The 70,446-nt window shown below is 50.0% G+C and overlaps 3 protein-coding genes across 3 annotated transcripts; all 3 read right to left on the reverse strand.

Annotated features, from left to right (window-relative positions):
• Positions 1 to 346: 346 nt before the first annotated feature.
• On the reverse strand, positions 347 to 25,785 carry LOC134433893 (inner centromere protein-like). Its single transcript, XM_063182591.1, has 3 exons — positions 25,117 to 25,785; positions 24,546 to 24,936; positions 347 to 378 (listed from the first exon to the last, which is right to left on the reverse strand). Exons 1-3 carry the CDS (start codon positions 25,609 to 25,611, stop codon positions 347 to 349), a joined length of 918 nt encoding a protein of 305 aa, XP_063038661.1. The 5' UTR covers positions 25,612 to 25,785.
• Positions 25,786 to 27,234: 1,449 nt separating this feature from the next.
• LOC134433894 (olfactory receptor 14J1-like) lies at positions 27,235 to 34,160 on the reverse strand (the record flags this gene model as incomplete). Its single annotated transcript, XM_063182592.1, has 3 exons — positions 27,235 to 27,312; positions 27,528 to 27,623; positions 33,699 to 34,160. Coding segments are annotated over 3 exons (636 nt in total), but the record flags the coding sequence as incomplete, so codon positions are not given.
• Positions 34,161 to 39,623: 5,463 nt separating this feature from the next.
• Positions 39,624 to 59,869, reverse strand: LOC134433895 (olfactory receptor 14J1-like). The gene is made up of 3 exons (XM_063182593.1): positions 58,961 to 59,869; positions 55,650 to 55,690; positions 39,624 to 39,645 (listed from the first exon to the last, which is right to left on the reverse strand). Exons 1-3 carry the CDS (start codon positions 59,867 to 59,869, stop codon positions 39,624 to 39,626), a joined length of 972 nt encoding a protein of 323 aa, XP_063038663.1.
• Positions 59,870 to 70,446: the final 10,577 nt, after the last annotated feature.

A 70,446-nucleotide genomic window follows, 5' to 3' on the forward strand; every position in this document is an offset into this window, starting at 1 on the left:
AGTGAAGTCTCAGCTCAATGTCTTCCTAATCCTGATTGCCTTCAGCCTGTCTCTGTCTGGCTCCTGTCCCCTCAGTGCCTGCAGGCAGAGCCCTCAGTCCTGCTGGACTGGGAGAGGAGCTGGCCCTGGGAAGAGCTGTTCCTTTAAAGCTCAGCAGCACAGACACAGCACAAGGACTTTAATGAGCCTCTTGGGACTTTGGTGTTGTTTACATCAGACTCAGTGCCTAAGAGGGTGTTCATAAAACTTCTCAAGAACTCAAAATTAAATTGAAACTCTGAAGTTTCTTGAAGTTTTAATGGGTCTCACTGAGAGACCCGACTGAGAAAGTGTCCCCAGGTTCCAGTCAGCGCAGAATGCTGGAGGCAGTGATGACAGCTGGGGACAAAAAAGGCAAAGATGTCTCTGGTGCTGAGCAAACCTGGATGTGTTTCAGGAATGCCAATGGCAAACGCCTGAGCCCCAGCCCCTGGCCAGGCAGATCCTGTCCCTCCCTCCTTGCTCAGGGCTCTTCCTGGGATGGGCACTGGCATGTGGGGATGTGCAATGGCAAGGGCAGGAGCATGGGGTGGCCCCTGCCAGGCTGCTGAGCAGGGACAAGGAGGCAATGAGGCCCCAAGCCTGCAAGGGTCACTTGTCTCCTGCTCCTGCCTCAGGCCCAGGCCCAGCAGCCATGGCCAAAGTGCTGCCCAAGTTGGCTCTGGCAGGGCTGCCTTGCAGCTGCTGCACATGCCTGTGCCCTGTGCAGCCCAGGCTGTCCCACGGTGTCCCTGCCCTGCGCCTCTGTCCCTGCAGGCTCTGGGAACAGGTGCCCTTCTACATTTTGGCCACATACCTTGGCAGATTGAAATGTTGTCCATATGGATGGCTACAGAACACCAAAACATAAATTCTCATCCTTTTTTTCTCAATATATAGGATCATAAGTCCGTATACTATGCTTTGGTGGTTTTCTTTATAATGAAACTGACCTTTCTGAATAGAAGACTGCCCTTCTTTGTGTGTAATATCTAATACAAAGGTAAAAATAATTAGGAATCATTTTAGGCATTGGAATTCTTGACCATAGCACTCCAGGGAGGGGAATTTAGAATACATGTGTTTTTCAATACAGCTATTGTTCTGGAAGCTTGAAACATAACTGAAGTGGACAACTGGGAAGTGACTTTGTCCTGCAGTCTTATGGTGCTTCTTTTTTAAGAAATTCATGCGTGAAATTATAACTAACCTGATGTAATTTTTATTTTTAGAGGAAAAAAGGGGTCATTAAGGGTAACTAAGGCATATCCATAAGACATTCTATAAATCTTTAGATTACTGAGCCCCAAAGGATAAGTTACCATGGTATACCATGATAAAGGTGAGACAGAGTAAAGATCCATTCTGAATTAGGTGAAGTGTCTAAGAAAGGTGAAAAGTCTGTGAGGCCAAAGCTGAAGGAAAAACTCGCATGCCGAGACAGCAAGGAGACAGAGAAAGAAAAACAGAAAAGACCACAAGGTCAATTTGCCCCCGATTTAGAAATTCCTTTGATAAAGAAGAACTGGTGCTAAATGTCACGTGGAATGAATATGTATGAACTTATTGTGAAACTGTATGCATATGCATTTGGAAGGGGGATAAAAGAAGACCCGATGTCTTCAGAGGTACGCATGCCTTTTTGGGGGAAAGCATCCGGCACGCGTCGTAATAAACATACCGGGCTTTACAACTTTTACAAAGTTGTGAGGTTTCTTCTTGTCTCTGCAAAACATTATGGCGAGCCAGCCGGGAGTCCTCTGTCCCCGCAGGGGCAGGGGGGATAGACGGACCTCCAAGGCACGCCCTAGGATTTTTTTCCTGGTGGGGCTCCGCTCGTCTCAACTTGCCACCTGCGGAAACAGACAACGACCTGCTGGCCTGCGGAGGAAGATACGATATGTACTGAGGGGCCCCTGGGGGAGGGAAAGGAGAGCAAGGGAGTAAACCACCCAGAGACGTCTGGGTTCAGCTGATGGAGCAGCTGTATTTGAGACGGGGTTCATCGTTCTGATAGAGCGGAACCGCCAGCAGCTCTTCTAATTGTGCAAGTGTATAAGTGTATGGTATATAAAAGAGAGTAGATCTACAGGGCCCTACAGTGCGGGGGGGGGGGGGTCAGTACTACCTGTGTTTGAAGCAGCCGAGTGAGGCCTGAGGCACCAGCTGCAGCAGGCTGCGGGGGCAGGGAGAGAAGTGCCCCCGCGGAGAAACGAGTGGAGGAGCGACAGTGATTGTGTTTAAATGTCGTGATTTGTGTAGATTTGGTACATTCTAACCGTGAGTATGAGCTCAGAGAGTTCCTTTGCCTTGGATGTTTGGATTTGATCTCTAGACTGTGTGCTGTTTTTTTTGATTGTGTCCAGGAAAAATTGATGTGAGTAAATGCCGAATTATGGTATGTTGTGTTGTGGTGAGAAAAGTGAGCACTTTGAGAGATATGCCCTTTCCCAGTGATTTTGTGTGGTGATTTTCTTCCGCTGCATTGTGGTAATTTGATTCTCAGATTGTATAGTAGTGTTTGTGGAGATTTTAGGATTTTGTTTGCAACAAGAGTAGTATTTTACATAGGAGAACTATAGTACGATGATTTATGCTTAACTACGATAAAGCGATAAAGCGAGTTAAAGGAATTCCAAGAATTCCCCCCCTCACAGCAATTCAAGCCTTGGCTTTATTGAATTTGAGATAAAGGGGGGGGGGTGCTGGTGCGTGTGTCTGTGGGCGTATCAGATTTTCGGCTGTGACTAGCACAGCCTTTTTGCAAAGCAGTAAAACAAGTGTAAATAGACACAGTGCTTAATTAGATTGTGCAAGAAGAGAACTAGAAAAGACTGATATTTTGTAAAACAGAGTTTATATAAAAGAGATGAATGAGATGAACTAGTTAATGAGACTTATGAGATTTATGAGACTTCAGCTGGTACTGCAGTAAGTCTGGACTGGAAACAATCTGTAGGGATTTAAAGTTCTCTGTAACAAACAGAATAGCCTGCCTTTGCAGGCAATTTCGGGGAGCCTTTGGTGCATCGAGAGGCTGGCACGCTGCATGAGGTGACAGTGGCTGTCCCCTGGGCACAGGGACAGCTCTGGCTGCCCTGTCTCCCCAGGGAACACAGGAATGACCTGTGGGCAGGGAGAAAGAGGTAATGAGAACTGACCAGAGCAAAGAGGTTCCTAAATTAGCCCCTTTTGGGAGGGGCTCATTGGGAGAAGGCTGCCAGTCGGAGCAGCTCAGAAAATAAAAAGATTTATAGTACTTCATTGCTGTTAGTACTGTTTTAAAATAGGAAGATAAATGGGATAGAGTTTTTTGTATGCTGAAATGTCTTTTTGTTTTAAGAAATCACCCAGAATGGCAAAGAGACTGTAAGATCAGACCGCCCTCTGGTCTTGGCCCTTGAAAAAGGAAAACAAGGCAAAGAGAAAGCAAATCAAACATGTTGTTCAGCATGCAGCATAAGATAGCAACGTATGAAATCAGGCAAAGATTATCATGCTGAAATGCAAAGCAATCACAGTTCACAAAATGAGTACATATGATTTGCTAAAAGCTCCTCCCAAGGTAAGGGAGGAAGGGTAAAGATGACCTCCCCAAAAGGGAAGAATTTTTGTCGACACAAGGGTCATATATTCAGTTTTAAATAAAGCTTTAGTACCTGTGGAGAATGTTTATGTTGTAGTGTGGGGAATGAACAACTGGCCAGTCTGGGAAGGCATACTTGTGCAAACCTTTAAAGTAACATGTGTACTATGTGTACCTAAAAGCTTTTGTACAATTCGCTCAATTTGCTAAACATTCTCAAATGAGAAAGGTTACTCTGGAGGCAAATGATATAAAGAGGTTAGGCTTAACATTAACAGACATTAGTAAGGAGATATTGGAATAAGTAAATAAGTGTTTTCAAGGGTATGGGCCTCTGCTGTACCAAGGAGACTGAAAGATGCTCCCCCATGAGCATCAAGCTTAAGGAAAGAACACAACTAGTGAGAACTGAGTAGTACCCTCAAAAGGAAGATAAGGAAGGAATCAGCCCAATAACTGATAGTACTGGATTAAGTGCTGTCAATAAGAATACTAATCAAAAGAGATGTACAACTGCAAGGGGTGGGCTACCATTGAAAGAGAGCTAGTAATCCCTTCCCATTTTCGTGGTTACTAGTAAAGGAAGGGCACTAGAAAGCACACTAGGGCCTAACTACTTAAAAGTCTTTTATAGAGTGCGGCTCCTTTTTCGAAATGACCAAGGCTGCCAGTGATACAGAGTGCATTGAAATGAAGTGTTGACTTTGAAGCAGTAATTTCCACAGGCTTTCTAGAACACACATCTGATTGAAACAATCGTTGTATCGTTGTCAGGAATTTATATGCCACTATCACTCAGGTGAGCCGACAGTGTGATCCTTGCCTCCAGACTAACCCCAAAATACCCCCCGGCCAAAACTCGGTCAGACTGGGAGAGGCCATGGGCCTGTACAGCAGTGGCAAATTAACTTTTCAGAACTCCCAAGGAAAGGGGGGTATCAGTATTTACTGGTATTGACAGATACATTTTCAGGGTGGCCAGAAACATTCCCCACCAGAACTGTCAAAGCTCAAGAGGTGACCACATTATTTTTACAAGAAATAATACCACGCTTCAGAGTTCCAGCCACGATATCCTCAGATAAAGAATCACACTTCATTTCCAAAATAGTGCAACAGATTAGTAGCCATCTGGGCATAGATTAGGAACTTCACATCCCATACCACCCCCAATCAAGCGGCCAGGTGGAGAGTATGAATCGTTTGATTAAGCATCAAATCATAAGACTGGGGCAAGAAGTTAATCTACCCTAGCCCAAGCTCTTCCACTAGCACTATTGCAAATTCAAACTAAACCTTGAGCTAAAGGAATGCTGAGTCCTTTTGGAATGCCTTATAGAAGACCATATAGAATACAAAGGGAATGTCCAGAATGTCCACCTACATGGTGGCATTAAGCAAACAGCTCAGAGTAATTGAGAAACATGTGGCTGGAACTCGGAGGAGGGAGTTAGATTGCCTGGGGATGATGTATATGTTAAGTCTCTTACAGAGAAGACTTTGGAACCACAGTGGGAGAGATCACTGCAAGTACTTCTCACCACCTTCACTGCAATCAAAATCAAGGAGCAGGATGCCTGGATTCATCACTCTCGGGTGAAGAAGGCCCAGAAACCCCTTAAGGAGTGACGCCAGGAGACAATGAACTGAGATTAAAACTTACTCGGGCAAAATGAGTACATTGCGGTTGGGAGTAGCTCATATTTTAGTTTGTAGAATTGTTTGTAGAATTGTTTTGTGTGTAATCATAACTGAAGTTTTAGAACTTGAGAGTACCTCTATTGAAAGTAATGCTGAATGGCCTTGGTCCCTGGCATTTAATCAGTGTACTGGATCCATAGGAAAACCTTCTGAGATAAAAGATTTAAACATATCTACTGTAGTAATCCACGAGAATCAGGTATGTGAGGAGCAAGAATGGCAGGAACAGGAACTGTGGACACTTCAAGGAATCAGAGGAGAAGAAATCAAAGTAGGGTGCCAGGTCATCAATAGGGTAGCTTATGAGAGACCAGATGTAATTAGTGTCTGAACCTCCCCCGGTGTATATGAACACCAGGAAGTCTGTGATAACCTAAGTGAATCAGACTGTTGGTGTAATTTCACCTTGATACAGCCTGTAGAAGTGACCTGCCTTTGAGCTCGAATTACTATCAGACTTTCATTTGAATTCAAAGGGGACACTGCACTTTTTACCACAGCAGGGCCTTATACACCCCATACTAGTTCAGACTCTACCCAAATTCCAAACTTGAACGTAACGTAGTAAAGAATGTGACTGAACAACAGCTATTATTCAATCCAGAATGGTCTCTCAAATGTGTGGTGTTGATAATGCAAATTAACATCTCAAGAATCCAACCAGCCTGCTCCTCCTTCCTAAAAACTTCCTTTGAGGGCTGGACAACATGGTTACAAAAACAGGCATATCTCAGGAGAAGAACAAGAAAGGAAGGAGCCAGCTCTCCTGGTGTCTAAAACCAGGAACACCGAGAAATCAGTTTCCTTAGGTCATTTTCCAAGCTGGTTGGCTGAACACTCAGGCAATGGCTGGTAAAGGGTGCTGAACTGCAGGTGGTAAATTAGTCCAAGCAAGAAAGGTGATTTTCTTTATTTATAGCTATCCATTTTCCTCCTGACATTTGGATCAGTGATTGTCCCAGTCTGAGGCGGTTGGATTCTGCTTAAAAGAGGTAGAGAGAAAGACCCCCCCTCAGAGCTCAGCAGCAGGCTGTAGGATTTTGAGCATCACTTTGGTGCTGAGTGTTTCAAGCAGCAGAAATCTGATCCCAGTTTCTTCTGAGGCACTGCAATGAATTTAGGCTCTTCTCTCAGACTTCCCCTTCATTATTTACTCGAGGCTTGGACCTGAAGCTAGGGGCAAGGTGGGTGAGGTTTTGTAGACCAGGAGAGACATTCCTGCTTGCCACACATCTGGGAAATCAGGTGCTTTGGAGGGGGAAGGAGATTCCCTGAGGTCTCTACATTTCAGAACAAACATCTGCCTCAAATATGAACTAAACCTCTGTCAGATACACTTGTGAAGTGTGTCTGAATTTGCAGTGTGAGCCCAGCACATCCCTCTGGCAGGGAGGGATGGTCATAAACAGAAAGCAGTTCCTGTTCCCCATAACAAACATCTAACTGGCATATTAGGGACAAGATTAGGAGTTTTAAATGGAATTGATTCAGAAATACTGGTGAATAAACTGGCCACTGCAGCAGGTAGCCTAACAAAATTGAAGCAGCCTTTATAGTAATCTCTATTGGCATTAGGAACTAGCCAGTGACAGATTTCAAAAGTACTGCCAAAGTAAGGAAGTATGAAAAGGCCGGGGACCAAGACCACAAGCTGATAGTAGAAGCACTTAGTATAGTTCAAGATAATGTGTCTTTAGCTTTCAGTTGTATACAAGCACAGTTATGGATACAAGCCACAGCAGCTCTGATCGTATGGGAAAGGGGTGAAGGTAATTTTCCAGCTGAAATTCAAGAAATTGTGTGGGATAATGCAATTGATTTTGAAAGGAAGTTTCAGTCTTGGTGGACTATGGTGAATTTCACCTATGATCCTGTTTCTAATGTAGCAACTGCCTTTGTGCTTCCATACATAATGCCACTGTTTATGTTATCCATCCCACCATTGTCCTAGGATTAAACCATGAAAAAACAATACTCTATCCTTCAGAACATAGAGTGTGGGCACGAAAGATGAATAAAAAGTAGCAGACAGTAAACTTAGAATCCTGCATTACTAGAGAACAGATGGGATTCATTTGTGAAAGCAATACTATTAATGCTCAGGATGTGTGTTTGGACACTGAACAGAGTATTTGTCACTTTGAAATTCATCCAGTCACTGACCAGAAAACTGTGCTTGTATATACTGGAAAAGGGTGTGTGTGTCTGAGAACTGCCTATGCTGCTGTACAAATTGATAGCAATGATGTTATTCTGTCTAGTAGAAACCATTCTAATTTCTGTATTTGTAATTTTGTTAAGATTATTGGGTGTGATTTTTCATATTTGGTACCAGTAACATCCCACCAGCTGATTAAAGCCAATTACACACTGTATCACAGACTACCACCTACCTCTATTGGGATGAACCTTACATTAGTGAAACAATTAATTAAGCACCAAGACCTATTGGAAGGCTTGAGAGAAATCCAAGAAAAAGGAAAGAAAACCTTAATTACTGTCCAACATGATACAAAGTAGATAACCACAGTTCTACAAAGAATATATTGTTAATTTGGGACTGGAGAATGCTACAATGAATAGCTGTACTAACATCTTTGTCAAACATACATGGTGAAGCACTAAAAGACACTGTCGTGAAGGTTTTCATTAAGTAAAAGAATTTACTTATTTCCTAGGAAAGGGGGGAATGCGACAGAGTAAAGATCCATTCTGAATTAGGTGAATTGTCTAAGAAGGTGAAAAGTCTGTGAGGCCGAAGCTGAAGGAAAAACTCGCATGCCGAGACAGCAAGGAGACAGAGAAAGAAAAACAGAAAAGACCACAAGGTCGATTTGCCCCCGACTTAGAAATTCCTTTGATAAAGAAGAACTGGTGCTAAATGTCACACGGAATGAATATGTATGAACTTATTGTGGAACTTTATGCATATGCATTTGGAAGGGGGATAAAAAAAGACCCGAGGTCTTCAGAGGCACGCATGCCTTGTTGGGGGACTTGCGTCCGGCGCGCGTCGTAATAAAAGCATACCGGGCTTTAAAACTTTTACAAAGTTGTGAGGTTTCTTCTTTTCTCTGCAAAACATATCCCAGTTGCCCTGAACGTTCTCGTAGTCATTGCCAGGCACTCACAGTTACCTCAGAGTGGTTCAGCTGCCCCCAGTTTCATCCCAGTCACTGCCAGGACATCCCAATTGTCACCAGCATGCATCCTGTCATTCCCAGTTTTTCCCAGTTCCTCCCAGTGTGTGCGCAGGCAGCTCCCAACATGGGCCTGGTAGCTCTCAGGAACCCAGTCAGGGTCTATTGACACCCACTATAATCCCAGTGTGATCCCAGTCACTCCCAGTATGATGTCAGTCACCCCCAGTGGGATCCCAGTTGTTCCCTGTCAATGCCAGCAGGACCCCAGTAGTGTCCAGTATGATCCTCATGACTCCCAGTGTCTCCCAGTATATCCCAGTCAACCCCAGCATGCTCCCAGTCACTCCCACTTCCTCCCAGTTCCTTTCAGCATGATTCCAGTTGCTCACAGCCCCTCCCAGTCAATCCCAGTATGATTCCAGTAACCCACAGTGTGATCCCAGTCTCAGTCAGCATGGACCCAGCTGCTCCCACTGTGATCCCAGTATGATCCCAGCTGCTGCCAGAATAGTCCCAGTCGTTCCCAGTTCCTCCCAGTATGATCCCAGTTGTCCCTCGAATAGTCCCAGTCCCTCTCAGCATGGTCCCACTCACTGCCAGTTGTCCCCAGCATGCTCCCAGCTGTTTGCAGTGTGATTCCAGTCCAGCCAGTATGGTCACAGACACTCCCAGTATATTCCAGTGTGCCCAGTAATGTTCTGGTTAGCTCAGAATGATCCCAGTCTTTCCCAGTTCCTCCCAGTTGCCTCCAGCATGATTTCAATTTCTGGCAGATGCCTGAGATAATGTCTAAGTTGCTCCCAATATAATCCCAGTTATTGTCTCAGTCTCCTCAGCATGGTTCCAGTACCTTCCAGTTGATCCCAGTTGCTCCCACTCTGTCCACATTTTCTTCCCAACATGGGCCCAGTAGCTCCCAGTAACCCCCAGTCAGGATCCATTCTCATCTGCTGTAATCCCAGTGGCCCCCAGGATGATCCCAGTTGCACCCAGTCCACACCAGTATGGTTACAACCACCCCCGGTATGATCCCAGTCACTCCCAGATCCTCCCAGTATGATTCCAGTCATGCTCAGAGTGACTCCCTGTCACTCCCTGTGTGGGGCCAGTTGCTCCCAGTCACCTCCAGCATAGTTCCAGTCACAGCCAGCACCTTTCCAGTCACTCCCAGTCTGGTTCCAGTAGGATCCCAGTCACTCTCAGATATTCCTAATACTTTTCCAGTCACTGCCAGTATGATGCCTGTCAGTTCCAGTATGACCCCAGCATGGGCACAGCTGCTCCCGTTATCATCCAGTGGGGTTCCAGTTGCTCCCATTTACCCCCACTGTGGTTTCAATCACTCCCAGCATATTCCAATTACTCCCAGCAGGTTCCCAGTTAGTCCCAGTTGTCCTCAGTTGCTTCCAGCCTGATCCCAGTTGCTCACAGCCACTCCCAGTCACCCTCAGTGCAGTCCCAGTTGCTCCAAGTATGATCCAGTTTGATCCAAGTTGCCCCCAGCATGGTTCCAGTTGCTCCCTGTTCCTCCCAGTGTGATCCCAGTTGAACCCTGTTGTCCCTTCTGTAGTCCCAGTCACTCCCCATGTGATCCCACTCCCTGCCAGCATGATCCCAGTCATGCCCAGTTGCCCCCAGTGTAGACCCAGTCACTCCCACTCACTCCCAGTTGCCCCTACCATGGTCCCAGTTCTCCCCAGCATGGTCGCTCTTGTTCCCAGTCATTCCCAGTATGATTACAAACACTCCCAGTACATCCCAGTTTCCCTCAGCATGTCCATGGTCCTTCCCAGACACTCACAGTGATCCCAGTAAGGTGCTTGTTATCCCAGTATGTTCTCAGTCATGCCCAGCATATCCCAGTTGCCTCCAGCCTGCATCCAGTCATTGCCAGTTCCTCCAGTTTGCTCGTAGCATGATCCCAGTTTCTCTCAGTTGCTCCCAGGGGCCCAAAGTGTGATCCCAGCTGCTCCCTTTCAATACTAATATGAGCCCAGTAAGCTCCAGTATGATCCTTGTCACATGCCAGCACTCCCAGTATGGTCCCAGTAACTTCCAATCACTCCCAGTTTGGTCCCAGTTGCCTCCAGCCAGATCAATCCAGTCAGTCCCAGTATGATGCCATTTGCTCCCAGTGTGCTCCCAGCTGTTCCCAGTCACCCCCAGTATGGGGGATGATGTGCATGGTGTGTTCCCAGTCACTCTCAGACGCTTCCAGTATTAGTCCAGTCCCTCCCAGTATGACCCAAAGATGAGCCCAGAGTGCTCCCAGTCCCTGCCAGTATGAACCAGTTGTGCCCCACATGGTTCCAGTTGCTCTCTTTCACCCTCACTTTTGTTCCAGTCACTCCCAGTCTCTCCCAGGGTAGCCCAGTTCCTTCCAGCACATTCCCAGTCACTCCCAGTCCCTTCCAGCATGATCCCATTTGCTCACAACCACTCCCAGTCAGCCTCAGTGCAGTGGCACTCACTGCCAGTATGATCCCAGTCACCTCCAGCATGACCCCAGTTCATCCCAGTGTAAGCCCAGTGGCTTCCAATCATGTCCATCATGTACCCAGTCACTACCAGTTCCTCCCAGTTGCTCCTTGCATGATCCCAGTTGCTCAGAGCTGCTCCTGGTCACCCTCAGAATGATCCCAGTCACTCCCAGTATATCCCATTTGTCCCCAGTATGGTCTCAATTTCCCCCTGCAGGCTCCTACTCCATCCCAGTATGATCCCAGTATGATCCCAGTCTCCCTCAGTGTGATTGTAGTCTACCACGGCATGGGCTCAGCTGCTCCCAGTATGATCCCCGTAGTATCCCAGTATAATCCCAGTCATTGGAGATGTTGATCTTTGACATCCCTGAACGATCCCTTTTGGTCCTGAAACAGACTTGCAGAATCCTGAAACAAAGAACTGCTAAAGAAAAATCACTAATAACTATTTTAAAAAATCCATTGATAATTATCAAACAATATTGAGAAAATTTCTGGAATGCTCTGGCCACTGTCCTTAATTGAATCACTTGGGCTGAGTCTGACTTGTGGCTTTCCAGTACTTTGAGCTGGTAGCTCTGGCCACCATTTTTTTTTTTTTTTTTTGCACCACTGGGTGGGACAGGGTCCCTGGCCCCAATCCGAGTGGGCAGACCAAGGACCCCAGACCAGGCCCACAGAACAGAGCCCCAGGCCTGAGTAGGGGGATCAAAGCCCCCAAACCTGGTGGTGGGCAGGCCAAACAGCCCAGACCTGGCCTGCAGGGCAGGGTCTTTGTTCTCACAGCCCACCCCCACCGTGCTGCCAGTGCCTCGGCAGCAGGAGTGACCGAACGCTTTTTCCCTCTCCCCCCAGAACCACCAGTGCACACTGGCAGCTGGGAAGGAGAAGCTTTCCCCAGGGATCTCCAACCCGGATCTGCAGGTCTTCTTTCCCCAGAAAAAGTCAGCAATGCTTGCTGTTCACCCCCCCACCGAACCCCACGATTCACATTCCAGTGTTCCTGTTTTCTGCTCCTCAACATCATCCCCATCCCCATCCCCTCCGGGCTTGTGGCCAGAGGCAGCACCTCTGGGAGCCACATCCCCCACGCTGCTGGTGCACGTGAGGGGAGTCAGGCACCCCAAATCCCAGCGAAAAGCCCCTGACCAAACGTGAATCAGCCTGTGAAAAATGTTGTGTCCCAGAAAAACACTGAGTTTGAAAGTTTTCAGCTGGGAGGCACGGGCAGTTAACAAATGAGCCATGCCTCCCCTGAGGGACAGGCCAGCGTCCCCTTCTTCTCTCCCAGCTCCCACCACAGGGGTGTTATAAATGAGAAGCTTGACTAGGCCAATATTCAAGCAGCAATCAAGTCATTAATTATTATGATAAATTATGAGCGATACAGCGCTGGGAACAATGGGGGAAGTTTTCCCTCCAACTGCACACCGATAGTTGAGGCTTACAGGCATTTATAGGGGTACTCAGCTTTCTCAGCCTTTTCTATTCCCAAGTTTTCTATTCCCAATTCCACACCTATTGTGATCTAGTTTTTCTCAGGATGTATCCAGAAAGCAGTATCCCCAGACGGTGGTGGTTCGGTTTCTGAAAGAAGGAAGAAATATCCCAGATGGTGTGGTCCAGATTCCAGATGCGGGTCCACCTTTTAATTGCAGAGACTATAAATCTCATAACAGTGATGTCCAGCTCCCCTTGGTCGAAACTATTAATCCTTGAGTTGATGTTAATCTTCCTTTCTCAAGCTGCTTTTCACTGTTTTGTTAAGATGTGAGATAAGCATGTTTCCTTTCATGTGTTCTAAAGCTATAGTTTCAAAGACCCTTACTAAAACAAATATTCTAAAATTATACTCTAAAAGGTTATTACTGCAAAACTCTTTAAGGCTTAGCCACAAGCAGAAAGTTCCTGTCAAAAAGCAGCATCCTTAAGGCTTTAATTCAAATCCTCCTAAATCAACTTAAGACATATAAAGGTTAATTACGAACAAAAGATAGGCTCAAAGGCCTTCTTCCATGCTTTACTTTCCTCAGTAATTATTAGAATTCATCTTTATAACTGCCCCATGGTCGGTTTACACCCATATTACAATCACAAATACCATGTTGCCAGTATGTACCTGACACGAAACACAGCTTTGTATTTCACAGGGGGCACAGGGACGGCTCCTGTGAGAAGCTGCTGGAAGCTTCCACTGTGTCTGGCACAGCCAATTCCTGGTGGCTTCAAAGATGGACCTGCTGCTGGCAAAGGCTGGGCCAGTTACAAATGGTGGCAATGCCTCTGTGATAACAGATTGAAAAAGAAATCAAAATGGAGATTGTGGCGCAGTTTTAACTCCAGTCAGAGGAGAGCAGAGGGAGAACATGTGAAAAGAACAACTCTGCAGGCATCCAGGTCCGTGCAGAAGGAGGGGCAGGAGGTGCTCCAGGCACTGGAGACCCAGGCACCCTGCAGGAGAGCCATGGAGAGAGGGGCCCTGCTCCCAGGCTGGAGCAGCCTGTCCCTGGAGGAATGCACCCCCTGGAAGAGTGACCCATGCTGCAGCAGTTTGGGAAGGACTGTTGTCCCTGGCATGGACTCACACTGCAGCAGTTTGCAGAGGGCTGCTGCCCTTGAAATGGACTCACATGGGAGAAGCTCCTGCAGAACTGTCTCCCTGGGGAGGGACCCACGGTGCAGCAGGGGAACCACTCCGCTCCCTGAGCAGGGCCAGAAGCCATGGGTGATGAACTGACCATAACCCCCATTCCTTGTCTCCATGCACTGCTGGGTAGGAGGCAGAGCTGGAGAGAGGGGAGGGGCTTATTTTATTTCCCCTTTTCCTCCTCTGACTTTGTTAGTAATAAAAGAATTTCACATCTCTAAGCTAGACCTGTTTTTCCAGTACAGTATTTGATGAATGATCTCGCCCAGTCCTTATCTCAACCCATGAACCCTTTATTAAATTTTCTTTGTCCAGCTGCAGAGGGGAGTGAGTGAGCAGCCCACATGGATGCCTGGCATTTGGCCTGGGTCAACCCACGACACCTTGGTACCACAGGGTCACAATGGACCCTTGGTTCTATGGGGTCTCATTGGTTCCATCAGGCCCTGCAGGGACACTTCATCATTCAACAAGGCCCCAAAGTTTCACAGTGGTCTCCAGGATTCCATGGGGCCCTGCAATGTCAAAATGGACCTTTGGATCCATGGGGGCCCACAGTGTCACAATGGGCTCTTTTGGTTCTACAGCATCACAATGGCCCCTCGGTTCCATGTGTCCTGCACTGTTCCATGAATTCTTAGTTCCATGGGGTCCTGTAGGGTTACAATGGTCTCCTTGGTTTCGTGGTGCCACAGTTGCCATAATTTCCATGGTATCCCAAGTGCCCTTGGATCCCAAGAGGCCCCAGAGTGTTACAATGGCCCCCTGCTTCCATGAGGCCCTGTAGTGTCACAATGGTGTCCATGATTCCATCAGGCCCTGCAGTGTCACCATGGGCAGTTGGTTCAGTGACACTCCACAATGTCACCACGGCCCCATGGTTCCATAGAGCCCCACTGTGTCACTGTGGTCTCTTTGGTTCCAAGGCTTAGAAGTGCCAGAAGGACCCTTTGGTTCCATCAGGCCTTGAAGTTTCAAAATGGTCTCCATGGTTTCATGAGTAACCCCTGTGTCACAAGAGACTCTTGGTTCCCTGAAGTTCTCCAGTGTCACAATGGGCCCTTAGTTCCATGAGGTTTGGTAGAATCCCAATTGACTCCTTGGTTCCATGAAGCCCTGCAGTGTCACAATGTCCATGGTGTCACCATGGTCTCCTAGGATCCCCAGTATCACCATGGTCTCCTTGGCACCATGCAGGCCTTGTAACAAGAGACAGTGAGCCATTTTGGGCCTTAGATGAAAGGCTGCAGAACCCATGCTTGTGAGGCTGTGTCACTGATAAGAAACAAAAACCACCTGAATCTGAACGCCAAATATCATCTCAAGTACCTTCAATCCCAGCCTCGACAGAGGTAGAAAATACAAACAAGGATTCTACAGTAAATCAAAAACAGGGACCATATTTGGAATGCAGGCAAAATGCATTCAAGTGCATTCAAATGCACTCTCTATGATGGGGAGGTGATAATCCCCTATTCCAAGAATGAGTTTAGGAAGGGCAGACTATTGAAGGAACTTCAGAGAACCACAATATAAGAAAGGCAGGTGGCACAGGTAATTCTGGGATAGGGAGACCAGAAAGCAAGAGCAGATGAACCAGTGCAGTCGCCACCAAGAAGATCACGTTCACACGCTGTGTGCAGCAACCCCATCAGGCCGTGTCACGATCCCCTGGTACAAGGGGGGTCACGATGGTTCGTTTCACTGATCTCAGGGTGCAAAGACACACAGCTGGGGACTTTCAGTATTGATCAAAACAAATGCACCTTTTAGTGATTGCCCACTAAATGCAACAGAAAGATTAGAAAGGATATAAAGGACAGAGAGACAGAGAAAAGAAGGGGGGGAATATCTGCCAACAGAGAGATTAAATCCACATGGTCTGGCCAATAGATCCATCTGGTCACGTCAGGGAGAGTCTCAAAGCCTTTGGTTAACTCAGGGCTCTTTTATAATCTACCGCCGGGGGGGGAACAGGACGGCACATGGAGGGAACAGTGGAGAATAAATCCATTGGGAACAGGTACAGACAGTCCAGTTCTGAACAGCACAAACCAGTGCCAGCAGTGAGTGAGGCCCGTTGTTTCTGGACTGGTTCCTATAGGAAACCTCTCGCTTCCCATGGCAGACATCCCGCTCCAGTCAGGCCAACACCCCGGGGTTAGAATTTGAAGGGTCTCAGTCCTAGGGGGGCCTTCAATCTCCATCCTTGACTGTGGCTGTGAGGCAGATGAGGGATCTTGGACCGTCTCTTAAAGACTGACATCCCAAAACATAGTAGTAATTATGCATTTCCCCTTAAAAATATAATTTATGGAATTAGGAAAATTATAACTATTTTTCTTATTTATAATAGTATTATTCTATATTTGTAATAGGAAATTTTAATATTTATATTTAAAAATCCACAGCATTTTAGCAAGGAAAAAATTTATTGGTCATTAGTTCTAAGTAACACAATTCCCAACATGAATTCATTGAGAAGTATGGCTATTGATTTTTCCTTCTTTATGCTAATCAGCCGTATTTTAAATCCTTTTGTTATCTTTTTTATCATTTTCACAGACAGGATAAAAGGGGCCACTTTGGGGTCCGTGGAGACTTGGGGTCCGTGGAGACATCTGTGAGGCACATTTGGGACAGTTTGGGGTCTGAAAAGGGAATTCAGAGAGAACTTGAGGGTCTGGAGGACACTTGGGCAAGCTGAGTGGGCACTTGGAGGGGCACTCAGGGATTCTGAGGGACAGTTCAGGGTCCGGGGAAGCACTTGGGGGTCCAGGGGGGCTTTTTGAGGTCAGGGAGGGGAATTTGGGGCCCTTCGGGATCCGGGCGGGCCCTTGGGGGGCTCTGAGGGGGCTCGCTGGGGCGCGGGGGCTGATGGGAGTTGTATGCGCGGGTCTAATGCAGTTTAACGGGGCCGTGGAGCATCACGGGAGTTCGAGGCGCAGGTGCAAAGGCTCTCAGTGAGGCGCGGGGTGTAACGGGAGATGAAGTCCCGGCTGGAACAGCACTGGACATGCGCCGCGGAGCTTGATGGGAGCTGTAGTCCCGGAAGTGGTTCCAACGCTTCGTTTGGGGGTCCGGGGAGGCACTTGGTGGACCCCTCTGCATCCGAGCCGCGACTTGAGATCCTCGGGGAGACGTAAACGGTTCGGGAGCGCTTGGGGGGAGCTCGGGGAGCTCTAACCGGGCCCTTTAGGGCGGGGACACGGCAGGAGTTTTAGGCACGGGTCTGTGTTCTGAGGGACTCTGGAGCCACGGTGGAGAGGAGACGAATTTCCAGAAGTGGCTGTACCGGGCATCTGTGGGGTTAGGAGCACTCTGGGGGTCCGTGGACGATTTTGGGGGGTCCCAAATGGGCGCTGAGGGGGCACTGAGGCATCCTGGAGGGTCTGGGGGACACTTAAGGGACAAAGGTGTGGTGGATCCTGGGGGTTCTGTGGAGTGCGGGGTATGACGGGCGTTGTAGTCCCGGCTCCAATGGGGCTCAATTTGGCCGCGGGGCATGACGGGAGTTGTGGCTACCGTAGGCACCGTCCCCGAGTCCCCGATCTCTGGCGCTCATTGGCTTCGGGCGGTGATGGGCGGGAGTCTCGGCAAATGGGATGCGGTGGAGGCGGGAACAGCCCATTCAACCTCTCCAGTCCCTCCCAGTACAGCCCAGTTCATCCCCAGCACAGACCAGTACAACCCCAGTACAGCCCAGTTCATCCCCAGTACAGACCAGTACAATCTCAGTACAGCCCTGTTTATCCGAAGTAGAACACCGTAGGAGCCCAGTGCCCCTCCAATCCCTCCCAGTACAGCCCAGTCCCTCCCAATACACCTGAGTTTATTCCCAGTCGTTCCCAGTTCATCCCAATGTCATCCACAGGATGCCCCAGTGTCCCCAGTCTTCTCCGCAATGGCCCCACTGTCCCCAGTATGTCCCAGTCCTCCCTAGTGTCACTCCCAGTATGTCCCAGTGTCTCCCACAGCGTTCCAGTGTTCCCCAGTATGTCCCAGTCCTCCCCAGTGTTTCCAAGCACAGTTTCATTTCTCTCGGTGGCCGTGGCAGCCAAACCCAGCAGTGGGGTCAGTGCAGTGCCCATGGCCACAGCCCCTTGCAGGGGCCCAGTGCAGCTTGGGCTGATGATCCACCCTCACAGCTGGCCCAGGGCAGCTCTGCAGTGCCTTTGGTGGCACCTGGGGCTGGCACACACCTGAGCAGTGTGTCTGTTTGCAGTGGGGAAACTCAGCAGTTTGAGATTGCTGCAAAAAGTACAAAAAGGGAAAACCCCTCTGAGGCTGGGTGCAGCCAGCTCTGCAAGCACAGCAGGGCCCAGGGCAGTGAGGAGAGACAGGATGGGGCTGGGCAGTGTGGAGCAAGGTTGTGCACACTGGGTCAGAGCTCCAGGCACAGCTTCTGTGAGCAGGCCAGAGCTGCTGAGGAGAGACCCTGGGTCAATATCAATCACAGAATGCTGCAATCACCTCTGCTCTAAAGAGAAATTTAATCAAAGACACCCTTTAAAACAGGAATGTATATTTTATTACTGCTCTTTGAAATCTTTCTCCATGATTAGACTAGGAAAACTTTAATGACCCTCTCAGGCTTTGGTGTTGTTTACATCAGACTCAGTCCTTGAGAGTGTTTTGAAAAAACTTCTCAAGAACTCAAAGTTAAATTTAAACTCCAAATTTTCTTGAAGTTTTATGGCTCCCACTGAGGGACACAACTGCCTGCCTCTGCCTGCCCACACAAAGGCTCCTGCTGGGGGACATGCTGCACTACAGCCCTGCCCTGGCAGGGAAATTCCTTTCTGTTTGGGTCCTGTCTGTTTTCCCTATCTGCCTTTTGCATTAATTCTTTCTTTCTCTGGCTGTTCTCCATTGTGCCAAAAGGATCCAGCATCTCTGAAACCTCCCTTCAATCCCTCCCAGGTCTCCTCTGCTGTCCTCAGTCTCCACTCCACTGAGCACAGAGCTGCTTTGTGCCTGTACATGAATTTGCCATTTCAGAGGGTGTCATTTATTCAGGCCTGAGCTCTAGTGAGGGATATCTCCCAACCTCACGTGGACATGTAATTCTACCAGTGTGTTGCTTATATACAGTCCCTAAATGTGAATTACAATTTACCCATTTCCATAAAACCAACCCCAAATTCCCAGATTCACTCCTTGTTTTCTCTATCCCTGCACCCTTGAGCCAGATGTCTTCTTCTTCTCTTCCACCCATTCCTGCTGGGAAAGCAGCCCCTGCATGCCTTGTTCCTGTGCTGAAAGTTCACAAGCACAGTAAAAACTGAATTCACCCTTTTGGTATCAGCCCCAGGCTCTGTGTGGGCAGGCAGAGGCAGGCAGGAGGCAGAGCTGTCAGCAAAGGAAGGCCCCAGTCAGATGGGGCAGCCGGGGGATGCCAACAGCCTGCAGGGACAGAGGCGCAGGGCAGGGACACCGTGGGACAGCCTGGGCTGCACAGGGCACAGGGATGGGCAGCAGCTGCAAGACAGCCCTGCCAGAGCCAGCTTGGGCAGCACTTTGGCCATGGCTGCTGGCCCTGGGCCTGAGGCAGGAGCAGGAGACAAGTGACCCTTGCAGGGCTGGGGCCTCATTGCCTCCTTGTCCCTGCTCAGCAGCCTGGCAGGGGCTGCCCCATGCTCCTGCCCTTGCCATTGCACAGCCCCACATGCCAGTGCCCATCCCGGCAAGAGCCCTGAGCAAGGAGGGAGGGACAGGATCTGCCTGGCCAGGGACTGGGGCTCAGGCCTTGGCCCTTGGCATTCCTCAAACACATCCAGCTTTGCTCAGCACCAGAGACACATTTGCCTTGTTTGTCCCCAGCTGCCATCACTGCCTCCAGTGTTCTGCTCTAACTGGAACCTGGGGACAATTTCCCAGTGGTGTCCCTCTGTGGGACACATTAAAACTTCAAGAAAATTTGGAGTCTAAATTTAACTTTGAGTTCTTGAGAAGTTTTTTCAAAACACTCTCAAGGACTGAGTCTGATGTAAACAACAGCAAAGCCCCGAGAGTGTCATTAAAGTTTTCCTAGTCCAGTTATTCAGAAAGATTTCAAAGAGCAGTAATAAAATATACATTCCTGTTTTAAAGGGTGTCTTTGATTAAATTTCTCTGTAGAGCAGAGGTGATTGCAGTATTCTGTGATTGATATTGACCCAGGGTCCCTCCTCAGCAGCTCTGGCCTGCTCACAGAAGCTGTGCCTGGAGCTCTGACCCAGTGTGCACAACCTTGCTCCACATTGCCCAGCCCCATCCTGTCTGTCCTCACTGCCCTGGGCCCTGCTGTGCTTGCAGAGTTGGCTGCACTCAGCCTAAGAGGGGTTTTCACTTTTTGGGGTTTTTTGAAGCAATCTCAAACTCCTGAGTTTCCCCACTGCAAACAGACACACTGCTCAGGTGTGTGCCAGCCCCAGGTGCCACCAAAGGCACTGCAGAGCTGCCCTGGGCCAGCTGTGAGGGTGGATCATCAGCCCAAGCTGCACTGGGCCCTGCAAGGGGCTGTGGCCATGGGCACTGCACTGACCCCACTGCTGGGTTTGGCTGCCACGGCCACCGTGAGAAATGAAACTGTCCTTGGAAACACTGGGGAGGACTGGGACATACTGGGGACACTGGGAACACTGTGGGAGAGACTGGGACATACTGGGAGTGTCACTGGGGAGGACTGGGACAATCTGAGGACGCTGGGGGCATTGCGGAGAAAACTGGGGACACTGGGGCATCATATGGATCAGGTTGGGAGGAACTGGGAACGACTGGGAATGAACTCAGGTGTATTGGGACGGACAGGGCTGCACTGGGAGGGACTGGAGGGCCACTGGGGTTGAACTGGGTTCTACTTGGAATGAAATGGGCTTTAGTGGGGTTATACTGGTCTGTACTGGGAATGGACTGGACTGTCCCTGGAAGGACTGTAGGAGGGTGATTTGGCTGTTCCCGCCTCCACCACATCCCATTTGCCGAGGCTCCCCCCATCACCGTTCCCAGGCAATCATCACTAGGAATCCGGGCCTGGGGGCGGTGCCCAGAAAGGCGCCATATTTTCTCCTTGCATACAACTCCCATCACACCCCGCGGCCCTATTAAGCCCCAATGGAGCCGGGACTACAACGCCCGTCATGCCCTGCGCTTTACAGTACTTCCCCCCTAGGATCCGCCCCCATCTGTCCCATCAGTGTTCCCCAGACCCTCCACGATCTCTCAGTGCCCCCTCACCGCCCATTCGGGAGCCCCCGAAAGCGCCCCGGATCCCCTGAGTGCTCCCAACCCCTCAGATGCTTGGTACAGCCACTTGTGGAAATTTATCTCCTCTCATCCCCTGCGGCCCCAGAGCCCCTCAGAACAGTCCCGCGCCTAAAACTCCTGCCGTGACCCGCGCCGTAAAGAGAACGGTTAGAGCTCCCCGAGCTCCCCGCAAGGACTCCCGAATTTTTTAAGTTCCCGTGAGGGTTTCAAGTCGCGGTTCGGACGCAAAAGTGTCCCCTAACAGCCGTCCCGGACCCCCAAACATCGTGATCGAGCCACTTCCGGGACTTCAGCTCCCATCATGCCCCGCGCCCCTCCGAGAGACATTGAAGCTGTGCCTAGAACTCCCATCTTGCTCCGCGGCCCTAATAAATCGTATGATGCCTGCGCCTACAACTCCCATCACCCCCCGCGCCCCAGAGCCCCCCCCCCCCCCCCCCACCCCACCCCGGTCAGCTTCCCCCAAGGGCCCGCCCGGACCCCGAAGGGCCCCAAATTCCCCTCCCTGACCTCCAAGGGCCCCCCTGGACCCCCAAGTGCTGCCCCAGACCCCGAACTGTCCCTCGGGATCCCTGAGTGCCCCTCCAAGTGCCCACCCGGCTTCCCCAAGTGTCCTCCAGACCCTCAAGTTCTCTCTGAATTCCCTCTTCAGACCCAAAACTGCCCCAAATGTGCCCCAGAAATGTCTCCACGGACTTCAAAGTGCTGCCCCTTGACCCTTTTAGGGAAAAAGTTTATAAAAATGGTGCCAAAAGGACTACAAATATTATTAGTTACCATAAAGAGGAAGAAATAAATAGTCCATAAATCTTAATTAATTAATGAATGGTATTGTGTTTACTTTGAACTAATGAGAAATAATTTTTTTGGTTGCTAAAATAGTATTGATTTTTAAATATAAAAATTATGTAGTAAAATATTGAATAATACTATCACAGTTAGAATGATATAAATATAATTTTGTTAATTAATTAAATTTTATTTAGAAGGAAAAATGCTTAAATTTTTTTCATGTTTTGTGATGTGAGGTATGGTGAGGTTTGGGGTGAGGAACAACTTGTCCAAACAGGCTCAGCCTGCAAGGGGCTCATTCTCCCTGCCCAGACCTCCTAAGGAGACATTCAGCATCAAGATCACCTGAGGAATGTTTCTGTCCCCTCTTCTCTGAAATAAAAATAAAAAAATATTTCCTTGACTAAAACCAAAAATCCTGATGTGCACTTTGGAATCTCCCTCCTGAAGAGAACTCCAAACTGACTCCAATCTCTGCACAAGCCCTGGAGACTGGATGACAATGGAAGGGAGACAAAGAGCTCCTGAGGGCTTTCTGTATTTTAATCAGCCCCACGCTGGATTTGGGGCTGGCTCCAGGAGCCTCAGGCACGCAGAGAAGGATGGAGAAGCTGCTCAAGGAGTCAGCAGCAAAACTCCAAGTGCCTTGGAGCATGGCTGGGCCCCAGGGAGGGCAGGGAGTGCCAAAGGCTGCCCAGGGCCTGGTGAGAGCAGATCCTTGAGGGCAGGATTGCAGGGAGCCCAAGGCTCTGAGCAGGGAACTGCAATGCTGAGCAAGGCCTGGCTTGGCTGGGTTTTCTCTCCTTTCAAGAGTCTCTGGGTAGGCACTGCTGGTTTCAGGTCTATGGTCCCTGCTCTTGGCCTGCTCTGGTTAAGGTGACAAAGGCAAAAAGCTCTGACCATGGTTATGTTTTCCTTGGTTAGAGGTGTTATTTTAATTCTTCATTTGCATGGTGGCTTGTTGTTCTAGGGGTTTTCGTTAGGTCATTCTTTTCTGCTAGGTCTTATGGCATTTTCATATTTGGTTATCATGACATAATCTTCTTCTTTATGGTGTCGGGTGGTTCGCCATCTTAGATGAGTGGGAGTGACAGTAAAAGGTTTTAAAATCATGAAATTTGGGGAATTAGAAAGAAGCTATAGACTTTGTGGGGCCTGGGAAAATGTTTAAAATATACTCTGAAAATGTTAGAATTTGTGTTTGCCAGATCATGTGAAATTGCACCTGCGTAAGCAGTATATGATAAATGATGTAATTGATAGATGTGATGATGGTTTAGTAATTAAATATAATTATTGTATAATCATACAAAGAATCATGAGAAACTATTTCAGAAATTTAAAGGGGAGCCACGAGGAGCCCATGCTTGGATGAAATCTATGTATACAATAGAACAATATTGTTGCCTTCCGATGCAAGGCGAGGTGACCTGGTTCTGAGGAAACGGCACGGTGACCCAAACTCTCCAGGGTCACTCGGGCCAAGAACACACACAGACACCAGTATGGTGGACGGTTCAAGACCTTTATTGTCCCGCCTCGTCGGGTTTTATACTGGGAAAGTTTTTTCCCTACGTCAGGGGGCTTTACTTTACTGTAATTGGTTAGTAAGGAGTAGAAAGTTACTAATGTTAGGGGGGACTACATTCTTGGGTGATCCCTTATCACTAGAAGTTAGGGGGAGAGGAGCTCTACTGCTTTCCGTAACATCGCGAGATTTTCCGAGTGTTTGACCCTATCTACTACATCTCCCCCCCCTTTTTTACAAATGAACGAAGTAGTCATATACATGGGTACTGAGCTGAGGCATGGGGTTGTCAACAGAGAAAGGGGTTTGGTGAACCTGGGTAGAAAATCTTGTGACTGGCAGTGTTCTCTGGTCGAATTCACAGCAGCGAATTGCTGGCCTATGAACAGGATGTTGGCCCTTTCTGGGCGGGTCTGAATGAATGAGACCAGCTTGTTCAGCAGGCATGGTCCGAAGGTGACAGCTAAAAGTAGCATTGCCAATGGACCTGTTAGGGTAGAAAGTAGGGTGGTCAGCCATGGTGATCGATTGAACCAGGACTCGAACCAACCCTGTTGGGCTTCCCTGTCTCTCTGTCTCTGAGCCAGTCTGTTTCGGAGTTCTGCCACGGAGTCTCTCACGACTCCCATGTGGTCTGCATAGAAACAACACTCCTCTCTCAAGGCGGCACACAGGCCTCCTTGCTGCATGAACAGGAGGTCTAGTCCTCGCCTTTTCTGCAAGACCACTTCTGAGAGTGAGGAGACTGACTTCTCTAGAAAGGAGATGGATTTCTCGATCCTCTGCGGGTTCTCGTCAATTGTTGTCTGCAGATGTGACAGTCCTTGGTGTTGGGTCACTAGGGCTGAGACTCCTGTGGCCGTTCCGGCTGCTCCTGGGCCCAGCAGCATCGCGACAGCTACACCTGTTGCTATTTCTCTTTTGTGGAGCCGGCTGGGCTCCTCGAAATGGCGATACACTTCTTCATCTGCGCGGCACAGGGCCCTAGGAGCAATCAGAACTTGGACACAGAAGTCGTTAGAGTCATTGAATTTGGCAAGGAACACACAGGGACTCACTCCAGATTGCTGGCAAACCCACATCCCAGGTGCGGATGGGACTACCCAGTTACTGTTTTTCCCGTTGGGTTTGACAACTTCGGTGCAGACGTTGCCTTTCTGCCTAGCTAGGGTTACATTGCCAAAGCATCTGCCTCGGCCCGTGACTTGACTCAGGGTGATTCCTTTGCGGGGGGTGTCCCCTCTACATTGGTTGGGTGCATCTGCTGTGGGGTAACTGAAGGGAGTGTTTAAAGCGACTCCTTTGTAAAAGGGAGATTCGACATTGTAACAGAGCCAGCAGGATTCGGTTAGGTTAGGGTTAGATTTGTTCAGGGATAGGAAGGTAGCTTCTAACATACGAAGGATTGGATCTAAGTCTGACTCGGCTAAATGGTCCACCCAAAAGGACATGTGTGTGGAGTGTGGGGAATTGGGGTCTACCTTTGGCCGTCCTGGAAACAGGTCGGTGATGCAGAGCACGAAGGATGGGGTGTTTGGTGTGGTGATTTCTGTGAGCACCTTGTCACTACTAAGGTGTTGCGTGACCCACTTGAACGGCCGATGGGGGTTGTGGTCTGGGCTGACTTGCCCTCTGGCAACAAGCCCCAACAGCAAGATCACACAGAAACACCATTGATGCTTGGGTCTCACCCGTGCGGGTCTCTTGGGTGCTGCCTGACGGCTTGGTGGTCGGTCACTTTCGTCTGGAACCGGGATGTACGCGTCACGAGGACATCCCACGAGCAGGTCCTGTAAACAGAAACTCGCAACTCTCGTCAGTCTCATTCTGCTCGCTATGGAGGTCCAGCTTAATTGGCTTAAGTGGACACCACCTGATTTGCCGTCCCTTTTGACAGCTGCGTACCCTCTCCCTGTGGGCGTCAACCTCCAGCCCCATCCCCATTCACCTAGCTCGTTTCTAATTACCACCTGTGGGCCCTCCGCTCCTGCTTCTGCTCCCAGGCCTTCTGATCCTCCCTTTTTCATCTGCTCCAGTCGCTCCAGCTGCCTCTGGCCCTCCTGGTACAGCTCCTCAGTCCTCAATGCCCGCTCCTCTGCATTCTGCTCCGTCTGTTTCACAATGCCCTGCTGGGCTCTCATCAGCTCCTGCTTCCTCTGGTGCTCCAGCTCCTCCTGGACCTCCGTGTCCTTCTCTCGCTCTATTTCCATCATCTTGTTCAGGCGCTTCTCTTCCTCCGTCAGTTCCTCGAGGATCATCTGCTTCTCCAGGACTTGCTTGTCCCAGATCATGTCGGACTTGGCACTGAGGAACAGCGTGTTTAGTTCCCGCACATCTTCCTCCTCTTCCGGCTTCATCCTTGTCGCTCGCTGCGGCAGCTTCTGCTTCCCCTGCTGCAGCTCCTCATCCACATCTCTCCCGCGGTCCCTCTCGTCCTCCAGCTCTGCCTTTGCTTCTTCCAGCATTAGGGCTGCTGCTGATGTTGACACTCCTGGTCCCTTTTTTGTGTGAAGCGTTAAAGCCACCAACTGAGTGCTTTTCCACGCCCGGGACTGCCCTCCCACTCCGTTCACTGGAGGGACTTCTTTGAATTGCCAGTGTCCGGGCCAATGTGCTTGGGGAAAAATCGTGCAGTCTGATCCCGTGTCTGCGCAGAACTGAAACCCTATGACGTAGGGATGCTGACTGCCGTAAAGGCGGCATGTCCCCCACACCATCAGGGGTTCCTTCCCTATTCTCATGGCCAAGACCACCCAGGGATCCCACGCTGGGGTGTCCCCTGCTGTTCCCGTGACTCTGGTGTGGCTTGTGGCAGTGGGGGGTGCGAAAGCATTACTGGTGGTGTTGTGCAATTCTGGCACTGCGTTGTAGGTGGGGATGTAAAATTGACTGCTCCCTGTGGGGGCATGGGGTATGAGAGTCCCCTGCCCCACTGGGGGTTGCTGTAGTTGGGCCGCTGCACATTCCAGATGGGAGGGGGCTGAACACGGCCCGGCCACCCCCTCCCTCCTCCGTTTCCCTGGAGCCCGGATCTGCATTCTTCAGCTAAATGTCCCTTCTTCCCACATGCCCAGCACGGTCCCCTAAGTTCTCCTTCTCGTGGTGGAGCAGCTGCTGATAGGCACCTTGGCTGGGGGCAGTTTGCTGCCACGTGGCCTGCCTGGCCACACTCAAGGCATGCCATCCCACTGGTTATTGCAGTGTGAACTGCTGCTTGAATGGGAGCAAGGTGTTCCTCCTTTGCCACGTGTCTGATCATGTCGGCTATGTTAGCCCCAGGTGGCAATGATCTTAAGATGTCCTTGGTGGCTGAATTGCATTGCTGGCGTAGGCAGTCTGCCAGCACGGGACCCTTAGCCTCTGAGGGTAGCGCAGAGGAATCTAATGCGGCCTGAAGCTTGTCCACAAACTGAGTGAAGCTCTGACTCTCACCCTGTTTTATGGTGGACCACGGGGCAGGGTTAGCCACTAGTTTGGAAGCAGAACGAATGGCCTCTCGGGCAGCCTGGGTGGTTGTCATAACTTCATGGGCCCTTAATCCCTCAGCCTGGGCCTGGGGGGTGATCATAGTGGGGTCTCTACCCATCAATCTCTGTATACTGGAGCCGTGTAGTGGATGGTCAGGTCCCGTTATCTGGGCTAGCTCCTTCGTGCATTGATCCTCCCACTCTTGTTCAAAAACAATCAATCCTGCCGCATCAAAAATCATCCTACACGTCTGTTTGATGTCAAAGGGAAGCATGTCATGCCCCCCAAAAACCCCGTCTATGAGTGTGTTAACCATGGCAGAATTAATTCCCTTGTCTGCAATCGCTTTAACAATTGCCTGCACATCTTTCGGATTGACCGGTGAATAGGTCCTTTGGTTTCCGTCTGCCCCCCCCCACCCGGACTGGGAACACTAGCTTGGTTGAAGGGGTGTACTCGCCACAGGCTATCTTTATTTTTCGCCAGTCTGTGAGTGGGGTTCGGTCTTTCTCTGATGACCCCTTCACCCATGCGGGAGCGCTGCGACTAGAGACCTTATATGCTGCTGCTGGTCCCCTATGTTAAGGCTAGTATCGGAATCGGAGCTCCCCGACTCCCTCTCAGACTCGTCCCGGCTCGAAAGACCGAGCACTTCCCGGCTGTTCTGCCTTTTTCTCAGGCTCCGACCCCACCCCCACCTGCGGAGGGCGGACTGTTCCCTCCCCCTGGGGTCCCCCCGCCTCCTGCTGGGGGAGGTCCTTGCCTTATACGGGCTTAATTTGAATAGAGCGCTCTGATTGGTCTCACCCTCCACCGCAGGGACCGCCCCCACTCCCCACTCGCCTGCGCATGCTATGTTAGGCGCGCTGACTCCATTTCCGCCCTTTACCCCCCTCTTCTCTTCCGCCCTGACCACGCGGTTGGTCGCCATTTTCAGCCCATATGGCGGCGGAGAGATTTTATCGATCCGGGCATCCTCCGCCAGCCCCCCCAAAAACACTGCGTTGCTCTGCCTCCCGCATTGGGTCGTCAGTCGGCGGGGGGGGGACGGGTAGAGGAGCCGCGGTTTTGCTGAGAGGCTCCGAGGCGGGGCTGGGATCTGGCGGGCTCCGCGGGGGGGTTGGGGGGTCTCACGGGGGTTTTGGGCTGGGGCTCAAGGGGAGGTGGGATGTGCCTAGCCCCCGCACCTCCCCGTCTGCAATCTGATCACTTTCCGGGGTGGTCTGTGTGGTAGCTCCCACCCCCAGCTGCGGAGTGGCTATTAAACAGCTTCTCGCAGCTTTCCAGGTTTCTTGCTCTTGTCGAGTTTTTTGCAGAGCCCGGATGACTCTGCCCCACAATTTTAGGGCTTTCCCCGAGCCTGAACACATGGTATCCTCGGCCAGGGTTTTCGTACAATTATCCCACACCTCCAGGTGTAAAATATCCACGGGGCTTTCTATAGCCCCCAGCTTGATCAATCTTGGCAATGCGAGAGTCATATCTTTAAGCTTACATTCAATTCCCCATTGTGCATGCACCTCACTTACTACCTTTGCAATTGCTTCCATGATTCGAGGGCATCCCCTCCGCTGCACAAGGCCAGCTGTGCAGCCGCCATCCTCTCTCCAGGCGAATCCCCATTCCCCTGGCGCTGGTTCAATCCCAGGTTTCAGGCACCAGTTGTTGCCTTCTGATGCAAGGCAAGGCGACCTGGCTCTGAGGAAACGGCACGGCGACCCAAACTCTCCAGGGTCACTCAGGCCAAGAACACACGCTAACAACAACATGGTGGACAGTTCAAAGGCCTTTATTGTCCCGTCTCATCGGGTTTTATACTCGGGAAAGTTTTTTCTCTACGTCAGGGGGTCTTGCCTTACTGTAATTGGTCAGTAAGGAGTCGAAAGTTACTAATGTTAGGGGGGACTACATTCTTGGGTGATCCCTTATCACTAGGCGTTAGGGGGAGAGAAATCCTGCTGCTTTCCGTGACATCGCGAGATTTTCTGAGCGCCTGACCCTATCTACAACATTGGATTGGAGATTCAAAACCAGGAATTAATTTATTTTCATGAATCAATTGCAGGCAGCCAGCTTTGTGAATATTTTCCAGGAGTTGGTCGGGGGTACCGATCAAAGGGTCTCTCCTTTTCAAGGGGTTAAGCCCCCCTGCCCAATGAGCAGTGTGCTGAGTTAGGGACCATGGGATGCATCTGTCTACTGTTGTTAGGAACACCCCATGTCATCAGCACCCACCGGCTTCTTGTTCTGACAAAAGAATCTGATCTCCCCCAGTGAGAGACACTTGACAAATGTGTTCTGTTTCAGATTTTTGGGGGAGAAGCCCGTACTGCTTTGCAAGTTTTGTAAATTCAGTAGCAGTGTACGGGATTTCTTTAGTGGTTTTGTGCGGGCTAAGATCTTCATTATTGCTATAGTTGCATTCTGTTTTAATTAGAGGTTTCATGTTATTACAGCAGCATTTCCTGCAATTTTTCATCAGTGCTAATTCTTTTTGAGGGCAATTTTGATTAATGTGAGGAGTTTCTTTCTCTTCTGTTTCTTTTGAGGAATCAGAGTTCTGTGAATTTTTAACATGTTCCTCTCTCAGGGCAGCCCGTAGTAAGTTATTTACATTTCTTTCTTCATCCAATTGTTTTTGCAAAACTTCAACTAGGTTTTGAAGGGAGTCTATGATAGCATTTTCCTCACTTTTTCACTTAAAGTGAGTTTCTATGGCTGCTGTGAGGCAGGCACCCAAGACTGAGCAGAGGATGGTTTTATTTGTGCCCAGTTTGAATTTTGATTCATGTTGCATAGAAGATATTCTATCAATAACACTTTCTAAGTTAAAGCAATTGCAGCTTGCCCATTCTTCTCCCCCCGGAGAAGGTGTGACATTGTATTTAGCAAGCAAAGCATAAAATTCAGCTTTACCTTTTGCACTGAAGTCTTTAGTTATTTTGTGAGGGGACCAAAGCTACACCAGGGAGTTAACTTAAGTTACACAAATCACACAGCCTTTCCACTGTCCCCTGGCTTCCCTGGGTAGTTGAAGAGATAGAATCAGTCTGGGAGGCCCTGTGAGGTTGCTTCAAATTTGTCTCTTCCTTCCCAGACAATACAGATACGCACTCACATGAACACACACACACAAATGTTTTCTTTGTGAGGGGACCAGAAACCTAGAACAGGGAAAAAGCCACTCAGCCTTTGCCGGGCCGCCCCTCACTCCCTGTGTAGGTGAAGGGACAATATCTGTCTAAAAGGCACAGCTTAATTTCTTCAGGTCTGTCCCTTCCCTTTTTAGACAGTCCAGGTACACAAAATACAACAGTAAAAAGAGTAACAGTTTTAAATTCAGCTCAAATACAACAGTAACAGGTTCAGATTCAACTCAAATACAACAACAACAGTATCAATATCAATATCAGTAACAGCATCAATACCAGGATCAGGAGAAGTATCAGTGTCGGTGTCAGTGCCTGTATCAGAGTCAGCAACAGTAGTGACAGTAACAGTTTCCCCTGTTTTGCACTGAGAGATCTTTTGTGCCAATTCCGGAGACAGAGGACTCAATTTAGCATGGGATTTCCCTGCAAATCCCTCTGCCTACTGGAATCCTGTCCGTGACGCCAATTTAAGGTCAGGGTCCATCCTAGTGGACAGATGACCTGATGGTTCGTAGGAATGATCTCAGAGTGCAAAACACCAACACGGTACAAGGGGGTTTGCAGTGATAATCAAAACAAATGCAGTTTTATTGAAATAACCACAGCAAAAATGCGATAGAGGGATTAAGGGAGAGAGAAAGAGAGAGAAAGAGAGAGAGAGGGAGAGAGAGAGAGGGGATATAGCTACGAACGCAGAGACGAAATCCTTTGGTGCAGTCCAGCCGAGGGTCTGCCTGCTACGCTGGGGAGATCTCGAAGGCTCTAGCTAACTCAGAGGTTTTTATTACTGAAAATTGCGAGGGGGGGGAAACAGCTACAATAGGGAACAGATGTAACAGGTAGTCCATGTTCTCAGCAGTAAATGAGCTTGATAGATGTAACAGGTAGTCTAGGTTCTTAGCAGTAAGCGAGAGCCATCGTATTTTCGGTCCAGTGGTCACAATCTGCAGGCAAACATCTCACTTCGGTCAGCTTGCCTCCCCACACACCTCCCCCGAGCTGGGGGTTTCAGTTCCAGTCCTTGGAAGGAGCAGAGGGGCCTGTTAGGAGTTTCATGTCTCAGTCCTTGATGGAGAATCTTCTTACATCTCAGTCTGTCTGTCACGGTGGTTGTAAAACAGGCAAGGGGTCTTCTGTGGGAGACCACCTGAAACTCAGGAGAAGTCCTGCTAGGCCGAGAGGTGGGACAGCTTCCAAAGCTGCTATTGTTGCAAACGGGGCATGGTGCCCTCTTCTTAGCACACAGCAAACACACTTGTGTAAACAGTAGCTCAACACTGAGCTTTCAGGTCTGAGGGCCCGTGGCGTGTGACTTTTCTCCTTCAGAGCCAGATGTAGACGGGGGAAGGGGGTCTTCTCTTCAGTGGTCTCCCAAGGATGATCGTGAGGCAGATGAGGGAAAATTAGGACAGACTCTCACACCAGAACAGCCCCTGTAATCCAGGAGGAAGCAGTTGGTGACCTGCTGAGCCACTCAGATGCTCACAGGTGTGTGGGATCAGATGGGATCCATCCTAGGGGTATGAGGGAGCTGGTGGATGAGCTCCCCAAGCTGCTCTCCAACATTCACCATCAGTGCTGGCTCAGCAGGGAGGGCCCAGAGGGCTGGAGGTGCCAATGTGAGCCCATCCCCAAGAAGGGCTGGAAGGAGGAGCTGGGGAACTCCAGGCCTGTCAGCCTGACCTGGGTGCCCAGCAAGGTTATGGAACAGATCACCTTGAGTGCCATCACAGGGCACCCACAGGATGGCTGAGGGGTCAGAGCCAGGAAGCATGGATTCCAATGTCTGCATGGAATGGTCTGGATGAGGGGATTGTGTCCAACATCAGCAAATCTGCAGATGACACCAAACTGGGTGTGAGTTTGGATCTGATGGAGGATGGAGGTAGGAGGGCTCTGCACAGGGCCCAGGACAGGCTGGATCCAGGGCCATAATCCAAAAAGGTGAGGTTGAACAAGACCAAGTGCCAGGTCCTGCACTTTGGCCACAACAACCGCTGCAGCAGTACAGGCTGGGGACAAGTGGATGGAGAGCAGCCAGGCAGAAAGGGACCTGCAGAGACTGATGGACAGCAGGCTGGGCATGAGCCAGCAGAGTGCCCAGGTCGGCAAGAAGGCTAATGGCTCCTGGCATGGCTCAGGAATGGTGTGGCCAGCAGGAGCAGGGCAGGGATTCTTCCCCTCTGCTCAGCACTGCTTGGGCAGCACCTCGAGTGCTGTTTCCAGTTCTGGGCCCCCAATTTAGGAAGGACATGGAGGGGCTGGAGCGTGTCCAGAGAAGGGCAACAAGGCTGGGGAGGGGTCTGGTACACAAGTCCTGTGAGGAGTGGCTGAGGAAGCTGGGGTTGTTTTTCTTGGAGAAGAGGAGGCTAAGGGAGACAAAGCAGTGTCAGGGCAGAGGTTGGACTCGATCATCTCCAAGGTCTTTTCCACCCTTGCTGATTCTGGGATTCTCTGGAACCACCCTTGGAGCAGTCACAGGATGAGCCCAGGGCCTCCTCTTCAGAAGCTCCAGCAGCCCAGGTCCCTCAGCGTCTCCTCCCAGGCCCGAAGCCCATCCTGTCAGTCCTGCAGAGCCTCTGCAGCTCCTCCTCACTGCCCAGAACAGGGAGCCCCAGAGCCAGACACTGCAGCCCAGATGTGCCCCCCTGGCCTGGGGTGCCTCTGGAAAGGGAGCAGCAGGAGGCACTGCAGGAGCCAGCAGACAATTCCTGCAGCACTTGTAGGATGATCCTGCTGCCCAAGAGACATTCCCATGGTGCCAAGTCAGGAACTGCAATGGGGAGTGGGGCCAGAGAGGAAAGGGCAAACAGGGATGGGCTGTTTGCAGGGCAGGGAACAGGGCTCAGAAATAAGAAGAAATGTGTAGTAGGAAGCGTAAAGAAAGAAAAGAAATTTGTAGCAGGAAGAGTAAAGAAAGCAAAGAGTGAAGAAAGTAAAGGAAAGTGAAGCCAAGGAAATGCTCAGGGCAGTTTGGAGGTGGCTGCCAGGCAGCCCTGGCTCTGAGCAACAGCATCTGGGAAAAAACTTTCTGGCTGAGTGCAGAGGCCCGGACAAAGCTGAGTGGTTTCCCTGGTGTCCCCAAGCCGTTGCTGGCCCCAGGGGCTGATGGCATTTGTGCTCCTTCAGCTTCATGTCCCCACACCAACAGCATGGGGGTGCTCTGCCTGCTGTGTGCAATGCAAACAGGGGCTGCTGAGCCAGTGCTGCCGTGTCTGTGCCTGCAAGGATGGGGCACATGTGTGAGCTGGGGGAGAGGCCAGGGCTGCAGAGCGGGGATGTTGTTGGCAGCTCCATGAGGACGCCCTGGGACGCTGCCCTGAGCTGTGCAGCGCACTGGGGATGGATCAGCCCCTGCTTTGCTGCTCCTTCCCGTCTGCCCCAGGGCCCTTGCAGAGCTAAAGGCCATGCTGTTTGCCCCCAGCCTGCCCATGGCCAGCCTGGGGCTGCTCACGGGGGTTTCTGTGCTGAGCATTGGCCTGGGTGTGTTTTTGAGAGAGCCTGGGCAAGGAGCCTGGAGCCCCCAGAGCCTGGGCTGAGCAGTCAGCGCTGCCCCAGCAGTGCCCATGGCCTGTCCCTGCTGCAGCCCCGGCACTGCCACCCCCAGGGCTGTGCCCGGCCCCGAGAGCACTCAGGCCCTGCAGCAACACCAGGGCCACCAGGGCAGCGGGGCAGGGCCACAGCAGCAGCACTGGCAACACCAAGTTGGCACAAACAATGACATCACTTTGTAGAAAATATTTAAAATTTTAAACAGGGACAAAGAACCTCCAAATTGAAAATAACAAGAAGTATTAAAGGTTACTTTTATTACAAGTGATTTGCAAATACTGGCCAGCAGTTTAATGTTCTAGAAACCATCCAGTCCTCAGTCTCCACACTGCAGCCTTGAGCTCCCGGTTCCTCAGGCTGTAGATGAGGGGGTTTAGGGCTGGAGGCACCACCGAGTACAGAACTGTCACTGCCACATCCAGGGATGGGGAAGACATGGAGGGGGGCTTCAGGTAGGCAAATATGCCAGTGCTGACAAACAGAGAGACCACGGCCAGGTGAGGGAGGCAGGTGGAAAAGGCTTTGTGCCGTCCCTGCTCAGAGGGGATCCTCAGCACAGCCCTGAAGATCTGCACGTAGGAGAAAACAATGAACATAAAACAACCAAATGATAAACAGGCACTAACAGCAAGCAGCCCAAATTCCCTAAGGTAGGATTTGGAGCAGGAGAGTTTGAGGATCTGTGGGATTTCACAGAAGAACTGGCCCAGGGCATTGCCATGGCACAGGGCCAGGGAAAATGCATTGGCTGTGTGCATGAGAGCATTGAGAAAGGCACTGGCCCAGGCAGCTGCTGCCATGTGGGCACAAGCTCTGCTGCCCAGGACGGTCCCGTAGTGCAGGGGTTTGCAGATGGACACGTAGCGGTCGTAGCACATGACGGTCAGTAGATAAAATTCTGCTCCAATGAAGAACATAAAGAAAAAGAGCTGAGCAGCACATCCTGTGTAAGAGATGTTCCTGGTGTCCCAGAGGGAATTATGCATGGCTTTGGGGACAGTGGTGCAGATGGAGCCCAGGTCCCTGAGGGCCAGGTTGAGCAGGAAGAAGAACATGGGCGTGTGCAGGTGGTGGCCACAGGCTACGGCGCTGATGATGAGGCCGTTGCCCAGGAGGGCAGCCAGGGAGATGCCCAGCAAGAGGCAGAAGTGCAGGAGCTGCAGCTGCCGCGTGTCTGCCAATGCCAGCAGGAGGAAGTGCCTGATGGAGCTGCTGTTGGACATTTTCTGTGTCTTGGCATGGGGATCTGTAAGAAAAGTAATCATGGAATACTTGGGTTTGGAGAGCACTTTAAATATCCCAGCACAGCCTGGGGGCACTTTCCCCCCACTGCCTGCTCAGGGCTCTGCTGCCTGGAGCTGTCCCTGCCAGCAGCTCCTTCCCTGTGCCCAGGGCTGGGCCCTGACAGTGCTGCCAAAGCCCAGCCCAGCCCTGGGCACTCAGCTCTGCCCTGCAGAGCTTCCTAGCTCTGGCACTGCCCAGTGGCAGCTCTGGCTCTCCAGGCTCTGATGGCTCTGTCAGAGCAACCCTGAGGAGGCTGAAGAAGCAAAACTGATGCAGCTCCTAGGGGGCTCTGTGCAGGTTTCTGTCACTGCCTGGCTTAGTACGATCTGAGAAAAAGCTATTTTCTTTTTCTAAAGTTTGACTGAAAGATGAATATCAATGTGCAATTTTTCATCCTGGCAACAGAAAGCATTAGATTAAAAAAGCAAGATTTTCCAATTTATGAAGCCCCAGCCTTGCTGTGCTCCCTGTATAACCTACTTGGAAATATTCTATAGTTAATGTCATGCTGGGAGCAGTCCTGAACAATGCAGAATCCTCACCACACAAAGAAAACACTTCCAAGCCTGACCAGCTGTCTCCTCCCACCCAGATCTTGTCCCCCAGTGCTGGGAGCAGCTGCCAGGGCTGGCTGAGAGCTGTCCCTGGCAGGCAGCAGAGTCCCTGCCCCAGCACAGCACCCTGGGCTGCAGGACCCTGCTCTGCAGGACAGCCCTGGGCACCCCTGGCTGCTCTGCACAAGAGACAATCAGAGAATGTACTCACAGGGTCTGCAGGCAATGGGATGTTCCAGCTGCAGGAGATGGCTCCAGGAGCTGCAGCTGCATTGTCCTGCAGCCAGAGGTTCCTGTGCCAAGGGCTGGCAGTGATTCTGTTCCAGGAACTTCTCAGCACCTTCCCAGCCCTGACTGATTGAAGCTCTCTGTGCCTCTGTGCTGTGCCCAGGGTGGCTGCAGGCAGTGCCCCAGCCCTGCTGGGCTGGCAGAAGAGCTGCTCATCAAGAGAAATGTGCTTTTGAAGCTCCTCTTGGTTACCAGGAGCTGCCTTTGTGCTAGGAGCCCAGCCCAGCTCAGCAGCACAGACACAGCACAAGGACATTAATGAGCCTCTGGGGCTTTGTGCTCAGGCCCTGAACATCATTCCCTGAGAGGGAGCTGAAGAAACCTCTCCAGAACTCAAAGTCAGAATCCAACTCCAAAGTTTCTTGGACTTTTAATGGGTCCCACTGAGTGACACGACAGAGAAAGTGTCCCCAGGCCCCAGGCAGAGCAGAGAACTGGAGGCAATGATGACAGGTGGGGACAAAGAGAAGCCGAGTCTTGGTGCCCTGGGGCACAGTAGGGTCTGTGCCACCAAGGGCTATGATGACACCCCTTGTCCTGAGGCACTGGGGCCTCCTGGCACAGCCTCAGCCAGGCTGGGCACTGTCAGCCCCTTGTCCTGCCCTCTGCATCCCCCCTAGCCGACATCCCAGTGGCCTCAAGGATCTGCTGGAAGGAGTCCCTGGGGAGCCTTGCTCAGCAATGGCCCTGGGGAATCCTTAATGCTCCCTGTAGGGACTGCAGGTTTTTCAAAGGACTTTGGGTTTGGCTTTTGCCTTGGAGTCTCTGAGAGGTTTGTGCAATCATGGCCTCCAATTATCTGCAGTAATTATTCCCTGGAGAGGCTTTCTCAGTAACAACACTCAGTGAGGCTCATTAATACTACAGGGTATTTCAGTTATTTTAAGGTACTTGGTATTTCCCTTTTGATACAGACTCTGTGAGAGGTTTTACAATCATGGCCTCAATTATCTGCTTTAATGAGTCCCTGGGTGGCTTTGTACTGACACTCAGTGGAGCTCGTTAATACTTTAGGATACTCAAGGTTTTTAAAGTACTTTGTATTTTCCTTTCCACACTGAATCTCTTAGAAGTTTTTGTGCCATCCTGGCCTCTAGTTCTCTCCTCCAAGGAGTCCATGAGGAGCCTGTGTAGCAGATGGACCTCAGTGGGACACATCCATGATTTGAGACACCTTGGGTTTTTTTTCTGACTTGGACTCCTGGAAAGGTTTGTGCACTCTCCTCTCAGGCCCTAAGATTCCAGGGCTCAGCTCCAAATGCACCACGTGGCTCATTAGGATCAAACAAGTCCTGACAAACCATGGCTCTGCCTTGATTTCCCTCTGCTCTAGTTCAGTTCATCAGAAATATTTCTGTAGTGGTTTTCGTTCACCTGTTTGAGATTTCTTGGAGAATGCAGCATTTATTGTTGTGGGTCCAGTGTGGGCTAATTACCAGTGCACTCACTAGAATATACTTACTCATTTCCTCCTGTGTGATAAGATTAGGAGAACAGCAAAGCAGGCTCAAAACTTTGAAAGGGTATAAGGAAAAGTTCATTATGAGCAACTAAAAGAAAGTGTAATAAGAACAAAACTTTCAGAACACTTCTCCTCTCCCTACAACCTTTTCTTCCTTACTGACAGTATAAAGAGACAAACCTAGAATTTTCAGTCAGTTTAACCCTACTGGAATAGACTTTCTTGAGTTCACTTAGGGAGAGGAGTCTCTCTTTCATGCTATGGAGACTTCTCCAGAAGAAACACTTCTGTTGTGGCTCTCAATTTCCATGAATAGCAACTGCCCAGAAAAATCTGCAATTGTGACATCCCTCCCAGTTGTTCAAAGCTCTTTTACAGTTGTGTTTGTGGGCCATGTCAACTTATGGGGTATTAGTTTAAAGATGAGCTGTTTAAGAGCAAAGGTTCTCATCATCTATTTCTGAAATCATCTTCATCTCTGAGAACATCTTTTTCTTCTCCCTCGGAAAGCACAGGATCTCATCACTCTTCACTTTTTCAGTGTTTTAACTTCTCATGGGATCACAGCTACTTCAACATTTGCTTACTTTAGCATGGAGGCCTTTGCTGAACAAATCATTTCCTCGTACTTTTCAATGTGATATGGGGAAAAAGAGAGTCTGATGTATCAGTTACATCCTTCTCCATAGCTTTACAAGAGGATTTCAGCCCCAAGATCAGGACATCTCCTCATCCCTCCCATCTTGGACTCAACTTCCTCTTCACTGATCTCAGTGTCTTCATGTTGCTCCTCTATGTGCCTACACTTTGTCCTTTTCTCTCACTCGAGGGAGGATGGAAGCACTGAAAGAGTTCATATCTCACCTGGGGCCTGCAGATGGTTCCGTGACCCCGGCCGGGCTCAGTGCTTGCAGCCAGACCTGCTCCCTGTTCCCTCGGTTCCATGGGGCCCCACAGTGTCCCAATGGTCCCTTGCTTCCATGAGGACCTGAGGTGTCATAATGCCCCCTTGGTGACACGAGGCCCTGAAGGGTCACAATGGTCTCCATGGTTCCATCAGGCCCCACAGAGTGATAATGGTCTCTGGGTTCCATGAAGCCCTGCTGTGTTACAATGGCCCCTTGTTCAATGGGCTCCAGTGGTACCACAATGATGCCCTTGGTTCCATGGGCTCCAGTGGTGCCACAATGATCCCCTTGGTTCCATGGGCTCCAGTGGTACCACAATGATGCCCTTGGTTCAATGGGCTCCAGTGGTGCCACAATGATCTCCTTGGTTCCATGGGCTCCAGTGGTGCCACAATGATCTCCTTGGTTCCATGGGCTCCAGTGGTGCCACAATGATCCCCTTGGTTCCATGGGCTCCAGTGGTGCCACAAGGATCCCTTTGGTTCCATGAGGTCCCCACAGTGTCCCAGGGATCTCCATGGGAAGGAAGGAACCCAACCCCAGTGTTGCAGGGGCATTTACCAGAGGCCAAGGCCAGCCAGACTGACAGATTTACCTGGGAGCAACCCTTGGATATACAGAATTTTGGAGTTAGAATCCTGTGGAGAGTTTTGCAAAGAGTGGCTCAAGGAGAGGGGACACAGCTGAATCAGTTTGGTAAAGATGTCCTAACTAGGGCAGAGGCCCTTTCGTGGGCAGGGTGTCCTTGTTCACAAAGAAGATGCTGAAGTTATACAAGAACGGGATGTGGAATGCAGAAGTTGCTATTCTTGCTAACCACAGGAATGTAGCTAAAGGCTAAATTAGGCGGGGTTGACATGTAGCTGAATAGCCAACCCTGAGCTCAGCTTTTGCAATATGTATGAGGCTCATTATGTACTGTATTTAGGTTGCCAAATCAATCAATAAATTAGACCTGTTGATGACCATCTGGTGTCCTGGTCTCCTTCTTTCGACGTCTGCCTCCGTGTCTTGCTGAAAAAGAAAACGGGGGAGGACACGCCACGGTCGAGGGAAGTTGGAGTTGGGTCCTGATTGCAGCTGGAACGGTGCCGGAATTTTGAAGCACTCTCGAAGTTCACATTGGTGACTCGGGCCATACGTGCCTGCCGGAGCCTGGAAAGCCTCAACAGCGCTGACGTATATGAATAGGTATGGATAGGCAAGCAGCATATGATCTTTTCGCCGCGTATTTAGAAAGGTGAGGAGTAAAGGGGATAGATCTAAAAAAGGAGCTACCAGGGTTGTTAGACTATGGCTATGCTAAGGGGGTTTTCCTTAACCCACATACGGTCCATGGGCTCGCGGAATGGAGAAAATTTGGGGATATACTGTGGGAAGCGGTGTTAGAAGATGATAAGACAGCAAAGAAATTGGGCAAGCCATGGTGGGTAGTGCACAATACACTGCTTCAACATGTCTCTGAGCAAGGCAGCAGAAAGGGTGACAGAAGCTCCTAAGAGGAATATAGGGTATGGTCGTGAGGACGATCCTCTTGTGCCTTCAGTAAACAAGGTGTTAATACCAAAGGGTTTACAACAGTGTGGTATGGAGGATCTTGTTACAGGCGTGGGGGGACCATCTGCACGGAGGAGAAGGACGAGTTGGAGGACGGCAGAGAGAGCGAGCTAAGCCCGCCGCCCTCCCACAGAGAGAGTGAGCTAAGCCCGCCGCCTCCCCGCAGAGAGGGCGAGCTGAGCCCACCACCTCCCCCACCCGAATGGCCTGCGCAGAAACGCCAACAGCGCAGAACTCTTGGAGAGTCAGATCCTATCCCGGGGCACTCAGTGACCTGTGGGAGGAGACGGCTAAACAGAGGAGGGAGGCTTGGGCTGCTCTGGCAAAAGAGGCAATGCAAACGGGGGATGGTGAGGAAATGGAGGCCGCTTCTGCTCTTGCCTGTCCGGTTACATACACGCCACAGTAGGATGCTCAGGGGAACCACACACAGGATCTGGCATAGTATACCCCTTTAGACTGGAAGTTGTTATCCCAGTTGCGGTCCACAGTTAGCCAGTTTGGTGTAAAAAGCGAACCTGTTAGGCAGATGCTGGATTATCTCTTTAATATGCAGATTTTGTGCCCAAATGATTTGAGGGGAATAGTATGGTATGAGTATAGTAATAGTAATAGTATGAGTAAGTATTAACTCAGCATCAGCAATTGTTGTTTAATGCTCATTGGCAAGCCTTGGTTAATGAGTCGGTTGCGACACAGCGAGCTCAGGGGGATCCGCTGCTTGGAGTGACGATAGATGAGCTCATGGGCTTATGGGCATATTTGCACACAGAGACACAGGTGATATCAGGAGCAGATAAGCTTAGAGAAGCCATGTGGTTGGTACATGCTGCCATAGAGAGGATTAAAGAGCCAGGAGGGCTGCCGGCATACATGGGCATAAAACAAGTTAGAGAGGAATCATTTGGGAGTTTTATTGACAAAGCAGCTGCAGCCATAGACCGGGTGGGAGTCGCAGAATATATGAAGGGGGCACTATTAAAGCAGTGAACCTTACAAAATAGCAATCCGGCCATGCAAAGGGTGCTAGCCACTCTGGGAGCAAATTGGACCATTGAGGAAGCACTAGAGCGAATGGCATTACAGCCAACAGCCTCACAGGCATTTTTAGTAGATGCCTTAAAGGAATTAGGATTAGGGCTGCAAAAGCAAGCAGAATCCACTCAAAATCAGGTGTTAGCTGCTCTTGCTCCTCTCCGAAATGGCTCAATGGCAGTCACGCAGGGAGGCTCGAGATCACACCTCAAGAGCTACCGATGCGGCAATGGGGGACACATGCGCCGAGAATGCAGAGCGACTGGCGTGTGGTGACAAAGCTGCCAATCTAGCTCCCAAAACACCACGGCTTGCCGGCGCCGATTGGGAAACAGTTGGCGGAGCGCGATTGCCGGCCGTGCCCGGACACAAGTTGCCGCCGTGACATCAGCGCCACCTCCTGTCTGCAGCCAGCAACAGCAGGGAGCCTCGGCTTGGACATATCAGCAGCAGTAGATGTCACATTAATGACGAACCAGCCTGAAAGGATACCAACTGGAGTAAACGGTCCTCTTGCGCTACAAGGACAAAAATGTGGAGCATTATTACTAGGACACTCCTTGATGTCCATGCTGGGACTATTTGTATTGCCTGGGGTCATAGATGCAGTCTATACAGGAGAAATACAAATCATGGCTTACACCCCTTATCCCCTGCTAAAGATAACATAAGGTCAACGCGTTGCGCAATTGGTACCATTACCGCAGATGACATCGGGTATTCCATCGCTTACTGGACAGAAGCATGATGGAAAGGGTTTTGGCTCTACCGGCATTACAGTCCTGACTGTAGATCTACAGGAGAGGCCAAAACAGAGAGTTGAGATCACCCATGGACATCAGAGTATAACCCTTTATGGACTATTGGATATGGGAGCAGACACCAGCATTATATCTCCAGAAGCATGGTCACAGCATTGGCCCCTGCTCCCATCAACAAACATGCTCACAGGAGTAGGAGGACTTACCTTGGCCAGCAGAACACTGCCTGTGTCAGTGCGCATTGATGGGCAACAAGTATCTGTGGTGTTTTCAGTTGTTCAGTTGCCTCCTACAGTCTCTTGCCTGATAGGCAGGGATGTTTTAACACAGCTGGGGGTGGTGTTGGCCAATCACCACCCTTTGGGGTAATTGCCATTGCTTGGACTTTCCCCATTCCACTCACCTGGAAAACAGATACACTGGTGATGGTTAAGCAGTGGCCCTTGAAAGGGGAGAGTCTTATGCATGCCCATGAATTGGTGAAGGAACAATACACGCAAGGACATTTGCGACTCTCAGCGAGTCCGTGGAACTTGCCTATTTTTGTGATTAAGAAGAAATCAGGGAAATATCGCCTGGTACACGATCTACGAGCTGTGAATGACCAAATGGAACCGATGGGGGCCTTGCAACCTGGTCTTCCGAATCCAGCCCTGATCCCACAAGATTGGACACTTCTAATCATCGATTTAAAGGATTGTTTTTTCACTATTGGGCTGCATCCCGATGACATGAAGAGGTTTGCCTTTACCCTACCAGCAATAAATCGTGGGGAACCAGACAAAAGATTTGAGTGGACGACACTTGCACAGGGGATGTGGAACTCCCCCACGTTGTGCCAGCTTTATGTTGACGCCGCATTACAGCCATTACGTCAGCAGTGGCCAGCTACCATAATATATCATTACATGGATGATATTTTGTTTGCGCAGCAACAGCCATTTTCCCCTTTGCAGGTTGACAGCATCAGAGACACTCTTGCAGCATCTTCACTTGTTATTGCCACAGAGAAAATTCAGACCATGAAACCATGGAAGTATTTGGGATGGACTCTAATGGACCAAACAGTGGTACCCCAAAAATTAGAACTGCACTTGGACATTAAGACTTTACATGATGCTCAAAAGTTGCTAGGAGACTTACAGTGGCTAAAACCCATTGTGGGAGTACCAAATCACTTGTTGGAGACCCTACGACCCTTGTTAAAGGGCACTGACCCCACTACCCCTTTATGCCTCACGAAGGAACAGCATACCACCCTACAGCAAATCAGTAATTGTATACAACAAGGATATGTGTCCTGTCGACAGCTAGATCGCCTTATTGAACTCACCGTTTGGAATAGTCCTTGTCACCTGCTTGGTGCTCTCTCCCAACGCGAGAACAAAACGGGGGAGATACGGGTATAAGAATGGCTGTCACCACCACTACAACATAAAAGAACAATATTCTCAAAAATCAAACAGTTGGCTGCATTGATCAAAAAAGGCCGTCTCAGAATTACTGAAGTGGACGGTCGAGAACCTGCCACCATTAGGCTACTCATGGAAAAAGAAACGCTGGACTGGTACCTGGTTAAATCAACGGACTTACAAGAAGCATTATTGACATCATCTGCAAAGGTGGAGACAAGGAAGTTAGTGCCCAGGGTCCTGCAATGGATGACAGAATGGGACTGGATCACTCGGCCACTGAGAAGAGAGCGCCCCATAGAAGGAGCCACCACAGCCTTCACAGACGCAGGGAATAAATCAAGACGTGCTGCTATCACCTGGCAAGAAAAAGGACAATGGAAGCATCAACTTCTTACAGCAGACCCTGCAGACAGCCTACAAACCTTAGAATTGTTATCAGTAGTATGGGCAGTGTCCAACCTGCATGAGCCTTTGAATGTGTTCACAGACTCTGTGTATGTTGCTGGAGTAGCCAGACGTATAGAAGGAGCAGCAATTAAGGAAGTGAATAATAAATGGCTGTATGAGTTACTGGTTCAATTAAGGAAAGCTCTCCGGGATAGAAGTGCAGTGTACTCTGTAATCCATATCAGGAGTCATAAGTGGTCTGAAGGTCTAGAGGAAGGGAATGAGCATGCAGATAAATTGGTTACCTTACCCATTGATAACTCTTGTCCTGTTGATAAGCATACCTTAGCAAGACAAGCCCATAGTAGATATCATCAAAATGCAAAAGGGTTGGCGAGGAACTTTGATTTGGGCTTATCAGAAGCCAAGGACATTGTCAGGGCTTATCCAATATGCAGTTATCATAATGGGGGAATAGGTCTGGGCTGCGGAGTTAATCCTCGAGGTTTAGAAATGAATGAGAAATGGCAAATGGATGTCACATATGTAGCTAGGTTTGGTAGGCTCAAGTATGTGCATGTTACTATAGATACATATAGCCACTACATATGGGCTACAGCTCAGGGAGGAGAGAAAGCGATACATGTGATCAGGCACTTATTGAGCTTCTTTGCTGTCATGGGAGTCCCAAAAGGTATCAAAACGGATAATGGTCCGGCTTACACAAGTGCTAGAGTTTGAAAATTTTTGGACCAATGGTCTGTCAAGCATGTGACAGGTATTCCGCACTCCCCCACAGGACAGGTGATAGTAGAAAGAGCAAATGGTACCCTCAAACAATATATTGACAAACACCAGGATTTAAAGGACCCACAATCATGCCTGGCTAAGGTTTTGTATGTGATCAATCATTTATGTGTTTTTGGGGAGGACGATGCCCCCCCTGCAGTTAAACATCACCCGAGATCAAGTCAGGAAACTATTAAGGAAACAGAGGCCTGGGTGAAGTATAAGAACCCAAGCACAGGGATATGGGAAAAACCCACAAAAGTGCTATATTGGGGCCGGGGATATCTTTGTGTTTCCTCACCAACAGGGCCTCTGTGGGTGCCTGCCAAGTGGACTAAACCTGTCTTTAATGCAGCATCTGGTGAACAACCTTAAGGAGGGGGACAAGGAGCGCCTGAAGAAGAAGCTGCCGCTGATCTTACAACCCTTATTGCTGCAACTGAAGGGACACTCGAAAGCAGTGGACAGAGCAGTGACACGCTGCTACCAGACAGCCAGGGAGCTGATTGACACGGTTGAAGCACTATCAACCTTCCACATAAAAGGACCAGCGAGGGAACGCTGCCTTGAGTGTCGCAGCCCCTGTTGTGCTGCGTGGGTAGCTTTATATTGTGGGGGTTGTGGTAAAATCTTTTGGTTAGAACAGTCCGGGATCTGGGGTTTATGGTGTAACACCTGTAAGCATGACTACACATGGGGGGAAGACTGGCAAAGGGAACTAAGGAGACAGACGGGGTTAGGTACGCCTCTAGCTTTAAATCTTTATGAGTCTCCTGAGCAGAAAATCTTGGCCTACTACCAGTGGGAGGTACAGTGTATTGTGAAAAGAGTTAAGGCTCAAAGTAGGTCATACATAGCTTCTGCCAGGTGTAGAAAATTGGTGCCTTTAACACAGCATTCAGTTGTAGGACCCATCAGAGGAGATCCCGATGAGGCATTGGACTCCTGCATTGAGAGTCTTTGGGAATTTGGATTGCGAGAGTTAGGATCGGTGAGGTTAAAGACAGATAAGAAAAAGAGAGTGAGAAAGAAACCAGAAAAATGAGGCTTATTTTTGTTATACTGCTCAGTGCTGTGGCGGATGGGGCAGTAGAAGTAACGCGCTTTAATCAGCCAAGAGATAACATAAGGATAACGCTTGCTAATCAAACTAACCAATCTTCGCTTTGTCTTTGCCTTGGGGGGGTTACTAATCCATTTCGAACATGCTTGGTGGGTCTTCCAGTGTGGTCTCCTCGGGAATTTTGCAGTCTGATCAATAATCAAACTTTATGCATGCGCAATATGACAAACATTAAACAACCCACGCCAGGTTACACCGCAGGTCAAAGTGACGGTTACCGCCAATGCTTAATAATCTTATCGCTTAATACTACCCTGCATTCTCCTCCAGAGGAACTAGATCTCTTTGGAAGTGCAAACGCCAGTATAACTAACACCTCAAATGGCGGATGGTTCAGTTTTGAGCCCTTAGATCCACAGAATTTACATCGGCCTAGAGACGTATGGGCTACCCTGGATTCATCCCTCAGTTTGGATACAGTATCTACACAAGTTTATTGCCAATGTAAAGGCACTAACATTAGGGCACCGAGGAAATTACCCGCAGGGATATTTCTAATCTGTGGAGACAGAGCTTGGAATGGTATACCAGTCAGACCACAGGGTGGACCTTGCTATTTGGGGAAATTGTCATTGTTTCTCCCCAGTGTGTCTTCATTAATGCAACTCAGTCAAAATTCAAGCAGGAGGAGACGTAGCCTGCATAACTTAGACTGCAGCTGGATAGGAGGCCCATGGATTTGGACTGAGTTTAAACAAGTGGTAGTCTCAATTAATTTGCCAGGAGGAGCTGCAGATAAAGCTATGAACTTAGCAAAGTAGTTGGGATGCTGGGCCAGGGATGAGCTAGACAAGACGTCACAAATTTTAGATATGATAACCGCAGATGTGCAAAGTGTTAATCATGCTGTTTTGCAAAATAGAGCTGCTATAGATTTTTTGCTTTTAGCACAAGGTCATGGATGTGAAGAGTTTGAGGGAATGTGTTGCATGAATTTATCTGATCACTCTGTGTCTATTCATGCAAAGATAAAAGAATTACAGCAGGGACTTTACAATCTCAAAGAAGAAGAGGGTTTAGGAATTGACAAATGGCTTAAAAGCGTAGGACTTGGACCGTGGCTGAGAAACCTTGTGATATATGCTATAGGGTTACTGGGTGTGATTTTGCTGCTTTTGCTTATTTTGCCTTGTATTTTTAATTGTATTCAAAATATGGTTAGCCAAATGATAGAAAGAACCTGGCAGACTAGTCTTCTTGCCCAAGAACAAAATGGGGGAAGTGTGGAGAGTTTTGTCAAAGAGTGGCTTGAGGAGAGACACAGCCAAATTGATGTGGTAGAGATGTCCTAACTAGGGCAGAGGCCTTTTTGCAGGCATGGTGTCTGTTGAGAAAGTAGCAGGCTAAAGAATGGAAAAGTACAAGACCGTGGTTAATTCCAAATCTTGCCCCTGCAAAGATAACCTGTCCTTGGGCCTAGCGGAGGATAATAAAGAAATGGACAGCGAGGTGTGAGAAGTAGAGAACGTAGGCCCAAAGGAATGTGGATAAGTTAATGGTATAGTTTAACCAATAGTTTCCTTGGCTTACAGAATATTCATGAGCTTATTATTTGCTATATAAGTGTTTGATGCTTTCTTTAATAAACTGGACCTGTGATGAAACATCTGGTGTCCTGGTCTCCTTCCTACGACACTTGCCCACCTGGGCATGCTGCTGGCTCATTTCCAGCCTGCTGTCCCTCACTCCCGTCAGGTCCCTTTCTGCCTGGCTGCTGTTCAGCCACTGTGTCCCGAGCCTGCAGCACTGCAGGGGTTGTTGTGGCCAAAGTTCAGGACCCAGCACTTGGTCTTGTTCAACCTCACCTTGTTGGATTTGGGCCCTGGATCCAGCCTGTCCAGGTCCCTGTGCAGAGCACTTCTACCCTCCAGCAGATCCACACTCACACCCAGCTTGGTGTCATGTGCAAATTTGTTGATGCTGGACTCAGTCCCCTAATGCAGATATCAATGCAGACATTGAAATCCACGCTAGCTGGCTCTGATCCCTCGGCCATCCTGTGGGTGCCCTGTGATGGCACTCAAGGTGATCTGTTCCATAACCTTGCCAGGCACCCAGGTCAGGCTGACAGGCCTGGTGTTCCCCAGCTCCACCTTCCAGCCCTTCTTGGGGATGGGCTCACACTGGCAACTCCAGTCCTCTGGGACCTCCCTGCTGAGCCAGCACTGATGGTAAATGATGGAGAGCAGCTTGGGGAGCTTATCCACCAGCTCCCTCATGCCCCTAGGATGGATTCCATCCGATCCCATACACCTGTGTGCATCTGAGTGGCTCAGCAGGTCCCCAGCTGCTTCCTCCTGAAATATAGGGGGCTGTTCTGCTCCCTGTGCCCATCCACCAGCTCAGGAGAACTCTTGTCCTGAGGAAAACCTGTCTTATTCTTGTAAACTGAGGCAAAGAAGTGGTTAGGTACCTCAGCCTTTCCCTCATATTTGGTAAACATATCTCCCCCAATAATGAATGGATATTGTCCTTGTACCTCCTTTTGCCATTAATGTATTTATAGAAACATTTTTATTATCCTTCACAGAAGTGGCCTGGTTAATTCTTAAGATTTCACCTCTCTAACTTTCTTTCTGCATGACCTAACAACATCCTTAAACGTTTCCTGAGTTACCTGCCTCTCTGTCCGAAGGTGATGCACGTTCTGTTTTGCCCCAAGTTCCCGCAAAAGGCCCATCACATACAGAACGTCACCTATTGGCTAAAGTACACCTCGGAGGAGGAAAACACAAGAGTCTATAAATTAAAAGAGGGAAATAAGCTAGGAAAGTAAAAGAAGAGGCTGGGAAGGCTAACAAAAACTGGGACCCCCTTGACCACTTACCTCCTCCTACCCTTGCAGTACCTCAAATCCTTCCTCCAATTCCTCTTGCTGTGGAACCAGTTCCTCCTCCCCTCCCAGCTGTCATTCCTTTACCACCTCTTAACCCAGTTATACCTCTAACACCTTCCCCTCTACCCTCTCCTTACTCTCTTTACCCTTCACTACTGTCCCCTTACCTCTGCCATCTCATGCTCCCCTTATTCACCAAAGTTCCTGCTTTACCTCCCCCAGCACAAATGAGAGGCCAAACAACATCTCAGAATCTCATGCCCAAGAGTGAAGTTACCCAGTCAGCCTCCACAGCTGATGTTGTAACACCCCACCCAAAATGGCTGAAGTGGAAATATTGTTCCCCCTCAGAGAAGTTCCCATGTGCAGGGTGGCCAGTGAGATTGGATTTGTAACGCTCCCTTGACTGCATCCAAAGTGGGAAACTTTAGGAAAGAATTGCGAAATTTAGTGGAAGACCCAGTAGAAATTGCAAATCAAACTGATCCATTTTTAGCCCTTATATTTATACATGGGGAGAACTGAACTCCATCTTTAACATCCTATTTTCCCCAGAAGAAACTCGATTGAAACAAACTGAAGGAATGAAAATTTGGGAGCAAGAAAACCAACCCAGGCCCCCAGGTGACCAAAAAATGCCTTTAGTGGAGCCTGACTAGGACGCTAATCAAGAAGAGGGGAGAAGGAATTTGAGAGATTACAGGTCCCTGATGACCAGAGGGATAAAAGAATCAGTCCCTAGAGGGAGTAATACCAGGTAAGCATTGGACGGCACCCAGGAAAAAGACAAGACCCCAGCACCATGGCTTAATAGGGTAAAGTAAAACTTCCAGATCTACTCTGATGTTGACCCAGATAGCCCAGAAGACCAATCTCGGGTTTCCTGCAGTCGGGGATGACCCCAAGAATCCTTTTTTCCCAGCCTGATGTTTCCAAGAAGGAGTCTGAATTCTTCGGCTCTGGTTTCCAAGGTTGTTTATTGTTTCTTATCTATAACATTTTTTCTCTGGCCTGCTGAGATCTTTTCAGCAGGTCAGAGAGAGGCACACTCTCCATCCCAGAGCTGGTGTCTACGTTTTATCCTATGAACTATGTGTACTTTATTTATCATTATTTTCCAATACACAGCAGGGGACTTGCAATCAAAACAAATGCACCTTTTATTGAGTGCCCACCGCAGATGTAACAGAAGGATTAGAAAGGCGATAAAGGACAGAGAGAGACAGAAAGGAGGGTTGGGTTGGGGGAATAGCTGCGAACAGGGAGATGAAATCCTCGTGGTCTGGCCAGTAGATCCATCTGGTCACGTCAGGGAGAGTCTCAAAGTCTTTGGTTAACTCAGGGCTCTTTTATAATCTACCGCCGGGAGGGAGCAGAATGGCACATGGAGGGAACAGTGGAGAATAAATCCATTGGGAACAGGCACAGACAGTCCAGTTCTGAACAGCTCAAACCAGGGCCAGCAGGGAGCGGGGCCCGTTGTTTCAGGACTGGTTCCTATGGGAAACATCCCGCTTCCCATGGCAGACATCCCGCTCCAGTCAGGCCAGCACCCCTGGGTTAGAATTTGAAGGGTCTCAGTCTCAGTCCTTGGGGAGGGCTTAAATCTCTGTCCTTGACTGTGGTTGTGAGGCAGATGAGGGATCTTTGGACCGTGTCCTACAGAATGATATCCCAAAGCATAAAAAATGTATGCATTTTCCCATAAAATTAAATGTAATGAATTAATAAATGATAATTACTTTTTCTTGTTTATAATAGTATTATTCTATATTTGTATTACCAAATTTTCATTTTTATATTAAAAATCCATACTTTTTTAGCAAGCAAAAAATTCTAAGTAACACAATTCCCTTCATCAATTCATTAACCAGTGTGTTATTGATTTCTCTATCTTTATGGTAATTTGTCCTATTTTCAATCCTTTTGTCATCTTATTTTCATTTTCACAGAAAAAGTAAAAGAGGCCACTTTGGGGTCCATGGAGAACTTTCTGGGGCCCGTTTGTGGCAGTTCTGGGTCTGGAGAGGGAATTCAGAGAGAACTTGAGGGTCTGGAGGACACCTGGGGGAGCCGGGTGGGCACATGGAGAGGCACTCAAGGATTCCGAGACACAGTTCGGGGTCCAGGGCAGCACATGGAGATCCAGGGGGGCCCTTGGAGGTCAGGGAGGGGAATTTGAGACCCTTCGGGGTCCAGACGGGCCCTTGGGGGACTCTGACCGGGCACTCTGGGGCACGGGGGGTGATGGGAAATGTAGGCGCAGGTCTAATACAGTTTAACGGGGCTGCGGAGCATCACGGGAGTTCCAGGCACAGCTGAAATGCCTCTCAGTGAAGGCGCGGGGCATGACGGGAGATGAAGTCCCCGCTGGAACAGCGCTGGACATGTGCCGCGGAGCATGATGGGAGCCGTGGTCCCGGAAGTGGCTCCAGCCCTTGGTTCGGCTGTCCAGGAAGGGTCCTGGCGGACACTTCTGCGTCCAAGTCGTGACTTGACATCCTCGGGTAAACATAAACTGTTCGGGAGCACTTGCGGGGAGCTCTGGGAGCTCTAACCGGGCTCTTTAGGGTGGGGGACACAGGAGGAGTTTTACGTGCGGGACTGTTCTGAGGTGCTCTGGGGCCGCGGTGGGGGAGAGGAGATGAATTCCCAGAAGTGGCTGTACCAGGCATCTGTGGGGTCGGGAGCACTCAGGGCGTCCGGGGACACTTTTGGGGGCTCCCGAATGCGCGCTGAGGGGGCACTGAGGGATCCTGGAGGGTCTGGCAGATACTTAATGGACAAAGCAGTGGCGGGTCCCGGGGTTCTGTGGAGCGCGGGGCATGACGGGCATTGTAGTCCTGGCTCCAAAGGGGCTCAATGGGGCCGCGGGGCATGACGGGAGATGCAGGCAAAAAAAAAAAAAATGGTGCCAATATAAGACACCGCTTTCGAGGTCCTAAACCAGGCGCTGATTGGCTTTGGGCGGTGATGGGCGGGACTCTCGACAAATGGGATGCGGTGGAGACGGGAACAGCCCATTCAACTTCTCCAGTCCCTCCCAGTGGAGTGCAGTTCATCCCCACTACAGACCAGTACAACCCCAGTACAGCCGAGTTCATCCCAAGTAGAACCCAGTACAACCCCAGTGCCCCTCCAATCCCTCCCAGTAAAGCCCAGTCCCTCCCAATACAGCTGAGTTTATTCCCAGTCCATTCCAGTTCCCCCCCAATATCATCCACAGGATGCCCCAGTGTCCCCAGTCTTCCCCACAATGACCCCATTGTCCACAGTATGTCCCAGTCCTCCCCAGTGTTTCCAAGGACAGTTTCATTTCTCACGGTGGCCGTGGCAGCCAAACCCAGCAGTGGGGTCAGTGCAGTGCCCATGGCCACAGCCCCTTGCAGGGGCCCAGTGCAGCTTGGGCTGATGATCCACCCTCACAGCTGGCCCAGGGCAGCTCTGCAGTGCCTTTGGTGGCACCTGGGGCTGGCACACACCTGAGCAGTGTGTCTGTTTGCACTGGGGAAACTCAGCAGTTTGAGATTGCTGCAAAAAGTACAAAAAGGGAAAACCCCTCTGAGGCTGGGTGCAGCCAGCTCTGCAAGCACAGCAGGGCCCAGGGCAGTGAGGACAGACAGGATGGGGCTGGGCAATGTGGAGCAAGGTTGTCCACACTGGGTCAGAGCTCCAGGCACAGCTTCTGTGAGCAGGCCAGAGCTGCTGTGGAGACACTGGGTCAGTATCAATCACAGAATGCTGCAATCACCTCTGGTCTAAGGAGAAATAAAAAAATTACCTCCATTAAAAAAAAAATAAATCTGTATTTCTGAAAAGTTCTTTTAAATCTTTCTCCATAACTGGACTAGGAAAACTTTAATGACCCTCTCAGTGCTTTTGTGTTGTTTACATTAGACTCAGTCCTTGAGAGCATCTTCAAAAAACTTCTCAAGCGCTCAAAGTTAAACTGAAAGCCTGAACATTCTTGAAGTTTTAATGGCTTCCACTGAGGGACACCACTGGGAAAGTGTCCCCAGGTTCCAGTTAGAGCAGAACACTGTAGGCAGTGATGACAGCTGGGGACAAACAAGGCAAAGGTGTCTCTGGTGCTGAGCAAAGCTGGATGTCTTTGAGGAATGCAAAGGGCCAAGGCCTGAGCCCCAGCCCCTGGCCAGGCAGATCCTGTCCCTCCCTCCTTGCTCAGGGCTCTTGCCGGGATGGGCACTGGCATGTGGGGATGTGCAATGGCAAGGGCAAGAGCATGGGGCGGCCCCTGCCAGGCTGCTGAGCAGGGACAAGGAGGCAATGAGGCCCCAGCCCTGCAAGGGTCACTTGTCTCCTGCTCCTGGCTCAGTGCTTTCCTTTTATGGAAAAGAACCATCCCTCTTTCCCAGGCACCCATTGTGGGAAACAGGACTCCCATACAACTAATCAGTATGATCAAGCAGAAGCCATTTATTGCTTACATTATGCACTTATTTATACATTTATATATATATACATCTGCATAAATATTCTTATTTATACATTCCATTTTTACCCTGCCTGTGAACTTTCAGCACAGGAACAAGGCATGCAGGGGCTGCTTTCCCAGCAAGGATGGTTGGAAGAGGAGAAGAAGACATCTGGCTCAAGGGTGCAGGGATTGAGATAACGAGGAGTGAATCTGGGAACTTAGAGTGGGTTTTTTGAAAATGGGTAAATTCTGACTGTACATAAGGAAGACACTGATAGAATTACATGTCCATGTGAGGTTAGGATTATCTCTCACCAGATCTCAGGCCTGAATAAATGATGCCCTCTGAATCACCAAAATAATGTTTTGAGCCTTATTCTGATATTTCAGAGATTTGGTGACAGTGGTTCCTCACAGAACCAAGGAGTCAGCTGTGACACTGTTCAAACTCATGGAACAAAGGGTCCATTCTGGCACGACAGAACCCTATGGAAACAAAATCTATTTTGGCACATTGGGGCCACATTGACCCAATGCTCCATCGTGATATTGCGGATTGAAGGAGACCATTTTGACCCTGAGAAACCTCTTGGAACCAAGGGGCCATTGTGACACAGCAAGGCCTGGTGGAATCATGGGTCCATTGTGACACTGCAGAACCTCACGGAACCAAGGTGACCGTGTTCTACTGTGGAACCTCATGGAACAAAGGGTCCATGGTGACACTGCAGAACCAAGGAGACTGCTGCTGGCAGTGTGAAAGCTCATGGAACAAGAAGTCCATTGTGACACAGCAAGGCCTGATGGAACCAAGCGTCCCTCGTTAAATTGTGTGGCCTCATGGAACCATGAGCCGTTGTTACACAGCGTGGCCACATGGAGCCAAGGGACCACTGTGACCCTGCAGATCCAAGGAGACCATTGGGACTGAAGAACCTGATGGAACCAAGAATCCATTGTTCCATTGTGAGGCCCTGTGGAACCAAGGAGAACACAGTGACATTGTGGGGCCTCATGGAACAATGGAGACTGTTCTGACACTTTGGGACCCACTGGAACCAAGGGGCCATTGCAGTATGGCAGGGCCTGATGGAATCAAGGGCACTGCAGGGAACACTGTGGGTGTCCATGGGATGAAGTGTCCATTCTGACACCATGGAGCCAAGGATACCATTGTGACAGTCTGGGCATCATGGAACCAAGGGTCCCATTGTGACACAGCAGGGCCTCATGGAACCATGGAGGCCATTTTTACACTTGGAGGCCTTGTGGAGCCAAAAGGCCATTGTGGCTCTTCAGGGCCTTGTGGAGCCAAGGGGACTATAGTGACACTGTGGGGCTCCATGAAACCAATGGTCTGTTGTGACACTGCAAGGCGTTACGGGATCATGGAGACCATTGTGACACTACAAGGCCTCATGGAAGCAAGGAACCATTGTGACACTGTGGAGTCTTGGCAGGCCAAGGGGCAGTTGTCACACTGTGTGGCACCATGGAACCAAGGAGGCAATTGTGACACTCCAGGGCCCCATGGAACTAAGGATTCATGGAACAGTGCAGGACCCCATGGAATTAAAGGTCCATTGGGACGTTGTGGGGCCTCATGGAATCCTGGAGGCCATGATGACACTTGGAGGCCTCGTTGGATCAAGGGGCTCTGCAGGGCCTCATGGAACCAAGGAGACCCTTCTGACATTGTGAGTCCCCATGGAACCAAGGGTCCATTGTGACACTGCAGCACCAAGGAGACCCCTGTGACTCTTCAAGGCCTCATGGAAGCAAGGGACCATTGTGACACTCGGGACCCCCATGGAAACAAGAGGCCAGTGTGACACAGGAATGCCTCATGGAACCGTGGAGACCATTATGACACATGAGGCCTCATGGAACCAAATGAGCATTGTGACACAGCAAGGCCTCATTGAACCAAGGGCGCAATAGTGACACTGTGGGGCTCTGTGTGACCAAGGTGAGATTCTTAAAGTACAGAATCAAGGAGACCATTGTGACACTCTGGGGCATCATGGAACCACAGGTCCATTGTGACACAGCATGGCTGCAGGAAACCATGGAGGCCATTTCTACACCTTGAGGCCTTGTGAAATCAAAGGGCCATTGTGGCACTTTGTGTCTCCATGGAACCAAGGAGTCCATTGTGACACTATGAGGTCCTGTTGGGCAATCGTGGCTCTGTGTGGCACCATGGAACCAAGGGACCATTGTGACACTACAGGAACTAAGGATGTTATGTCCCCATGGAACTAATGATTCATGGAACAATGTGGGACTCATGGAACCAGAGGTCTATTGTGACTTTGCAAGGCCTCATGGAACTAAGGGGAGGGACAATTGTGACACTGTGGGGCCCAATGGAAGCAAGGGGCTAGTGTGACACAGCTGGGCCTCATGCAGCCAAGGGGCCACTGGGATCCTGACGAAGCCAAAAGAACCAAGGGGCCGTTTTGACACTCTGCAGCTGTGGAGACCCTGAGAGGTATTCCCTGGGTTAGGGAGACACAAGAAGCTTCCCTCGAAAGCTGTTCGACGCCATTGGCTCCTTCACCTTGTTTTGTGTCCCTCAGCCACTCCCTCCCTATTCCCCCATTGGCCCCATCTTTGTACTGCCCCCATGGCACTGATCAACCCCTTCCTCTCGAGATACAGAAACCTGGATTCCCCTCAGGAGTCCTGCCTTGTGACACAGCTGAATTAAACATCTGTGGATACCATGCAAATGCCCTTTTTGCTTGCCTACCCTGGGCTTTATTAGCAGCTATTCCAGCTGAAACAATGGTCCATTATTGCTGTGTGGATCCAAGGAGACCATGGTGACACTGTGGCATCTCATGGATCCAAGGGGCCATTGTGACACTGATGAACTTCATGTAACCCAGGGTCCATTGTGACACAGCAGGGCCACGTTGGAACAAAGGAACCATTGCTGACAGTACAGAAACTCATGGAAACAAGGGGCCATGGTGACACAGCAGGGCCACATGGAACCCAGGAGACCAGTGACATTTAGGGACCTCATGGAACCAGGGTCCATTATAGCACTGCAGAAACAAGGAGACCATTGTTGATGCTGTGGAAGGTCCTGTAACTGAGCAGCCATTGTGACACTCCAGGGCCTCGTTGAACCAGGCAGACCATTGTGACACCACAGAAACTCATGGTACTGAGGGTTTATTGTGACACAGCAGGGGCCATGGAGCCAATTGTCCATTGTGACAATGTGGATCTGAGGAGACCATGGTGACACCATGGAAGCTCAGAGAACAATGGGTCCACTGTGACAAAACAAGGCCTTGTGGAACCAAGGAGACCATTGTGACATTATGGAACCTCATGGAACCAAGGGTCCATTGTTACAGTCCAGGACCAAGGAGACCATTGTGACAGTACAGAACCTCACGGGAACAAGATTCCATTGTTATGCTGTGGGGCTTCATGGAACCAAGGAACCACTGTGACACAGCAGGGCCACATGGTACCAAAGGTCCATAGAGATATAGCGGATCCAATGAGACCATGGTGATGGTGCAGAACCTCGTGGAACCAAGGGGCCGTTGTGACACAATGGGACCCCTGTGGAGCCAAATATTCATGGTGACACAGCTGGGCTGCTTGTGACCAATTGTCCATTGTGACAGTGCAGATCCAAGAGACCAGGGTGACACTCTGGCAGTTGATGGAACCAAGGGGCTGTTGTGACACAGCAAGGCCTGGTGAAACCAAGGAGAGCATTGTGGCAGTGCAGAACCAAGGAGGCCATTTTGACAGTACGGAACCCAATGAAACCAAGGGTCCATTCTTCTACAGCAGGGCCTTATGGAACCAAGGGACAATTGTGTGGGGCATAATGGAGTCAAGGATACCATTGATACTGAAATCCACTGGATAGACACTTCTGAACACAGTTTTGAGTATTTGAAAGCAGATATTCTTTATTACAGCATGGTGATCACTTGGGCCATCCTTCCTCCATTGGAGTGCATTAAGCATTGAATGAACAGAGTTTTTATCACACACACTGATTATGTATTCAATATCTATCCCCACTTCCTTTGCGTTTATTTGACATAGTTGCACCCCTTATCACAAATCCTTTCATGGTTCTTTGGGTTTTGTCTTCAACATCTGGAGTTGTTTTTAGATGGCTGTTCCTTGATACCCTTTTGAGTAAGGGCAATATTATTGTTTTGCATAACTTCTGTTTTGTCAGCCTTGCAGAGCTGAGCTGGCATTGTGCTTGCATTTCTTGGGACTTCTGTTTGCCACAGGTACATCCCTAATCAGTTTCTCCAAGGCTGTTCTGTTCTACTGTCCTTGACAAGAGTAAATGTTCTGTTCTCCTGTCCTTGTCTCAGTGCTTCCCCGCATGAGGTGTCTGCAACCCCCCCCCAACCTATGGGCCTGGGGTGGGCAAGTGTTCCTGGGGAACAGGGATGGGACAGCCGGGCTGGACTGACCCAAGGGATGTTCCATTCCATGTCACACCATGATCAGAAATCTTCTGAGAGAAGCAGGGGGACATGGGAGGTAGGGAATAATTTCTTTTTTAAGACATTTTTCTTTCAAAACAGCACCTACACAGGCAGAATCCTCTCATGCCACAAGGTGGTTAAACATTTTCTGCTAGTAGGAGATTTCCTGTGGATTTGCTTTTCTTCTGTGGCTTTTTCTTTTTGTGGCTGGTTTGTTTGTGGGGGTTTTTTGTTGTTGTGGGTGGGTGTTGCTTCTGTTTTTTTGATTTGGTTTGAGTTTTTCATTTTTTTATTGGATTGGGGTTTTACCCTATTGAAATGACTTTCTTTTGAAGCATACATATTTTCTGCCCTTTCTTGTGGCTTGCTTGGCACCTGATGGCAAGATAAATTTACCCAAATCAGTCATCTTGCCCAATTACATTTTGCAGTCACCATTAACTAGATGAGTTCAGTCACAGACTCCCTGCAATTTGGCAGCATCCACAAAGGAATTGAAAGTACATTTCATGGCATTGTAGAGAGAATAGAAATATTCCACAGTGGTGGCCAAGGGCTGGTCACTGAGGGATGTCACCAGGGCGTGGCTGCCAAGAGGACTCTGTACCATGGATGATATTTGACCCTCATTGTTCAGCCAAACTCCCACCCAGCCCATGTTCCACTCTTTCAGCCCAGCTCTCTCCAGTCTGGCTCTGAGGAGACCACAGCAGACCCTGTCCCAGGCCTGGCTGAAGTCTGGGCACACAACATCCCCTCCTTTTCCCTCCCACGTGGGTTCTGCAGTCCCTGCCCTGTCCTGCCAGTGCCTGGAATGGCTGCAGGAGGATTTGCCACATCCCCTTCCCTGCTGAGCCTGACCAGGCTGTGACTCTCCCAGTCTCCCTCCCTGCACAGTTTGCAGACTGGTTCAATGTCTGCCCTTGCCAAGTGCCCAGGACCCTCTGGGATGGCTCTGGCCTTTCCAAGGGGTTTGAGAGAGGTCCCACAGTGACGCTGCCCAGCCTTCTCAACAGCCCTGACACTAAAGGCCTTTTCCACATCCCTCAGTGCCAGCTCAGTGCCCATAACACTCAGGCTGGTTCAGAAGGGAGGCAGCTCTGATTTGTCCCCACAGACCCTCACTCTATCCAATGTCCCTTTGTGCACTCCATGGCTGCCCTGAGCATTTTTTCCCGGGAGCCTCCTTGCCTGGGATATTTCTCTCTGTGCAGTCCTTACCACAACCCCACAAAGAATTCAGGTGTTTCCCCAGAGGATGTTACTCTCAGAGTGAAGTGGCCTCAAGGCACTGTTTGTGCCACTGGAATTGTGCCACCCCCGGGTGCTGCTGATGGTGTTTGTGTTCACTGGGGTACATCTCCTCTCACACACATGATGCACTGCTAAAATCTCCTCAGCACAGAGCAAATATGGCCTGCTGGCCTGGTCACTTGGTGTCCCTCCGTGCAGGGACAAACAACTTCCTGCAGGTGGGGAGAGGCCAGTGGTGGCAATGGTGGTTGCAGGGGCTGGAGTGGGACAATTGCCCTGGGCCACCTTCCCAGGCTGCCCCAGAACAAAGACACAGCCCAGGCCCTACTCTGCTGCTGCCTCGGGTCCGTGCCAGGAGCTCTGGCTGTGCCAGGACACTGCTGTGAGCCCCCCCCTGCACACTCCCCACCTGCCCCAGGCACTGGGCTCTGCTGTGCCAGGGCATTCCTGGGGCACATTGCTGACAGCAGCTCTGGACGGGAGCAAAGCCTCCCTGCCCTGCCCTCAGGAGTAGCCCTTTGCTGCTGGAGCTGCTGTGCTGGAGCCCAGTTGTGTCCCAGCAGTGCCTATGGCCTGGCCCTGCCTGTGGCCACAGCAGGGACACTCAGGAGGACAGTGACCAAGCTGCCAGAGCACTCTGGCTTTACAGCCACAGCAGGGCTGGGAAGGACAGGCTGGAGTTGGGCACAGCAGCTCTGAAAGGACCAATCCCTGCTGCTCCCTGGCCATCCAGCTCTGCTGGGACTCTTTTCCCCTTCTTCCTCCTAACTTCACGCGGGGCTCAGAGCTGGAATTCCAGATAAAGCAGGCACTGCAAGGTAGCTCTTTTCTTCAAATGTAGCGATAACCCAATGCCTGGTTTACAGAGCTTGTGGGTCAAATTCAAGAGAAAGACGGTGAATTAGATGGTGATAAAATAACTTCATCAAGTACAACATTATGACTAAAAACCCCAATGATCCCTACCAAAGACCCAGGAAGGCCTGTTGGGCCTGTCATGAATTCCATTCCAAAAGCTATGCAAAAGAAAACAGGAAATTTTTCGCTTCTCAAAATCAGCTAGTCATCATTTTCCTCAGGGTATCCTTGAGCTTCTGGTTCCTCAGGCTGTAAATGAGGGGGTTCAGGGCTGGAGGCACCACCGAGTACAGAACTGACACTGCCAGATCCAGGGATGGGGAGGACATGGAGGGGGGCTTCAGGTAGGCAAAAAATGAGGTGCTGACAAACAGGGAGATCACGGTGAGGTGGGGGAGGCAGGTGGAAAAGGCTTTGTGCCGTCCCTGCGCAGAGGAGATCCTCAGCACAGCCCTGAAGATCTGCACATAGGAGAAAACAATGAATACAAAACAACCAAATGCTAAGAAGGTGGTGAAAACAGAAACTCCAAGTTCCCTGAGGAAGGATTTTGTGCAGGAGAGCTTGAGGATGTGTGGGATTTCACAGAAGAACTGGCCCAGGGCATTGCCATGGCACAGGGGCAGGGAAAATGTATTGACTGTGTGCATGAGAGCATTTAGAAAGCCACTGGCCCATGCAGCTGCTGCCATGTAGGCACAAGCTCTGCTGCCCAGGAGGGTCCCATAGTGCAGGGGTTTGCAGATGGACACGTAGCGGTCGTAGCACATGACAGTCAAGAGAAAATACTCTGCTGAAATGAAGAAGAGAAAGAAAAATAGCTGTGCAGCACATCCAGTGTAGGAAATAGTCCTGATGTCCCAGAGGGAATTGTGCATGGCTTTGGGGACAGTGGTGCAGATGGAGCCCAGGTCACTGAGGGCCAGGTTGAGCAGGAAGAAGAACATGGGCGTGTGCAAGTGGTGGCCACAGGCTACAGCGCAGATGATGAGGCCGTTGGCCAGGAGGGCAGCCAGGAAGATGCCCAGCAAGAGGCAGAAGTGCAGGAGCTGCAGCTGCCGCGTGTCTGCCAATGCCAGCAGGAGGAAGTGGCTGATGGAGCTGCTGTTGGACATTTGGTGTCTTTTGGTACAGGTATTTATACAGCATTAACACCTGCCTGGGAAGGAAATGGCAGTGCCAGATTGGACATTTCTTCACTCTGGGGATCGTGGACTGTTGAAAGAAGACTAGAATAGCTGGACCAAGTCTTTAAGTCTATCCTATGCGTTTTAGTCGGAATTCCCTACAAAATTAATTCTCTTCCTGTGAGGGAACTTTGCTAAACTTTATTTGAGTTCAGGTTTGTGTGCTGAGTTTCTGCCCCATCTTCAGCACTGCTCTCAGCCTGAACACTCTGGAGCCCAGAAGGAAAACAGGGCTCCCTGTGCCCCAGTGCAGTCAGCGCTAGTCGCCACACAGATGCCCTTTGTTCATTACACCTCTTTTGATTTAAGCATGATCACACCTAAAGCAGAGCTTGAAAACAAAATGGACTTTGTGAATTCTCCAGTTTAAAAGTAATTTTCTCCCAACTCTTCTCTCTTTCCCTTTGAAGCTGGACAGGAGGGATTTCTGGATATAGTTTCTCTATATCCAAGTCCTGTCCCTGCCAGGGCTGCCAGAGCCCAGCCCAGCCCTGGGGTTCAGCCCTGGCAGACCCCTCCCAGCACAGGGCACTGCCCAGGGGCATCTCCCTGGCACCAGGGCCTTAAGGGCAGGCCAGACAGAGATGCTGCAAGCCAAGGTGCTGCTGCTGCTGTCTGTAGGGAGAGAAGGATGAGGAGGCACTTTCTGAGGGAGATCTGAGGCCCATCTGCTGATGCCCTGGGTGACAGTGCAGGAGTCTCATTGACACAGCTAAAGCTGACAGCCCCTTTCCCTTCCCTTGAGGAGAAAGCTGAGAGCAGCCCTGGCCATGCAGCACCATCTCCACAGCAGGAGGAATCTACCCTGATGGGGGTGGCTCCTTCCACCTCCAACTTCTCCCCAGCAGCGTCCATGGGGAGCTGCCAGGCAGGCTGAGAGCTGCTCCTGGCAGGTGGCGCATGCCCTGGGCTGGCCAAGAGCCCTGAGGGCTGCAGGAGCTGCTCTGCAGGACAGCCCTGGGCAGCCCTGCCTGCAGCCCCAGCTTCAGCCCCTGCCGCTGTCCCTGGCAGCAGGAGCCGTCCTGGCCTGTCCCTCTGACAGTGCCCAGGGCAGCCCGGCTCTGCAGCACATCCTCCTCCTGCTCCTCCTGTGACACAGAGAAACTGGGAGAGTCCTCCTGACACATCCCCCAGGCTGTGGGGTGTGCTGGCTTCAGGAGATCCCTCCAGGAGCACAGCGGACATTGCCCTGCACCCACACACTCACCATGCCCAGGGCTGTGAAGATCTTTCCCCAAGTGAAGTCTCAGCTCAATGTCTTCCCAATCCTGATTGCCTTCAGCCTGTCTCTGCCTGGCTCCTGTCCCCTCAGTGCCTGCAGGGAGAGCCCTCAGCCCTGCTGGGCTGGGAGAGGAGCTGGCCCTGGGAAGAGCTGTTCCTTTAAAGCTCAGCAGCACAGACACAGCAAAAGGAACTTTAATGAGCCTCTAGGGGATTTGGTGTTGTTTACATCAGACTCAGTCCCTCAGAGAGTGTTCAATAAACTTCTCAAGAACTCAAAATTTAATTGAAACTCTGAAATTTCTTAAAGTTTTAATGGGTCTCACTGAGGGACATGACTGAGAAAGTGTCCCCAGGTTCCAGTTAGAGCAGAACACTGGAGGCAGTAATGACAGTTGGGGACAAACAAGGCAAAGGTGTATCTGGTGCTGAGCAAAGCTGGATGTGTTTGAGGAATGCCAAGGGCCAAGGCCTGAGCCCCAGCCCCCGGCCAGGCAGATCCTGTCCCTCCCTCCTTGCTCAGGGCTCTTCCTGGGATGGGCACTGGCATGTGGGGATGGGCAATGCCAAGGGCAGGAGCATGGGGCGGCCCCTGCCAGGCTGCTGAGCAGGGACAAGGAGGCAATGAGGCCCCAAGCCTGCAAGGGTCACTTGTCTCCTGCTCCTGCCTCAGGCCCAGGCCCAGCAGCCATGGCCAAAGTGCTGCCCAAGTTGGCTCTGTCAGGGCTGTCTTGCAGCTGCTGCACATGCCTGTGCCCTGTGCAGCCCAGGCTGTCCCACGGTGTCCCTGCCCTGTGCCTCTGTCCCTGCAGGCTCTGGGAAAAGGTCCCCCTGTACCTTTTGGACACATGCCCTGGCATATTGGAATGTTGTCCATATGGATGGCTACAGAGCACCAAAACATAAATTCTCATTCCCTTTTTTCTGAAAATATAGGATCATAAGTCCGTATACTATCCTTTGGTTGTTTTCATTATAATGAAACTGACCTTTCTGAATAGAAGAGTGTCCTTGTTTGTGTGTAATATCTAATACAAAGGTAAAAATAATTAGGAATGATTTTAGGCATTGGCATTCATGACCATAGCACTCCAGGAAGGCACCAAGTTATAATCCATGTGTTTTTCAATACAACTGTTGTTTCAGAAGCTTGAAACTTAACTGCAGAGGACAACTGGGAAGTGACTTTGTCCTGCAGCCTTATGGTTCTTCTTTTTTTAAGAAATTCATGTGTGAAATTATAACTAACCTGACGTCACTTGTATTTTTAGAGGAAAAAATGGGTCATTAACTGTAACTAAGGCCTATCCATAAGACATTCTATAAATCTTTAGATTACTGAGCCCCAAAGGATAAGTTACCATGGTATACCATGATAAAGGGTACCTTTATAAACAGCATATAGATCACTGCTTATCTGGCCTTTGGACACTTAACTTTTCAGCTACCTCATACAGACATGTTCATACACACAGACAAGTGTGCAAAAAGGTTTTTCGTCGGACTCCACCAGATCTCACTGGCTCTGCAGAGCAATCAATACACATTGAGTCTAATGAGGAAAAGGGTACTGTGGAACAGTGCATGCACCAGGTGAAAGGCAGGGCCTTACAAGCACACTGATCAACATTTGTCAGCATCTGTCAGCATGACTGACCCCACTTATGGTATTATTCCTCTATTTTCCTATGTCTATTTCTCTCCAAACCACCTTGATCCCTCCATTTTCCTTCTTTGGTTCTTCCCCTAACATTCCATATTAAGTCTAGTGAAATTCAAAAATGCTACTTCCTGGCATCCCAGTATTAACCCTGTAACACTAGGCAGTAATACCAGCCATTCTGCAAAGCCTTTTGGAGAGCCACTCTGCTGACCCATGGTGATAAGTTTTCTTCTCGGATCATGAGGCTGAGGCTGTCCTGGAACATCTGGGAATGTTTGTATTTATGTATTTATAAATGTATTTTTTAATTAAATGCATTTTATTTATTTATTTATTTAACATCTTTTACCATGGTCCACATGTTCCATATGGTATACCATGTCCCCTGCTACAGAACACTGCTCTTACTTTCAAACTGAAGATAATACTGAATAAAATTCTGTCCTTCAGTGGAACCAAACTACTGACAGAGTCTGATGTGAATCTCTCCGGGTCACCCTATGTTACAGTGATTGACAGGGGTGTTGGCCAAATAATATCTCCCAAGGCTGCAGCCATCTTTTGGCAATGTGAAAGTTGGTCTTGGACCACATAAGCCATGTTGTAAAACTCATCCCCCAGCTGCCCTACCTGTCTGGCCCCTTCCTTTGCTGACAGCTCTGCCTCCTACCTGCCTCTGCCTGCCCACACAAAGCCTTGGGCTGGCCCAGGTTCCTTCTGGGGAATGTGTTGCACCACAGCCCTTCCCAGGAAGCAAAATTTCTTTCTCTTTTTTCCCAATCTGGGGCTCCCCAGCTGCCCTTGGCATTGATGTTTTCCTTTTTCAGGCTGTTCTCTACTATGTCAAAAGGATCCACCATCTCTGAAACCACCCTTCCATCCCTCCCAGGGCTCTCCTCTGCTGTCCTCAGTCTCCAACCCACTGAGCACAGAGCTTCTCTGTCCCTGTACAGTGCTCATGTGCTTGAGGCCATGGGTGCCTGGACAAGAAGGACGGTTCTTTGTACAGGAAGGAAACCACAGAGCCCCAGGGCTTTGAAGGCAGATCAGAGGTACTCACCAGAGGCCAAGGCCAGCCAGAACTGTCTGTCCTTGCAGCTTTTGTCTGAAAGCAACCTTTGTATATTTGGGGAGTTTTGGAGGTGGAATTCCATTTCAGCCATGGGTGCCTGGACCAGAATGACAGTTATTCTTCACATGAAGGAAAGGGCAGAGCCTCAGTGTTACAAAGGCCGATTAGAGGCAGCCCCAAGGAGGCCAAGGCCAGGCAGACCTGTTTGTCTTTACAGCTTTTGTCTGGGAGCAATCCTTTTTAAAATGGAATTTGGGAGGCCAGATTCCAGTTTTCTCCATGGGCCTCTGGATAAGGACAGTTCTTTTCCATAGTAAGGAAACTAAAGAGCCCCAGTATTTCACAGGCAGATAAGAACTGGCCCTCAGGAAGCCAAGGGAACTCAGACAGTTCTGGCAGCTTTTGTCTGGGAGCTATCCTTGGATATCATGAATTTGGGAGGCAAATTCCCAATTTTGGCTATGGACACCTGGACTTGAAAGATGTTTTTTCCATGGGAAGAGAAGCTTGGCCCTACAGTGTTTTAAAGGCAGATGAGAGGTGGCCTCCAAGATGCCAAGGCCATCCTGAGCTGTCTGTTCTGGCAGGTTTCATATGGGATAATCTTTGGATTAATCAAATATGGAGGTAGAATCCCAATTTCAGCCATGAACCCCTGGAGCAGGAGAGTTCTTTCCCACAGGAAGAAAAGCACAGGACTCCAGGGCTTCAGGAGCTGATGAGAAACAACCCTTAATATGCAAAGGTCAGCTGAAACAGTCAGGCCAAGCCAACCAGATCTTTTCCATGTTCTTGGATCCCTGGGGCCCTGCAGCATCACAATTGCCCCTTGGTTCCATGAGGCCCCATAGTATCACAACAGATCTTTGTTTCCATAAGGCCCAGCAGTACCACAATGGTCTTGGCTCTGCAGTGGCACAATGGCCCCTTGCTTCCATGAGGCCTTGCAGTGTCTGACAATGGCCCTTTCGTTCTATTGGGGCTCCCCAGGATGATCACAATGGACCCTTGGTTCCATGAGGCCTGTCGTGTCATACTGACCCCTTTATTCTATGGGGACTCAGTGTGCCAGAATGGTCTCATGGCTTTCATGAGGCCCTGCAGTTTCAGAAAGAGCTCCTTGGTTCCACAAGGCCCTGCAGAGCCCCTTGATTCAACGAGGCCTCAAAGTGCCAGAATGATCTCCAGGATTCCATGAGGCCATGCAGTGTCACAAGGGCTCCTCAGTTCCATGAGGCCCTGAAGCACGGAATGGACACTTGATTCCGTTGGGGTTCTCACTATCAGATCAGTTCTTAGTTCCATGCAGCCCTGAATGTCACAGTGGTCTCCTTGGTTCCCCAGAGTCAGTATGTCCCCATGGTCTCATGGAGCCCCACTATGATCCCCTTGATTCCATGAGGCCCTGCTGTGCTAAAATGAGCCCTTGGTTAAATGAGGCCCTGCTGTGTCACAATGACCCCATGGTTCCAGTGGGTCCTGAAGTGCCATAATGGTCTCCATGGTTCCATGAGGCCCCAGAAGGTGCCAATGGACTTTTGACTCCATCAGTTTCCATGCTACAAACAACAGTCTCCTTGGCTCCACAGTGTCATAAGTGACCCTTGGTTCCGTGAGGTGCCTCCCACAGCCTCTCAGAGGCTCTCTCCCCCTCAAAGGCCCCAACAGCCCTTCATGGCCTCTCAGAACCCCTCATGGCCCCTAAAAACTCCTCATGGCCCCTCAGGACCCCTCACAGCTCATGACCTCTCATGTCACATCAGAGCCCCTCTAAGCCCCTCGCAGTCCCTCACGGCCCCTCACAGCCCCTCATGGCCCCTCACAGCTCCTCACCCCAGAGCCCCAGGCCAGGAGCTCCTCCAAAGGAGAAGAGATCGGGCCCTGCTTGTTCTCCTTTTATTTGAATCCCTTGACAGCCACAAGTAAAGAAAGGCTGAAATGGAGCCTTTCCCCAGCGTTTCCCTTGGGGTTAACTGCGGGCTAAAGCTCTGTGCTGGCGCTGGCCCGAGTGTCACCATCCCTGCAGCCGCCAGGCCTTTGCTGTCCTCCCTCGTGTCTGTTCCCTGTCCCCGAGTCCTGCCCGGCTCTGGCAGCAGCAGCAGCCGCAGTGCAGGGGACGGCGGCCCGGCCCAGCTGAGGCTGCCGGCCAGGAGCAGCAGCAGCGCCGGCCCCTTCCCGCCTGCTCCTGCCTCGGCTCCCAAGGGCTTTTTCCAGCTCCGTTCTGGGCTAGAGCAGCAATCACCCACACACAGCCCTGACTCCTCAGGGCCCGCCTGTGCTGCCCTGAGCCAGCCCTCAGAGGAAGAACGGATCGGGTTCCAGCGCTGTTTTCAGCTTTGTTTTACTCACCCTGAGGTGACAGCAGGAGGCTGCTGCTGCCTTTGCCTTGGGAATCGGAGATCATGGCTGCTCTTGCCACTCTTCTGCTTGCCACTTGAAGATTATCTGTAAAATAGCAGTTGCCTTTTTTGATCAGTGGTCCCCAGAGTGCTTTTGTGACAGTGAATTTAGGAATCCTAAATATCAGAGGGTTTTTGGAAAACTGCAAAAGGCGGGCCTCAGAGACAGCAGAACTGTGATTAAAGCTAAGCAGTAGCCATAAGATTTGTCAGCAGAAAAGTTCTATTATAAGTAGAAAGTAAGGACAAATAGAACAATGGTTTTTATATTAACGCTTGGTAGAATAACTCCCTAAGCTATAGAAAAGTATATTAGGAAATTCTAAGCTTGAGCTCTCTGCATTGTGTTTTAAGGCTCACAAGGAGGTATTTCATTCAAAGTAAGCAAGCAATGTTTTAACCAAAGGTACATGTGCTTATAGTGGTTGGATGGAACTACCATCAATATGCTTTTGCTTTGTGGGATTAGTAAAGAAACTTTTAAAGTAAGTGGTAACATTGCGTTCTTTGCTGCCGAGGACACGAGCTGCTGGCATCATCCCATTCTCATAAGCATGTAATGAGACTGATGCTGAAAAATAAACTGCTAAAGACATGTTCTTTAGCAGTCCTATCCTGTTGGTGATTTGTACATGGCCCTCAGCCAGCAATAGGTGAGTCACGGTCATCATGATTAGAAGATCTTGAAATGCTTACAAGTCCCTGAGCACTAAGTTAAGAAGAATTAAAGCCACACAGGCCACATTTGCAGTGCTCAAACACAGCCCTGTTGCTGCTGCTGAAATAGAATCAACTGACAGAGACAATTACAGAAATTACCTCTGGAGCATCTAATCAAATGAAAAAATCCACCAGGAGAAAGAGAAACCAGAACTTCTTGACTCCCTGCATTGTTTCTTCCGAGCAGCAGCAGCAAATGGAGATGCGCAGAGGTATTTCCAGCTTCTGCGGATCCCAGCGGGAGCCCAGCCTGCTGCCCAGGCCCAGCGGGAAGCTGAGCCCAGCCCAGGGAGCTCCCGCAGTGTCGGGAGCTCAGCGCACGCGGGGCCAGGCCCAGAGCCCCATTGCGGGGCAGCGGCCCAAACCTCCTGCTCCTGCCACACAGCGCCAGCCTTCTCCCCCTCCTCCTCCTCTCCCAGCATGGCACAAATTCCAGCTCGGAGGAGGCTGCCCCAGAGAGGGCTCCGGCTCCTGCTTCAGCCTGAGTGTCTCTGCAGAGCTACAGGGCATCTTTCAGGCACTTCCACAAGCTCAGGGTTCCCATTTCATGAGGAATCTGGAATGAAAATGACCTTGTAAGGAAGGACAAAAGCGGAGGGAATGGATTGGAAATTAATAGGAAAAATGATCCTTTGTATAGGCAAAGCTCTCTATGTCATTCCCCGCATTTCTCCTTTTCAGATTCTTTCAGTCATCTCCTGAGAGATCCAGCTTGTTCTGGTGCCTTTCATGAACTGACTGTAACTCTAGATTTATATCAATGCATGAGATGTAGAAGCATCTGAGCTAAACACAGAAATAAACTCCCTCTGTCAGCCCATTTTCATCTTCTACATCACTTTCAAGAGGTCCATGGGGATGCTGGAATGATTATCACACAGCTCTCCATTTCTGGCTGCAGGCTCTGGAGATTCTTTCTCTGCATTCAGTCAGGCTTGCATTCTCCAACAATTCCTGGTAGCTTGTCATGTTTTCTTAGTGTAGAATAGTAACAATGAAAACCTCATCAATGGCACAAGTGCCCAGCCCACAAAAAAAAGAAAGATCAAGTTGTAAAGTTCTTCAAACATTTGTCCTGCTTTGCTGCAAGAGTCGTGCTGCACACACGGTGTGGAAAGCCAAGAGAAGCTGCAATTGGTGGCACATCTTTGTGACAGAAGCTGCACCTCGTTCTCCAGGAAAAGTTCTTGGAAAGAGCAAACAGGACTGTGGACAAGATTCTGGAAGAACTGAAACAGTTTTAGGAAATGAAACGAAAACAGAAAGAAACAATCTAAGATGTTTTACTCTCTTTGTTTTTATGCTTTCTTTTGCAATACTTCTCCATCCCATTAATTCCAAATGGATCTCACCTCTAAGATCCATGACCTGGCATGTTTTAGACACTGTAAAATACCATGAGCTATACACAGTTTGCCTTTCCCTGTTTTTTGTTTTTTTGTTTTTTTTTTTAATGGAAAGCAATGCTGCTCAGCTAAATGCAGTACTTCGGTCAGGTAAAAACTCTGAATTCAGAGAATGGGCTCCAATAGAGGTTGACCCTCATCAGGGACGATGCACAGCAGTGACCAAGGGGATTCCTGTGCCACTGCCCAGAGTCCAGACTCTGGGTCTTGGCTGAACACGGCAAAGTTCCCATGTTTGGACAGGTTCAGGGGCTGCCCCCTGGGAGCATGGGCTCAGCACGGAAGCGAGCAGGCAACAGACAAACGGACACAGGGACAAATGGCCCCAGAGATTCAATTGCAGCGGCAGCGGCAGCAGCGGCAGCAAAACCAACAAAACCAGCGAAACAATCGACATTGTTGACTCCCTCTCAAAAAGCCAGAGATGTTGCAGGGAATGCTCCAAGCACGGTGCCAGCAGGCCCAGCCCAGGTGGGGACGGCTGCAGGTACCTGGGCTGTCCTGCGGAAGAGGCCACGGGCGGGGTCCTGCTCCAGTGTGCGCTGCAGGGCTGCACCTGGCAAAGAACGAGCGCAGCCAGAGCTGAGGGGCTGCGGGAGAGGCCAGAGAACACGGCCCAGCCCTGCGCTGCCCAGGCAGGGACAGCCCCGGGATGCCCAAGGGGATGAAGCATGGCCCCTGCGGAGTGTCTGCCCAGCCCCTCTTCCGTCCTGTCCATGGGCATGGGATGGGATTGGGTGGGATGGGATAAAATGGGGTGGGATGGAATGGTGCCAAGTTGGCTGTGGGCACCAACCCTGTGGCCCTGATCTGCCACTCACCCTCCTGCAGCAGCTCAAACGGCACCACTTCTTTGGATTCATGTGCTGGGGCATCTCCAGGGCCTTCTTCCTCCTCTTCCCCCCAGGCCACCTTGGGCACTTTCAGGGGTCTCTGCTCCATGGTAATGACTGGTTTTGTGCGGGCACCTGCAGAAGAGAAGCCTTGGGAAGGCCACGGGTCACCAAGTCGTGTTGTCTGGCCTCGAGGTCAGCTGCAGGAAAAATGCCTCGGAAAGGCTCCGGGTCAGATGGGAACGAGTGCGCTGTGTGGGGGCTCCTCACAGCACCGTTCTGTCCCGTTCTGCCCCGTTGTGTGTTCCCAGCACCTGGGCAAGCTTCTATTTCCCACGTGTAAATAAAGGGCCCTTGGTCACCGGGTTCCGTTCCATGGCACAGAGACTGTGCTGCAGCGTGCCACCCAGGGCCCTTGCACACACTGCCTTCTGCCCTGGGCCTGCCCCCAGCCCAGCCAAAGTGGCCCAGCTTGGAAGGAATGCTTGGCCCCAAGTGTCTAAGCCCGCACAGGATCTTTAGGAAGGGCTCAGACCATCAGCAAACGCTGCCCGGCTCTGAGGGCTCAGTCCTATCCCCATATCTTTCCCTGAGAGCATTTGATTTTCAAAATTAGAATCATTTGAAGGGAGGGGATTTACATTTTCCATTTCAGAGAAGCCTTCTGCCTTCATTAGCAAACACCTCTCTCTTAAACCAAGACAATTGTTTATCATCTTGCAGATGTGCAGTTGCTGGGGAGCCCCGTTTTACACCAGGGACCTGGAGAACTATTCCCAGCAATTGGGAAAATCCTAGGTGGTCCATCCACAGATAGATGAGGTCTCCAAATGTGCCCTGAAATTTGGTCCAGCTCTTAGAGGCCTAAAAGAGGAAGTCCAAAGGACTTGATGATATTTTTTGGCCCAGAAAGCCCTGCTGCTGATGGCACACTTCACAATCAGCAGGCGACACAGCTAGGCCAAAGCCCAGGCCTCTGCTGGAGCCTTTCTCCTCAAATACCCTTCAAGCAGACCTCCATGCAAGTCACTTGGGAAAGTTTCTTCTAATGATACATTTCTGGCACATAACTACACAGGCTTATGTGAAAGATTCTAAAGCAGCTGCTGTGGAGTCAAAAGAGCCAGCACTAAGAGTCCTTGTCATCTCTTTGTAGCTAAATCCCACTTTGGGGGAATTGAGGGAGTTTGG

The sequence above is a fragment of the Melospiza melodia genome, unplaced genomic scaffold, assembly GCF_035770615.1.
Source record: "Melospiza melodia melodia isolate bMelMel2 unplaced genomic scaffold, bMelMel2.pri scaffold_28, whole genome shotgun sequence".
Taxonomy (NCBI): Eukaryota; Metazoa; Chordata; class Aves; order Passeriformes; family Passerellidae; genus Melospiza; species Melospiza melodia.

What these genes read in the sequence shown, in the direction of transcription:
- LOC134433893 (XM_063182591.1), bottom strand. Translation starts at nt 25,611, where the DNA reads ATGCTGGAAGAAGCAAAGGCAGAGCTGGAGGACGAGAGGGACCGCGGG. An exon ending in CAGGAGCGGAGGGCCCACAG is followed by an intron (nt 24,937 to 25,116) that starts GTGGTAATTAGA and finishes TTCTGTTTACAG; the next exon opens with GACCTGCTCGTGGGATGTCC. An exon ending in AGACTTAGATCCAATCCTTC is followed by an intron (nt 379 to 24,545) that starts GTATGTTAGAAG and finishes TTTTGTCCCCAG; the next exon opens with CTGTCATCACTGCCTCCAGC.
- LOC134433895 (XM_063182593.1), bottom strand. Translation starts at nt 59,869, where the DNA reads ATGTCCAACAGCAGCTCCATCAGCCACTTCCTCCTGCTGGCATTGGCA. An exon ending in ATACCCTGAGGAAAATGATG is followed by an intron (nt 55,691 to 58,960) that starts ACTAGCTGATTT and finishes TCTGCACCATCA; the next exon opens with CCATGGTCTCATTGGATCCG. An exon ending in TATATCTCTATGGACCTTTG is followed by an intron (nt 39,646 to 55,649) that starts GTACCATGTGGC and finishes CTCCTCCCACAG; the next exon opens with GTCACTGAGTGCCCCGGGAT.